This window comes from Pieris brassicae, chromosome 3, assembly GCF_905147105.1.
Source record: "Pieris brassicae chromosome 3, ilPieBrab1.1, whole genome shotgun sequence".
Classification (NCBI taxonomy): domain Eukaryota; kingdom Metazoa; phylum Arthropoda; class Insecta; order Lepidoptera; family Pieridae; genus Pieris; species Pieris brassicae.
In genome coordinates, this window is record NC_059667.1 from 10,073,374 (window position 1) to 10,145,462 (window position 72,089).

Consider the following 72,089-nt stretch of genomic DNA (forward strand, 5'->3'; position numbering starts at 1 on the left):
GGAATATATTAAGCTCTGGATACGGATAGTGTTAATTCTTCATAACTGAATATCGTGCCCAAACCGATATGTCGACTTGCTACCTCCACCCCAATCCAGCTTGTCTCAGTGCATTAGGGATGTTGAGACCTATAATTATTTTGATTTGGTCCAACCGATTTCTCCGACTTCGGCCATCATCACTTTTCCTTACCATACCAATTTATAAAATTATAATTACTACGCACCATATCATAATAGGTACAAGTAGTCATTATTAGGTAAAGCAATTTGACCTCATTTATTCAACACCAGTGAAGTTGTGTCGTGGAAAGTGAAGATTTACGATGAAGTCATTACGTTTTATGGCCCATAATTGATAGAGATAAGATCTGAGGGCAATGAAATTGCAAAGTAGGGTTTGAAGCAGGTTGATTTCAAAGACGCGCATTAGTGTAAAGAAAAATGACCCGTATTAACATAAACGAGTGGCGTTGAGGTTATTAATTACAAATTTTTATAGTGAACGACACGCAAACATTGCGTTATTAGAAACAAAGAGTAAAATGGCGAAAATGAAATCACGCCATATAATTAGTGCTGTTGTGTTAAAGTACAATCTTGTAATATTCAGTTTTTGAGATAAATTCTTCTTTTGCAGGATATAGAAATAGGTAAACTTTAATGGAGTTGCGAAATTTTTTTTTTATGTAATAGGAGGCAAACGGGCAGGAGATTAAGTCTGATGTTAATTGATACCGCCGCCCATGGACATTCACATTGCCAGAAGGCTCGCAAGTGCGTTGCCGGCCTTTCAAGAATTGGTACGCTCTTTTCTTGAAGGACCGTAAGTCGAATTGGTACGGAAATACTTCAGTGGGCAGCTGGTTACACATAGTGGTGGTGCGTGGCAAAAATTGCCTTAGAAAATGCGATTGTATTTTGTATTTTGCCTTGACGTCCGATACTGAAACTCAGCTGCGGGTATTAGACCGAACAACTCTTCTGAACACTACCCATGGTAAATGCGGTAGAAGATGCAGAGGGACCCAACATCTCTACGCAACGCCAAGGGATCAAGCCGCACGGAAAGTGATTGGTCGTCGACGATTCGAACCGCTCTTCGTTGAATACGGTCTAGTGGAAGGAGCTGGTACTGGGGAGCTCCCGCCCAGAGGTGAGAACAGTATTCCATGTGGGGCCGAATTTGCGCTTTATAGAGTTGCAAGCAGTGGCCCGGAGTGAAGTACCGTCTCGCCTTGCTGAGCACACCAAGCTTTTTAGAGGCTAATTTAGCCTTCCCTTTCAAATGACCGCGAAATTGGACGTTATTCGATATGTCAACGCCCAATATTCCGATGTTAGCTGAGGCTCTAAGGAGAGTGCCTTCAAAGAGGGGAGTAGCGACAAAGGGAGTTTTTTTAGCGGAAAACGCGCATACTTGTGTCTTCTTGGGGTTAAATTGGACTATATTTAGTCTACCCCAGTCCGAGACTCCACGTAAAAGAGTTTTGACTTCAGACACAAGTTTGTTCCGGCACTCATCAACAACAGCCCGAGAAATACCGGCCCGGCCCGTGTAAAAAGTATCCCCAGTGCTGTCGTCCGCATAGCAATGAAGGTTGCTAAGTTGCAACATATCATTAATATGCAGAATAAACAGGGTCGGGGATAGGACACAGCCTTGTGGGACACCAGCATTGACGGGTTTAAGGTCGGAGCATGCTCCGTCGATGACGACCTTAATGCTCCGATCAGCGAGAATGCTGGAAATCCAGTTGCATAATTTCTCGGGGAGCCCATAGGCTGGAAGCTTCGAGAGCAGTGCTCTATGCCACACCCGATCGAAGGCTTTCGCTATGTCCAAACTTACCGCCAGCGCCTCCCCCTTGGACTCAATTGCCTCTGCCCACCTATGTGTAAGGTATACAAGGAGGTCACCAGCTGAGCGACCACGACGAAAGCCGTACTGAGAATCGCTAATCAGCTGGCTGCCCTCTAGATACCTCAAGAGCTGGCCGTTAATAATGGTTTCCATTATTTTGGAGAACAAGGAGGTTATTGCGATTGGGCGATAGTTGGACGGATCAGAGCGATCGCCTTTTTTAGGGATCGGATGTATCAAAGCTGTCTTCCAGCACTTCGGAACAGTGTTGAGGGAGTACAGGTACCGGAAAAGGCGCGATAGGACCGGAGCCAACTCAGGAGCACAAGTACGCAGCACAATTGGGGGGATGCCATCAGGCCCGCTCGACTTATGGATGTCCAGGGAAAATAAATGTTTACGGATAGCACGTTGCCGGAATGTAACTTCAGACATCGTAGTATCACACCGCAATAATGTCGGTGGTTCCTTCCCCTGATCATCCAAAGTTGAGTTCGACGCAAAGAGACAGCCTAGAAGATCGGCCTTCTCTTTTGCAGTATGGGCCAGTGAGTCATCCTCCCTATGCAGTGGTGGAATAGAGGGCTGACAGAAATTCCCTTGGACGGCTTTGGCAAGAGACCAGAAGGCTCGAGTTCCCAAAGGAAGATGGGCCAATTTCTCACCAAACCTGGCAATATGCACTGACTTTGCCTTAGCGATTTCCCGTTTGAAGGACCTAGAGGCTGAATTGTATGCTTTTTTACGTTCGCCGATAGCCGCATCACAGGATGTCGCCGCTTCTGCCCAGGCTTTAAAGCATTCACGCTTACGGCGCAAAGCCTCTTTGCACGAACGCCTAAACCAAGGCTGGGACTTGCCACCGACCGGCACCGCAGAGAATGGAATAAAAAGTTCCATGCCCTGCAGGACCACATCAGCGACAGAGTCAGCGACGGCATCCGGAGTACTTAACGAAAAGCAAATGGGCCCCCAAGGGTAGGACGCATAAAAAGACCGCATCCCGTCCCAATCTGCTGACTTATAGTGCCACACACGGCGACAGCCCGCAAAACTAAGGCCGTAAAGGGCGCGTGAGCGGCACAATGCTCCATACCACGCAATGATCTGATGAACCCAATGGCGGGTCAACAGAGACTTGGTAGGTCTCCGGATGTGAAGTCAGCAGAAGGTCCAACAAAGAAGGTTTATGACCATCCACATCTGGTATTCGCGTAATCGCAGGGACCATTTGCGTCAAGTCGTAGGCTAAACAAAGTCGTGAAAGGATCTTCCCGCGTGATCGGTGGTTTCAGAGCCGAGCCAATCGGCATGGTGGGCGTTAAAATCGCCAAGTATCACGATTTCAGCGGTAGGAATCCTTTCGAGCAGGGAATCTGTAGCCATTTGGATGTGCTCAATGAGTTGGTCAGTTTCGGTATTTCCGTTATGGGACCTATACAGGCATGCGTAGAATCGCGGATGGTCATCGCAGTCTACGCGCAGCCAGAGGTTAGATAGGTCCCTTCCTTCAAGCGTCTCGAGGCGACGAGAACAGATATCCTCTCGGACCTACGCGCAAACTCCAGCCCGCGGCACAAATGAATGTTCCAATTTGTACCCGGGTAGGAGAGGTAAAAAGTATCAGCCGGGAAGGAAATCTGAGTTTGTTGTTGGAGTTGAGCCCCCTAATATTTGTGAAGTCTACGGCGAATGTGGATGGGGGTGCCTTTGTTGGATTGCTCCGTTTGCCCCGAGACCGATAATTTTTTTTTAAAGAGCGCAGAATTGCCCCCCCCAGAATACGAAGGGCAGCCTGTGCGTCCACCACCGGGTGCTGAGTGTCCCGGTGGTGGACGCCCAGAGGGGGATTCTCCACCGCAAGCGCGTGTGGTACCCTGGGGTAGATTCTGTTTCTTCTGCACCTTCATATTTCTTGTAGGGGGGGGGGGGGGGGATGGGCAAGAAGGCGAACTTTACGCCGGTTTTCTGAAAGACAGTGGTACTGCCCCGGTCGTGCCTGCCCGTTTGGCTGAAGCCAGGAGGCAACAGCATGGCACTCCCACAAGGAAGGGATTGACTGATTGCGCTGGTGAAATAACCTCTGTCACAGGTTATTTCACCAGTGGGCGATGGGGTCGTCACGTCCCCCGTAATTAGTTACGTTATTCTAATTTATATTAACAAACGACCAATGAGAGCAGAGCACTTTGCTCGAGTGGGGTCGAAGCGCCATCTATATATAGGCCAGTCCGTTGGTTGTTACGGGGCCTTTTTGAAGTGGAGACGGATCGAGTTGGATCCCTGAGTTTTGGTCGCTAGATTGGTGCATTGAACTCACTGCTCGGTCTTAAAACTTATAATTTATTATTAATAACTACCATAAAATATCAGTGTAAATAAAATATTGTGAAAACTACAATTGTCGTGTTTTGTGCTCGCGCTTTACCCTCATGACGCCCACCAAATCTGCAACCACTGTTGATGACGTCACTGGGGAAGGTGTTTCTCCGACATATATAATCTAAAAATTAAGTATTTAATCACGCGTTGCACTTAAATTTTAAGCTACAAACTTCACAATTATTAATTACATAATTAAAATGTTATATTTATTATAAATAAACCCTTAATATTAATTAAATAAGGAGGTGCATCTTTGTAATAATATATACTTGGCTTTCGTGCCACCTGTGTGAGGAATTTAATGTTATTGACGAGGATGTAACTACATAATATACAACAGAAACTGTCTACAATAATTTGGGTAATTTCTGTGAACCCAGGGTTTCTGTTTTAATATTTATTTAGTGGATAACTTAAGTAGCGTAGCAACTTAATCATATTTACTAAATCTATGGACCATAGTTCAGCATGGTTTAATAATTAATTACAGATGAACAGCGACGTATGCAAAGCGATTTCGACCAAGGGAACGATGATTTCATCGCCAACTTATACGTATGTTTCATACATTTTATATTATTTGAAGTAGTTGTTTTTAAAACTCAATCACTCTAAACTCTAGTTAAAACCGTGCGATAAGACTGATATAGTTAGTTTGAATAAAGTTCTTATTAAATAATTATACCTTGTTAATAAAATTTATATGGTTTAATGTAATTTCAGGACGTAATTGACGAGAAGCCGAATACAAGTAGGTTATCTCTCCGTATAGTTTTCAATTTCTTTTATCACAATTAGCACTTTATGGTAATGCTTTATGAGTAGACATATGAGAAACTCTGATCCCATCGGAAATTAAGAAATATATTTTTTGTCAGATCAAATACAAAGGGCTGTGTATTTATAATACTACTAACTATTTAAAAAAATCAGTGGCACTATAACCTTTATTAGGTCTCAGATTTCTGAATCTGTTTCATAATCATTTGTGTTATAGGCAGGTAGGTCAAAATCATAATCAAAATCAAAAGTTTTTATTTCAAATAGGCCTTTGCAGGCTCTTATGAAACGTCTAGTTGCACGGTTCCAAAAAGTGGGTCTCATGGAGAAGAACCGGCAAGAAACTCCATGGACACTCTTTTCAACAATGGTTTAGCTTACAAAGACTCGGTTACAATAGTAATAATCGGCTGAGAAGTTTATATAATGCAAGGTATACAGAGATTCTATACAATGCAAAAGAAAATTGAGTTTTTACTATTAGTGTAAAATGAGATACACACACTTGCACAGCGCAAGTTGCCAGGGAAGCCGCACATGCAGAGATGAATTAGCGCCATACATCTTTATCGTCAACATAGTCTTGGATTTTATAATACGCTTTTTTAATTAGGATTCCTTTGATGACGTTTTTGAACTTTTTAGTCGTAAGATCAGTTACACACTTCGGTAGCCTGTTGTAGAATCTGACACAATTCCCAAGAAACGATTTATTCGATTTTGTTAATCTGTATTTTGGGACTACTATTTTATGCTTATTCCTGGTATTTATAGAATGAATAACACTTTTGACAGTGAATTGATGCAAATTTTTACGAACAAACATGATATTCTCTAGAATGTAAAGGGAAGGCAACGTGAGTATATTAATTTCTTTAAATAATTCTCTCAGAGACTCGCGGGGGCCAAGATTGTAAGTTGCACGAATTGCCCTTTTCTGGAGAATGAATATGGCATCTACGTCAGCCGCTGCGCCCCACAGTAGAATATCATAGGACATTATGCTATGAAAGTAAGCAAAATATACAAGCCTAGCTGTAGCAACGTCAGTAAGCTGTCTTATTTTTCTGACTGCATAAGCTGCAGAACTTAGTCTACCTGATAATGCTGCGATGTGAGCTCCCCATTATAATTTACTGTCAATGGTTATACCCAGGAAAACGGTTTCAGTGATGACTTCAAGTTTGTCACCATCGAGAGTTACGTTAAGCCCTACTGGGGTGACATTAGGCAGTGAGAATTTGATACATTTAGTTTTAGCAGAATTGAGGAGTAAATTATTCGCGGCAAACCATTTCGATAGAGTTACTTAGCTATTATTGACGTTTACTGGACTGGAATCTTTCCTATTGATTTTAAAAACGAGGGAAGTGTCATCAGCAAATAAGATAATTTCCGATATCTCAGACATCATATGCGGGAGATCATTAATATAAACAAGGAACAAAAAGGGACCCAATATGGAACCCTGCGGCACGCCCATTTTCACTATTGATCCAGATGATCTCGAACCACTAATTTCTACTTTTTGCTGTCTGTTTGAAAGATAGGAAAGGACAAGCGCGAGAGCTTTACCACAAATACCATAGTGGCTCAACTTACAAATGAGAGTATCGTGGTCAACGCAGTCAAACGCCTTGGATAGGTCGCAGAAAATGCCTACGGCATCCCGCGAGTCCTCCCAGGCGTCTAAGATTTGGGTAATCAATCTTGCACTTGCGTCAGTAGTAGACCTACCCTTTGTAAAGCCGAACTGACGGTCATGTAATATGTTGTTCATATTAAAGTGTCTTAGCATCTGATCTAGGATGATTCTTTCGAAGATTTTACTGAAAGCTGGAAGAATTGAGATGGGTCTATAGTGTGAAGGGTTCTTCTTACAACCTGATTTAAAGATTGGAATAACTTTGCTGTGTTTCATCAAGTCAGGGAAGACACCGTTGTCGATACAGAGGTTAAATATTTCACTAAGTATGTGGGTGACTCTACTCTATAATGGATTCAATGACTTTAACAGAAAAGCCCCATAAATCCTCTGTGTTCTTAAGATTTAGAGTCTTAAATGATCTTTTAATAGTAAAAGCATTTATATATTGAAATTTAAAATGAGGTATTTCTCTACTGAAATTCTCTTTTAGTAATGATACTGCTTGTGCAGAGGATGAATGAAGTGTTTTGGTAACCTCTACAGGGATGTTTGAGAAAAAGGTGTCGAATTCGTTGGCTACCTCTACCTTATCCGAGATGATAACATTATCAATAAGTAGCCGCGGGTCAGCATCTCTCATTTTAGTCTGACCAGTTTCGCAGTTAATAATATTCCAAACAGTTTTTACTTTATTATCGGATTTAGCAATTTTATTACTAATTGATTTCGATTTGGCAAGAGTACATACCCTTTAGAATATCTTCGAGTAGTTTCTTACATAAGTGTGAAATGATAGATCAGATGTCAGTGACTTTTCATGGTACAAGTTATATAAGACATCCCTGCTTATCATTATCCCTTTAGTAGACCATTCATTAAATTTAAACTTGTGAGTTATTTTTATACTCTTTTTTGGACATGCCTTATTAAATTCATGGCAGAGTATACTAAATAGATTATCAAATTTTCTATTTAGATTTTTGGTATTTAAGCTAGAAGAGCATAGTTTATTTAAAACATTATTTTTAAATTTTTGTAAATTTTTTTCTTCATTTAATGGTCTAAGTGTAATTTTTTTTTATTTGGCGGATTTATTTTATTTAATTTAAAACTAACAAGCTGTCCCTTGTGGTCTGACCTTACACCAGGTATTATGGAAGACTGTTCAATGCTACAGTTAGTGAAAATATTATCTATACATGTACTAGAGAAAGTTGTTATTCTGGTGGGTTCACTAAATAAATATTTTAAGTTATATGAATTAAATAATGCTAAGAGCTTTATTTTCCCAGGTGATTTAGTGAGTATATCAATGTTGAAATCACCACAAACGTAAACTAACTTATTGGATTTAAGAACTTTAATTAGAATATCTTCCATATTTATTAAAAATGAGGAAAAGTTTGAAGCTGGTGGTCTGTAAACACATTATATGGCTTATATGGTATTATATAGCTTTCTATCTCTGCACATGCTACCTCACATAAGTGATCAACAGAGCCGGAAGTAATGTCTATTCTATCTTTAAATTTTAAGTTGTTTTTAGATAATATTATTGTACCTCCACCCTCTGCTGAAACTCTGTTGAACACACTGGCAACCATAAAATTATTAATATTAAATGACATTTTGTCAGGCTATAACCAAGTCTCACAGAAACATATTATATCTACTGAATATCTATCAACTAGTAATTCTATATCAAGTATTTTGTCAGAAAAGCGGTTTATGTTCTGATGATAGAGGATTAAGTTATTGCAACGCTTTTCTGTTGTCACAGAGCCTAGTTTAAATATTCAATCACAGTATTGTTAGGATAACTAGACAATACTGATTCGTCACTTAACCTAGATTTTGTCATATTATTATCTATGACAATGTTAATAATATATGCTAACAAAGTAGCTATCACATCCTTATATTTATTAGGAAAGTACATACATTCCCTTGTCAAATGAAAATTACTAACAAACTTGTTAGTATCAAAAAACAATAATTTGTCGCTATGACAACATATCAGAGATTTTGTTCTTCCGAAAAACAGTCAGAATAGGGAAGAGCACAAATTATTATACTTTTTAAAATCTAATTTTGATAAGGTTTTGATACCAATTGCAATGTCACTTTTCATTAAATCAAGGCTATTACCTATTAAAAGAACTAATGTGGTGTCAGCATCAAATTGATTATTAAGAATATTTTTTATTATATAATTGAAATGTAAGTCAGGGTAGCAGTGACTGGTTACACTGTGTAATTGTGAGAGTGAGTGTTGAATGTAGGAGCCTATACCTTTACCAAATCTGTCTGTAAATAGGACTAACTTGTGTTTATTGATGTTATTACGGCCCTGGACAATATGAGGGGACTCTGATAAATTTGCAGCAAGCTGGGGTTCAAGAAGCGAATCAGGGTGTGTACAGTTGCAAGAGAGGTTATTGGCCAGTGCCTCATACCTCTCTGCACTGCACTTCACGAGGTCCACTAGCTCACCAGCCTGCAGCAAGCGGTCACTCAGTTCTTTTTGAGATTCCTCATATTTACTGAAATTATAGGATAACAAATTTTCTTTCACAGTTATTTGGTCATGCAACTGTTGTATATCCAGGTCATAGGTGGCTCTGCACTGTTCAAGTTCGAGAGAACAAGTATTTAATTCCTTAACTAGATTCATACGGTCTCTCCTAAGATTAATGCTTTTTCTAACCCTATTCTGTTTCTTTAATGTAAGATAATACTTCCTAATTATTTTTTTATATTTCATATATTTTTTGAATTTATTATTACTTAGCACTAATGGACATTGCATTTTGGTATCATCACCAGTCAGGTCAATAATTTCTGCTGAGTTACACATTGCTGTGGTGCTTTCCACCAACTCAGCAAAGAGGTTTAGTGTGTCAGATGTTTGATCCCTGGCTTTAGCGGACTCATACAAAGATATGGTCTTGTAGGACTCGTTTAATTCAACCTCAAGATCAGTTATACGCCTAAATGTAAGTTCATGAGTTTCACTGCACTCATGAAATGATGACACCAATTCCTTTAGTTGGTTGTGTTGGTCGAGGAGGTCCATGTGTTGAATATGTAGCTCAGCCAGTTCAATTTTTAGTGCTTTGTTTTTGTCTACAACATTTTTGACTTCCACCTCGCTGTCTTCCCTCTCCTGTAGTAACTGGTTACAAAGCTTCTTTGAAGCCTCCAGTTCCTTTAGGGTGGCCCTCAGCTTGTCCTCTAGGTCTTTGACAGCTGTGGTTCTGCGGGTCATCATTATGTAACTTGATGTTCAGTTATTATAATAAAGATAATTAAGTAGCTCTGTGTAGTAGTTAGTGAAGTATTTCAATGTCTGGGGCGAACGTTAACCTCGTCGATTCTGTTTCCACAATATTGTCAAACAGAAGGAGACAGTAACTAAGCCGATGTGTGTTTATGGACGTTTCTCTCAGTAATGAGCAGTATAGTATGTTTGTTTAGTGTATTTACAAAGAAAAAACAATATAAGTAATTGAAATAAAACAAAATACTCCCCTGGTGATCAGCAACATATATAATAGGGGGAAAACAAGCCGTCGAGACGCCTAAAAAGGGCAGTCATCGCAGCCCATGGACACCCATTTTTAGTGGGTCCGATGCCAACCGTTCACCTGACACACGCCGTCGTCTCGTCTCTAAGGCAATCCGGTTTCCTCACGATGTTTTCCTTCACCGTTCGAGCGAATGTGCATGCACACAAAAAAGCCTGAAGCCTTACTCTTTGTTTTAAAAAGATACAGTTAAAGAGAAATATTACGAATGATATAGAATTTCAATTAAAAAAGGTTTAATATTTCTTGTTTGACCAAACTATATATAAAATACATTTCAAATGGGAACAACTTTTGTTGTGTCCCTGCGAATTTCTCGTTACCTCAGCGAGACAAGTTAAAAAATGTTTTAGTAGTTTTGGAAATAACAATCATGCACGGTCGGAAATACAAATGTTTTATATTATTATTTTGAAACCACTCTCTTTATTCATCATAGATAGATATATACTATATACTACGCTATTAGCCAGAATCAATGTTGGTCTGAAGAAGACCTCCACTACTTTTTCGGCTGACCCGTTTTCGTTTTAGGGTGCAATACAGAAACTTACTACTAAGCCTGACTCTCAGAAGTCCAAAATATATTGGTTTTTAACAAAGGAGCCGAAATTCGCGGCAATTCTTCTTTCATAAACTGTTCACTACCTTAGTGATTTTCAATAACACTTCTTCAACATGAAATGTGAATTAATTATATATTAAACATTTCGCGGGGCTATTTTACGTCAGAGAGAGACCGTCGTAACAAATTGACAAGATTAAAACCTGATGGCTACAGATAACGGCTCTCTTTGCGTAATTTGCAGATTCGATCCACGATATTCCAATATTTGGACGAGATCAATTCAAATTCAATTCAATTCAAAAGTTATTTATTCATTTAGGTACAATTTGTACACTAATGCAAGTCAAATTTATGCCAACCGTTCATTAGTCTACTAGTCTACTAGGAGGCCTTGTTTTGAGAAGAACGGGCAAGAAACTCAGAAAGTTCGTTCCTCCCTTTATAGAATTCAATTTTATTACAAACGTCACAACTCAAAAGTTCAATACGTTTAAACATAATAATAATAAATATATAATGAAAAAATAGTAAGTTATGGCGTATTCCTTTACAATTTGACTTTTTCGGTCTAAACCTAGCCGGTTTCCTCATGATCTTTTTTTTTCACCATTCGACCGAATGTTAAATGCGCACATTGATTGAAAGTCCATTGAGTCCCCGGGATCGATACCATGACCTCAAGAATGAGAGTCACGCTGAATCCACTAGGCCAATTCTGCACATTATCTTATAGCGAGTACCACTCTATCTCTCCATCGCATTCTCTTTATTATTATTTATATAATAGGGCGACAAGCATCGCAGCCCATGGACACTCTTTTTTATTATTGACTAGGTATTGTTTAAGTCTAACACGAATTACCTAATATATATATTACATGTGGTCCAGCCTTATAAAAACAGAAATTTGTATTTTTTTTCAATCTTACCAGATAAAAGGCACCTCGATTTCCGTCCCACAACTGAGCGTTTTCTAAGAGAGTTGTTGCCGCTATGTGGAACCAGCTGCCCATTGAAGTATTTCCGAACCAATTCGACTTAAGGTCCTTCAAGGAAACAGCATACCAATTCTTGAAAGGCCGGCAACGTACTTGCGAGCCTTCTAGCAAAGTGAGTGTCTATGGGCGGCGGCGGTGTCACTGAACATCAGGTGAGCCTCCTGCCCTTTTGCCTCCTATTACATAAAAAAGGAATCATCATGGTGTTGGGTTAGATCACGGGTTTATTGTTTATTATTTATTGGGAGGTTAGGTTATATGAAACATATAACTAGAGTTGGTAACAAAATGTTTTGATGCCAATACTGGGTTTTAATATGTAGGATGATTGGAGATCCTAAGTTCATATACAATGAAAAAGAAAATGGATGGTAGAAATGTCGTTCAACTTACTTATACAGCAGTCACAGGATATGTCCACCTTTTGTCCTATACAATGTAACCAATGTAGGTAACCCAGTACATTTATGAACGTCAACAGAAAATATGTTAAATTGATTTTAAATTACATTTATGCCAGTTCGCAGGTCAAGGGCGTAGAGAGGGCAAAAAGAACTGGCATGAAACTCTCCGCCACTCTTTTCGCTTTATCTAATCGCTAAGTTTTGAGTCATACAAATTGTTTGTAAGACATAGCAGCCATAAATATTTGAAATGGTGCAAATCAATCCTAAGGATTAGGATCACTTAAATAATCGTCAAACTTATAAAAAGCTTTATTGATTAATTTACGATTTAACGAGAGTTTTGAATTTATTCAGTGATAATTCTCTAATTTTGCTTGGGAGTTTGTCACCATTTGGTTTAAAATCATTTATATTTTTTTGTACATTCAACAACGCTTCAAGAATACATAGTATCACAATATTTCATTTCTTAAACTTACTTCTTATCGACTTTTAATGGGTTTTCGCTGATGGCCTTAAGGGCCTTTACAACTCAACTCGGGCTGATTTGGCAAGCGTAGCTCGGCCGCAATGGACGTTTTGCTCGCGACCAGCGCAACCCAAAAAGCCCGCTTCTGCTGCACAAATATGGATTGAACCTCTGCAGCAGCACCCCACAGTAGAAAACCGTAACCGTAACGCTGTGTGGTATAAGTATCTTATAATATTGAAACACTTTTAATTTTGTATAATTCCTCTTGTTTGATTATACTGTAATACATTCACGCGAGTACAATACACACTTCATTACGGGATAAAAGCGAAAATTTATATTAACTAGACGCTAATTGACGACAAGGTCACCTTATACTTGATAGGTTGGTTATATATATTATTTATAGTATAGTTAGTACCTTACAAACATTGTATTTCTTTTATCAATTATGAGTTTTTACTACGAATGCATCTTGATCACTATTGTGCGCTAAAATCCCTAATAAATATTTTAATATAATGTTGTTCCTCACTATCATTGGAGTTACAGCTATATTCAACAGTAGCAGCACTGATCTATCTGGTATACTGAAGTACCCGGAACCGATATACGTCTTTTGTGCAATCCAAAAGGCGAAAATAACTGTGAACGAAGAGTATTCAGAAGCAGCTGCAGGAAACAGTAAATATTTTTATCAGAGACACGGGTTTAATTTGGACTTAAATTACAGCTAAAATTCGATCGATTGTGTTAGAATAAAACTTATATTTTATAAGTAAGTAGTTTCCAGAGTAATGTTGGCCTAGTGGTTCCAGCGTGCGACTCTCATCCATGACGTTCGATCCCCGGCTGTCCAATCTATCTATCTAACTATCTATGTACGCGTTTAACATTCGCTCGAATGGTGAAGGAAAACATCGTGAGAAAACAAACAAACAAAGTCGAAAGCGTGTGTCTCTCAGGAGGCAATTACCTACTTGCCTATTAGATTGACGATTTATCATCAAACAGATACAGAAATCTAAAGCCCAGACCTAAAAAGGTGTATAGCACTGATTTTATTTCCATAAGCGATGGAAAATCAGTTTATGTTGGGACTGTATCCAAATAAAAGTTGCAGAAAGCGCGTCGTATTATAAACATATTTGATTATTCCAAACATTATCTTCTTATAATAGTTTGGATACAATTTTCAGAAATTTCTAATGAATCGGAAGCCGTAGAGCTTGACCCTGAACATTTCCATGCTAACTATGAATTTCTCTACTACATTATGTATAACGTTACACCGTTCGCTGGACTGTATCCAGGTGTACAATAGATAAATCCCACAGAGAAATCTTTTACCGTAATTTATACGTACGATTTAGGACATCAAAATGAACATTCAGCATCTATATAATGAGTTCAATTATCACAAGTAATAACAGCTGCGATGCAACCCTAGATTGGTCTAGGCCTCAGATTTTAGTATTTTAATTTAATTTATATGTACCTGACAAATGTTTAAGTATTTGGTTCAAAAACATGATCCATGTTCTTCACGAGCAAGGTAAATTACGTACTTCGAAACAGAAATCCGTTACAATGGGTAATTGAATGCACGACCTCAGGGTTGAGTGTCATTGTCACTAGACCAACAGTGTTCTCACATTTACATCAAGCGTAACTTTACAATTATGCATCTTGATTTTGAAATATCATAAGTAATCTTTAATTTAATTTTGTATCTAAAAATATTTTAGACTACACTGGTAACATACGTATTTTTCAGCTGCTGTGCTCGGGATAAGAACTGTACCGATGTCTTTGAATACCCTTGAAACTTTCAACGCAAATCGCGGTTGCCTCTATTTTGTGTTATGTTAAGATATGGGTGCATTATATTTGCTGGATTGTATGCAGGAGAAAAGTAAATAAATATATAGTGCGACCCTAACGACATCTTTTTATTTGATCCTATCTAGTAATTTAATTATTAAACGTAAATCCTACTTATTTATATATAGGTAATAATATTAATTGCACCGTTTTAATTAACTATATTTTTTTATTATAGAACAGTGGGCAAACGGGCTCACCTGATATTTAAAGTCACTCTCGATGCCGAAGGCTCGCGAGTGCGTTGCCGGCCTTTTAAGAATTGGCACGCTCTTTTCTTGAAGGAACCTAAGTCGAATTGGTTCGATTATTATTCAGTAGGCAGCTGGTTCCACATAGTGGCGATGCCCGGCTGCCTTAAAAACGCGGAACGACGGACGTTAAGGTGATACGGGTGGAATTTCGTATTCTGTCTCTACGTCCGATGACGAAACTCAACTGCATTAATTCGAACAACTCCTCTGTTCAGAGTATTCACTCTCCATGGTAAATGCGGTAGAAGACGCACAGAGACCCCGCATCCCTATGCAACGCCAAGGGATCTCTTTTCATCACGACGTAAACACTAATTGTCAGAAAGTGACGTAAGTACTTTAATGTTGATGGCATAATTAGGCTTTTATGAATAAAGGGTATACTTTTAGTTTCATTTTAATTTGTATTGGTATTATCGTAATTTTCTGTAATTATCACTTTGTTATATTAAGTTTTTATTATTATTAAGCCTTTATTGCTGATACCCAGTAGGTGTAATAAACATTTGTTTTAGTTACATAACCTAACTTAATCTATTAGATCACATATACCGTTTTTGGTGATCAGTGTGTCCTGCGGCACATAGGCCTTTTCCGGCTGCTTCCATGATTTTCTAATGTTAGCTCTTCTGGTCCAAGTTGAGCCTTCTATTCTCTTTATATAGTCTGCCCATCTCATGCTCTGCCTTCCTCTATACCTTTATCTATCTCGTGGTTGCCATTCTATAATATTTTTTGTCTTGAAATGGACAAACAATACCCGCTATATCTCGTCATATGCCTGGCCCAGTGCCTGTGTGAACGATATTTACTACGTAACTTAACTCTGATTTTGCATGCTATGGTTAAATTAAATTTATAAAACTTACTGCTCATCCCATACGACTTCAGTGTAAAATATACACGCTTATAAGCCTTAAACAAGCGACCTTTAGCGTGTTTTTATCCTCATTTATCTCCGTGCCACGTGCGGACTCTATCAAAGTCTCGAAGGGCGTTAAATTTATTTACACCATGAAGCAACTTATTAAGTAAAGAGAACATAAACTGTGCTTTGCTTTACGAGCAAGTTTATATAACTTCGAAACTTATGATTAACGTTATTCAGGTGGCCGGTTATTTCGTTTTGAACTTATTTACAAAATTGCAATGCTTCCAAAATTAGTTTTAATATAAAATTATTTTGTGCATATTTAATATATAATATTACTGGTACGTATATTAAGCGTTTGTGCTCGGGATATGAACTGTGCTGATGGCCGATATCTCCTGCGAATACCTTTGAAATTTGAAACTCAAATTGGCATTTTCTTTATTATGTATTATTTGAAATTTATTTACCGGATTGTATGTAGCAGAAAAGTAAGTAAAGATATAGTGCAAACTTAGCCAAATCTTCTTTATTTGAACCTATCTAGTAATTTCATTACGAACGTATGTCTTATTTATAAATAATAATAATATCAATATCACCGTTTTGATTTGCTATTCACTCTTTTCATCACAAATTGTAACAGTATGTGACGTAGTCGTATTTTAATGTAAATAGCGTGGTTTTGTAATGTGTGAATAAACGGTATAGTTTTAGTTTAAATAAGTATAATTTTCTGTAATTATCACGTTATAAACAAGTAAATACACAATATTAATCACCCAAAATATGTATAATATATAAACTGTGTTGGTCTAGTGCCTATACAAACAACATTTACTTGCTAGTTTATCTAACTTCAAAAGTTATGATTAACGTTATTTAGGTGTCCGGTAGCTATTTCGTTTCGAATGTTAAAAAACTGCCCAGCTTGCTTACAAAATTAATATTAATTTTAAATAATTATGGGTTTGTATAAAAAACCAGAATGCGTAACGCTATTCTAGGCAACCCGGAATTCTATTAATGTTTTTTTTTATTGGTGGCGCATAATTATTGCAACTTTTATTGATTCCTTATTCTCAATACCAATATTCGTAAATTAGTTGAGGGATACTATCTGTTTAGGATAGGGTCAGATATCAGTCCCTTCAGGGAATTTTATAATTTCCGGGGATACCCTGTCAGCCTCCGTCATCTGTGATTAATTCCTACAAGATTCTTCCCTTACAAATGCAGACAAGTGACAACAGTAGGAAATTGGCACTTGTCCGGTGATATTTGGTCTTTTGATACAATTATATTGCATTATAACTAAGTAAATCGTATTTTACAACTTTGTAAGCAGGAATTTTTAATTACTCATAGCATAATAGCTTTATAGTATAAAACCGCTGTCCAACGTTTGTACGATTCTTTGTGTATGAACCTGCGAGTCAGACAAAGAACGTTACTATTACTACTATTTATTTATAAGTTCTAAAACAACGTATATGCATACAATTGTACAACACAAATTATACACTGATAAACATCAAGTATTCTTTATTCAAGACAAAAACATGTAAATCATTATTATATAAAAAAAAACAATAACTGATTTCCAAAAATCGATAAACACTTTTCGTTTGGTACGTGTTTATAAGTATGGTACGTCATAGATCAGTATTTTCACGGGTCTTGGGATCATGATCATTTAATTTGAATTTTTAAAGTTGCAGGATAAAAAATTCTATAGGTTAGCCAGTAATAAATAATCGAAAATCGTTTCTAAATAACCTATTGGATTCGTTACCTTTATCGTAGAAGCACGCTCATTTCTTTTTAATTTGAAGGTCCTATCTCCTTGGAGAGGCCTTCACTAAAATATATATTTGAAACTACACGTTTTAAGTCGCTTTACCAATTGTAATAAGTAGAAGAAGCAATAAGTATTTTTAATTAACGAAAGAATGAATGCGTGTCGTTTGGTTATTCATATAGGTAAACAAGTACACTTATGAACGTCACCAGAAAATATATTAAATTGATTCTAAATTTATATTTATTACCAGTTCGCAAGTCAAGGGCGTAGAGTGGGTAAGAAGAACTAGCAAGAAAACTGGCGAGTCAACAGCATCTCTAGTCCAACGCACTCATACTCGTAATGTGACATAACCGTTTGTCGAATCACAATTAAACTGTTTCGTCTGGTGTCTTTTGTTTTCTCACTATCCGGGACTATATTTATTAAAGCTTACCTCGTCATACATTGTACTTAATCTACTGCATATTTTATAAAATCTTTCATCTTCAATGTATGACAATTGAAGTAAATAAGTGTTTCAAAAAAGAAATTAAAAATTAAAACATATAATACAACAAAAAAACATCAGCAAAACAGCGAATTACGTTCGAGAGGCACCTAACAATTCTTTCTATAAAACCGATCAGCCCACTACCGAATATATCCAGCGCCGGATAAGCACTATTCATTCCGTTAACTATAAAAATATATCAAACGCATTACTATTATCTGTGAATCACAGGACTATTATCATTTATTTAATATCACTACATCATTATCTCCTTCAGGTAACCTACTTCATATTCACAATAATATTTCTGTATAATTTATTTATAACAGATTACATTGTACATACGCTTAAACCAAATGACAAATGAATAAAACATTGTTTATCCCGCTTCCCAACCAGGGTGAGTCTGACCTTCATTAATCTGTGTCAGCAAATACAATGCCTCGAATCTAAACCTACAATCCTGCTATCTTTTAGGGCTAAATGTATGATGAGTTTGCATTTAATTAATAAAATAAATAATACCTATGCGATACTACTTAAATGCTATGGTTGTTTTTGAGGTCGTTTTGTAAAGTAATTGTTTCGAATTTGAAGCTATAATAACATTTGGGAACAGTGTAACAGTAGGGACCACCATTGTCAGTCAGGTTTTGGTTTGTCCATCGTTGGACATATGCTTCCTCGGTCCATCGGGTTCCACTCGTGTCTGTTGTGAGCCAGGCACGGCCAGGTGTCTTTTCGACACAAGTTTTAATTCGCTATATTATGTTATTATATTGTTCTTGGATAAAATGGATGGATTATGTTAAATTAAAATTTTAACGTACCTAAGCCTAATAATTTCCCAACTTCGTTAGTAAATCTCGTAGCGGATTATTTATTTACAGAGTAAACAGCTAAATCTTTAATAATTACGTTAATCAAACAATTTCTTGTGTCGTATAAACTTATCCAATTTTGTCGAGAAGGTCGGCTCTTGAGATTTATTAGCTGCTAACTAGTTGACGTGTTTACTGCTCCCAGGGTCTTGCAGTGACAAGTTAATATACTATCTTTGTTTCATGCTATTTCATACGGTAATGGAGGCTTTAACGACTTATATGGAACATCAAGAGTTTCTTTGTTATAATGGTGTTTGGTAATTTAACCTATAGACATTTTTTCTACCAATTAAGCTTCATTGATACTTTTACAAACACGGTGGAAGGTCCTTCACCCAAAACTTATTTTATTTTATTTATTTTGATTGTATTTTATTTTTGGTCTGAAACATCACACGATACAATGACTACAATCAGATACTTATAAAGATATGTTATAGAAAGCAAAAACACGTGTGAAAATAACTTAAGAAGTCGCAGCGCTAATCAGATCCATGCCACTATAACGATCAGTATTATTTTAAGAGAAACAATACCACCAAAGTTATTATATATATATATTTACGGGACCGAATCCCATGTGTACTGCGCTATATGTAGGTATGATAAATTCCAAGCAGGAACCAAAACATTGTATTTAATTCGTAGTTGTAACAAAGGCGTACATTTACATACTATACATCAGGGGATGGCGCGAAGCCAACTTCATCTCCAGGTGCAAGCTAACGTATGACGCGTGCTTGTTCGGTTCCCGCTTCTATATGACCAGTATTTTATTGAGCCCTTGACACCTACACGGCATTGGGAGTTGAATTATTGCAAAGACAGCTTGAATATGTTCATAGCTTTTGTTTAACTAGTACGGAGGATATTTTCCTACAGTAATAAATTAATAATAAGTACTTACTTTCGAAACATGTTAATTACTTTAATTTCTTCATTGGATATTATGTTCTGTTTGACTGAAGTTGCAGCTACAAATAACAGTAAAGAAGGTTATTATTGTGTTAATAAAAAAATCAGTTTTTAAGAGATGGTTGCTCTTGCGATTGTAAAGTTGAGATTTTATACCGCGTGTTCATAATTTTGCGACATCAGCGCTGGGGATATTTAAAGCACTAAATCAAAATAAAGCACCCAGACCAATCTTTTAAAATTTGTTTAAATTTTGACGTGACAACGTCTAATGATTTTTTTATAGAATGGAATCTCGCTGTTGGCCTTAAGGGCCTTTACAGCTCAGCACGGGCTGTTTTGGTGAGCGTAGCTCGGCCTGAAATGGTGTTTTATCCCGCCGCTAGCGCAAGGGCGTCTCCCGTGAGACTCGTACCTCGGCTTGGGCCGTCGCGGGGTGGTCAATCGGGGCAGGACGGAAGCTCACTTGCGTGAGCGAAGTACGCAGTAAAGGTCCTCGCCTTCCCCGGTGAAGGTGGTTTTTTACCTTAATCTGATTTTCGTGTAATAAATCGATGAATACCGGCTGCACGCACTAAAAATCATGACTCATTGTCCCGTTACGCAAATTGTACGCTGGCGCCGCATCTATCTCTCTTCTAATCGAAGACTTAAGCAATCATACTATAATCAATGTTTAATTTAAATTATTGTTACTATGTAGGTTAAGAATATTATAGATATTAAAATAAATTTATACAACCTCAAAATTTTAATTAAAAATGTTAGGATGTCAGAGAGGAGCAGTTTCAATTTCTTAACGGCGTGTTATGAATACCATTTTGTAGTCAAAATGAAATCAGTTAATTTTCGCATTACGTCTCCAGAATTGTTGACATTATACTCCTATCATTTTCACAGAATCATGTTTAACGAACCGTTAGTCATTGTGAGTACTTGTTTTGTTATTAATTCATTGAGTGCGTCTTGCTTCAAGTTTATTATTGCCTCAAGCTATTTCGCTGTTGTTTGCTTAACCGAATGAAATGCTTTGAACCTGACGAATATTCACTTTAACATCGTTATCAACATTAAACACTTCAAATATTTAGTTTCAGTACTGCTTTAGAATATAGAAATTTGCCTTAAAAAGATCTTAAATTTTCAGTGTTATATTGACATAGTAGCGTGGGCAATAAAGTATTAAAAATAAATATGTTGAATTAATATATTTTCTACACATTTAATTTGCTGAAAAATAATTTCCAAGATTCCACATCATGTCTCTGAATTACTTACAAAATACGTTTTTCTACACCTTGTCTTTTTAAATATCTAGTGGTCAAGCACTTATATAGTTAAAAATATATGCCTGTATGCATAAACTCCTACAAAAATAAATTATTGCTCACAAACCCAGAAACGCATATTAAATATTCAGGACTAACAAGAAACTTGCATAAATAAATTCAAAGTTAGAGATATGTGCTCGCTCTGATCGCTGGAGAAATCTTCGCATCTCTAAGTCACGTAGTTCTTGTATAATATCTAGAAATTCAGTGAGACCGTCTAAATTGCTCGAAGTCAGATAATAAACGGACCGGATACAAGCTTGTGGGAATTTATTAAAGCTGCCTGTTAAGCTCTGTGCACTTCATACCGAAGCTCGGGAATTAGAAACGTGGTAATAATGTGTTGACTTCTTGAGTTAAAGTAACAACTTGATAGTTTCTTGTGAACAAGAAAACTAGTATAAGAAAAATACATAAATAAACAGGATGGAGTAGTAATGTACTTGATTAATCTAATTAACGATGTCAATAAGGAAGTCTATAAAGGTATAAGGTAGACACGATAACGAAAAATATCGTTTATTAAATCTAGATAGGAATTTTCTTGATGCACTTGTGAATGCAGGATAATTGTTTAATAACGCCCTTTTTAATAATCTTTCTTGTACTGTTAAAGGTACTTGACACTTTACGCTCGACAAACACCGTATTTCTTTACAAGAGAATGAAGAAAATTTACAAACAATATTCGCGTTTCTTTTTTTCTGTGGTTATTTATTTAATTATTTTAATTGTACTGTATTGCTGCATTATAAGTGTAAATAAATAAATATTTAGCCACGAACTTAATGGTTATCTATAGAACTCCAATTTTACAATGCTACAAATCTTACATTCTGTATTCACCTCCTTGTCGTTCATTCCAAAACTGAGCGTGTTTTTCTTGCCGCGCAGCACCACTATGTCGAACCAGCTGTCCACTAAAGTATTTCCGAACCAATTCGACTTAGGGCCCTTCAAGAAAAGAGCGTACCAATTCTTAAAAGATCGGCAATGCACTTGCAAGCCCTCTGGCAGTGTGAGTGTCCATTGGCGGTGGAAATTAACATCAAGTGAGCCTCGCGTGCCTCTTGTTATAAAAATATAATATTTGGTTCTCTTGACCTTACTTATTAAAAGTATAAAATAGGTCTTCCCGACCTTATTGTAAGAAGGAACTAATCCTCTAAATTCTTAATTTAGCAATTAGATTATCCTATCCGCATTATTTCTGCTTGACAGTACCGATGAAACAAATAGCTTAATCTATAATTGCCAAACCAAGCGAGTTAATTCACATACTACTCTTGAGTATGGTTTCAATAAAGTCTGTAGATCTTTATTATAGCTCAAAGTACGTATTTCGAACAAGACAGCAATGGAACCAGGTGGATTCAGCGTGCACTCTCATGCTTGAGGTCGTGGGTTCGATCCCCGGCTGTGCACCAATGGACATTCTTCTATGTCCGAATTTAACATTCGCTCGAACGGTGAAGGAAAACATCGAGAGGAAACCGGCTTGTCTAAGACCCAAAGGAGACGTCGGCGTGTGTCAGGCACAGAAGGCTCTTCTACCTGCCTATTGAATTGAAAAACGATCATGTAACAGATACAGAAATGTGAGGCCCAGAACTAAAAAGGTTGTAGCGATATATTTATTTCCATCACAAAAATATACAGTATATTCATAACCTACAGTTAACCTAAGTAATAATAGTAATTAAAAATTTATAATTTGAAATTTTTTGGTCGCTGCCACAGTGTTTCTTTCGGCAGCATTTCCTCGCTGTATTGCGTTACTTATTCGTTGACGAAAACACCAGCTCTGGCTCGCCGGTACTATCTACCAGTCTTTCATCGCGTCTTTCTTTTATTGTGTTAAATCTATAAATTATGTTTAAATAAGAATTGTATATCGTGTTAGATTTGTAAGGTTGAAAAAATGAGTGGACTTTTTGTAAGATTCGTAAGTGTATATTAGATTTTAAGTGATACCTTAAAAAGGCTACATTACAAAAAAAAAGTTTGGGAATTTTAAATAATAAGATTGTTGACAAGGGTTGAAAATAGTTTGGCGTTTGAACGCTCGCGTAAAAAAGTCGCAGTGCGGTCTTCTCCGTAGAGACTGGATCAATATGCAAAGGTAAGGATTAGTGATAAATTAGTTGATAGTTAAGACTCAACTTGGACCGCGGCTCAATAACTACGAATGGAATCGAAGTTCAAATTCAAACCAGGATTATCAAATATTCGTATCAATTCTGTGGCGAGCAAACTAACAAATATTCAAACTTGCTCAAATGTTTTATTTGGTTCTGTAAGTTTTCAAATGAAAAATAACATTTGTGAACGAATATGATAGATTCTATATTTGACCGCCAGGAGGCGTTGTCGGACAAGGGTGAAAAAACTTCATTTTACGTTATACGTTGTAATTCGAAGGGAATAACAATCCTTATAATTTGTTTGATACTCCTCTCGGATGATTCTTCTTCTTTGGATGATTACCTTTTTTGCATCTTGAAATGCAATGTTGGCAGTCCGTCACTAACGCTAGGTTGTCAAAAACACCAGTGCATGACTCCGCTGTTGCCGCATCGCCTTGAGAGGTTGTAGCAGATACTACTATACTAAGCAGCACGAGAGGTGGCCTTAAATGCTCTATACATACCACTGATTTGTCTTAATCGATTATAATCATTACATATGTAGTTATCTTAAATACACTCAAAGTCAAGAACAAAGTTCTGTGCTTGACGCTCGCCTGATTATTGGGTTTTCCCATTGTTGCCTTTACCGTAGGAGTTATAAGTGTTAATTGCGAAACAGCACTGATTTGAATGAACGTCAGTGTCAAAATTCGCATGCCTAAGTTTGCCCACACTTCTCCTCGTCAAATCAAATTGGGAAGCTTTTCGAGAATAATAAAATAAAATCAGTGTCGCTACAAATTTTTTAAGCCTGGGCCTCAGATTTCTGTATCTGTTTATGATTATTTGTCATTGTAATAGGCAAATAGGTGATCATCATGTACCTGAACCACGCCTCCGACTTTTTGGATCAAAGGTGTGCCGGTTACCTACCGATGATTTCATATCGTACGAACGAGTGTCAATGTGCACCTAACAGAAAAGCCATTGTAACACAACCGGGGTCGATCCTATGACGCCACTAGGCTAACACTGCCTACACTTTCGAGAGCATTACACATTTAAATATACCATATTACCAGTTAACAAATTTACTAGATATAATTCGCTAAGTTTCCAATATTATTGAGAAGATGTTTTATCCTGAAATTATTATTTAGGTTCTAGTCTGATAAAATGCTTTTCAAATTAATCTTTCACTTTGATTTCTATTTCGGTCGCAATGTCGATAGTATGGTACAGCTTAATATATCCGTAATATCTTAGGGTCGAATAAATACTCGTAGACTTCACAATAAAGTATGATTTGTAGCATTTTGTTATAAAGTTCTTGACTCTATAATAGTTATTTAAATATCAAAGAAATTACTTTCATAATATGTTCTATATTGTATAAAGTCTTCTTTCTCTTCTTTAAAAAGTTATATATTGTATTATATATAGTCTTTGCCTCGTCCAACTTGAATCAAAAATACATAAAGTTACCGTTAATAAAAAATCTATGAAAAATTTCACGGTTCATTGTGCCACGTTATGTCTTACGGAAAATAAAACTAAGCATAATTACACGTACTTGCTACACAATTATTTCCAACCCTAATGTAAATGTTAAAGTGAATTAAGTGTGGTCGTAAACAGATTTTGTTCTAAGACGTAGTTTCTTAATTACAAATTCCACCGTGGCGGATAACATTCCCTCAGGACCACAGCCTTGAAGCTCCTTACACAAGTTTTTGGGTAGCATTACTTAATTAAATCATCAATAGCGGACTCTAAACGGGTTAAAATAATCTAAAATTCTTATCGTCTTTTAGTATCGACATTAAAACTAAAATTATTAATAGTAATATCAAGTTATGTTAAGTAATAACGCTAAGCTATTGTCCCTATACATGTTATATGAATAACCTTTTTAAAATGGATATCAAGTTCGACTGCAAATAATACGGACTTGGGTTCAAATCTCCAGTGTACTTAACTTTAGTATAGTAGTGTTCTCAGATTCCGCACATAGACGCATATTTGGTCCGTTGTGCATTGGCAAGCAATAGCCACGTAGTCCAGGACTACGTGGGTGACTGATTCCTCTGTGCCGAAATAGCCTTTGCACAAGGAACTGTCTGTCGCGTTAAGGACCAAGAGGTGTTTATTTAGCAGACAGTACCAAACCCATAATTTTCCTTATAGTTATTTTGAGATAATTTCTGTTGAGGCTTAGAAGATACTTTACCATTAGCGACGTTACTGCTGGCAGTGCAATTTTGGACTGACAGCAGTCCGCGTTTTGCGACCAACAGTGATAAAAATCCTATAAGACGCTGCCATATATTCCATAAAATTATTTTAATGATATAGTATCGAATATCTGATTGGAGTTAAGTATTTTATACGAATATGTACACACACACACAAACACACACTCACATAAAGTAGAAGTGAAGTGAAGTAGAAGACGTGTACTTTCAATGACTGTGTCTGTTATACACTTTCTAAGTAGAAGCCTCAAGACGATCTGTCACTAAATTGTCACATACTGTTTATATGTGCTTTATATTTATATAGTAGGCATATCTACTGAGTGCATATAGTGTACCAAAACATATAAGGGCCGTTATGTAATATTACATTTGTGTTTTCATTTCATTTTTCAGAAAAAGAAGACATTGAAAATGGGTAACTAAATGGGATAACAGGTATTGTTTTACAACAACGACGATAAATAAAAGGTTTTCATTGCAAACATTTATTTACTGTTGTCCTGCATACAATCCAGCAAATATAGGTGCGTTTTTAAATAAAACATAATAAAGGAAAGGGCGATCGGCGTTAAAGCCTTCGAGGGGATTTTCAACGATCGCAGATTTCGTCATAAGCACAGCCGCTGAAAAAAAAACATGTATTTAATGACGCTAAATAAAAATCATGAATGACGATTGTGTATTATTTACTAGAATAAAATGATTATTGTTTAAAATCGAATAATTTATGACCACAAAAAATCGATAAACATCTATTTATATGTTAAACACACCCAGAGGGTTCGCGAGTGTATTGCCGGCCTTTTAAAAATTGGTACGCTCTTTTCTTGAAGGATCCTAAGTCGAATTGGTTCGGAAATACTTCAGCGAGCAGCTGGTACCACTAGCAAAAATTGTCTTCAAAAACGCTTAGTCGTGAAACGGCGGAAGTCGAGATGATACGGGTGTAAGAATAAGTCAAATAGCTTATTAAAGACATGTATTTGTGTTGACGTTTATCTCTATATTAATATTATAAACAGAAAACATTTGTATTTTTGTATGTTTGTAACGATTAATTGAAATTTAATTCATTATGACAATGGTGAGTTACTATCAGTGAATGATATATATCATTTTTATTTATAAAATGTTAAGTGATACCACGGACAATTTTCAAAAGCCTTGTAAGTTGCTGGTCTATTAAGAATTGGTACGTTTCTTGAAAGACCCTAACTCGAATTGGTTAAGAAATACTTCAGTGGGCCGCCGTCACGAAGTTGTTGTTACAAAATAATTTGAATTTACCATCTATTTCTATCAATAACATTGAGAGTTAAACAAAACGCTAATTTAATTTGATATTCAAGTTTATTAAATGTATACGTTCGCTGATTATGAAAACGAAAAATAAGGTTTTGAATTGTTCAAAAGTTATGCGGCATTTATTTATTGTACACCCGCATAATGTCCTGCGAATATCGCCGTGTCTCTGTACATAATGTAATAGAGAAAGGGATGGTTAGCATTGAATTGTTCAGGTTCAGCTTCTACGGCTGTTGCTCCGACGGTAATAGCTGAAATTAATTCCAAACTGTTAGTAGATGATAATATTTTACATACAGAATAAGTTAACTCGTTTTCTTTATAACAGAATGTACGGCATCTATCAATAATGTCCCTTAATGTACCCAATATTATTAATTTTAGGGATGGTAGGGTGGAATAAATTCGTTGGAGGATTGTCCGCAGTGGTCTCAGCTAAGTCATATTTGTGGTGGGTAGTGAACTTGCTTTGCCTTGTGTTGTACATGAAATGGTCGGCGGTGACGAGGTATGGAATGCAGTGGTATCCTGCTATGAATGCAGCATGTTATGCTACAGAAGGAGACAGCAGAACGAGAGACGGAGCACTTTAGGACAAATCCTACGTGTAGAAGACGGGGAGTAAATAGGAGAAGATATGCCCATCTCCTATCTCCTGTAGTGTAGTGTGTACTGCATCGGAGGTTTTTGAGTGTAAATTGCCACTGAGGTCCCGATAGAATGCGACAGCGATCCCGGAGCCCCCTGTCATGCGGCTTTGTAGGAACTACTCGAGGTGATTTTAGTGGGTATTGTTCACCCAGTCTCTGAATAGCAGAGATTTTGGCGTGGATCAAGTCCCACATACCCCTGCAACCTTTAAAAGCAGGGGATGCGCAAATGCATTTCCACCTCGGATATCAAAAACAAAGGTACAATAAATTAGAAACAAGACGGGACTTACAGTTGGCCTATCTATATAAAGTCTTGCGGGGTGGTGAGCAAGCCAAATATTCTTCAAGAACTCGGGTTTTTTGTACCTAGGGGATATGTGTTGCGAAAGCCTAGGTTGTTTGCGATACCAGCACCAGATCCCCGTTAACAAAGACGTTGCGCTTACTGCATCTTTGTCTATTGTATCCCATAAAAAATATTTGTATGTTTATTAATCGACCTATATTAATATTTACCTTCCTAACTGAAGAACTAAAGAATTGTATTATCTACTTTTTATTAAGGTCTGTATTACATACTTTTTCATTGTTCATTTCTTAAATCATATGAAAGGTTTAACTGTAGTTTTTTTGCTTAAACTGTCATTAGGTTTAATAACAATATATTATTACCGTTTGCGGCAGCTGCCTCTGAACCCGCTTCGTTTACAATTATTTTGGCTTTTTGAATCGCACTTGACACGAACAACGGTTCCGGGTATTTCAGTATACCAGATAGATCAGAGCTACTGCTGTTGAATAACGCTGTTACTCCATTCTGTGGAACGTGGTACAAAATTCAAAATAGTATTACATATAAAAAAATATCATGCGTTTCATTAAAAACTTTTTGTAGTAGCTGCTACGTATTGCCAAACTATCGTAAACGTATTATATAAAAAAAAGTGTTTATTCATTTGACAACAATTCATAATATGTAAGATTTGGGAACTCTTTTAAGTAAAAAATACTATATAGTAATCTATTTTAATACCACTTTAGCAAGTGCTATACGTTTTATGTATGTTCTGTTTTGCTGATCCAAATTAAATTGTAGTCTGTATACGAAACAAATTATCTTAAGTACTTTTTTAAGTAATTACTATGTAAGTTCTTAGTCAAACAGACACACACATTGTATATTCCCACAAACACCTCAACTAACATTTTATTAGTACATTGCCTTTGTTAGTACATAATGTGCGTATGTATGGTGTATGTAATACTTTTGCTATATTTTCAGTTCAGTAATTTTTTAAAAGCTGTGGATTATTAATAAAGGATAAAATAAATTAGCTTTTGTCGCTACAAATCCGAAATAATTAAGCTTTAGTCGAGACTAGACCCGACCATTGAGCCTTTATTATTAGCCTAATTACCTTCTTTAAGACATCAGCTAGGTCAGTTTCTGATTCAGAGTTTATTACAGGAATTGAAAGATTCACTCGAGCTGAGTCTAAATTATTTATGACATCATACTGTAAGTCTAGTTCTTGCAGCTGATTAGCCACTGAATGTACACTATGCCTCTTATTGGGCAATATTGAGAGGAAGGAGAAGTTTTCGTTTTTATAAAACATTTGGACGACCTGAAAGAGAGTAGAGAGATAAAAAGTTATTGTTAAATAATATTATGTAACAAAAAGGAAACTTAAATACTAAAGATAATTAAAAGGTGATTAATAAACAGTGAAAATCAACTTTAAACATTAATCTCCAAATACTGAACTAGTTTAATAAATGTGTTTATTCATTATAACAACGCATTATATTATAAGATTTGGAAACCCTTTTAAGTAAAAAATACCTCTGTCAGGATTCCCAGCCCTTCCATAAAAAACTGAATAATTAATTCCGTAACATTTCTTTTCATTATATTAGTTAATTGATGTTCGATTCTCTAAACATCTAAATCAGTTTTTTTCCCACTGGGGGACAATTTGGTTGTTAACGGGGGCAATCCAAATCAGCTGAATATAACACAACTTAGTGGAGACTTGAAACTGTAGCTAACCTAATATAAAATCTCTGTACGCAGAGAGAGACGCAGAGAAAGCTCACTAAATTAATATAGAAAAATCTTATTTTTTTTTGAATTTGAATTCCAGTTATTCATTAGGTTTTGAAAAACTACTGATTGTTTCGTTAACAATTTCCTAGTGATATCATCCTAAAACATAATTCAATTTTTTAATATATAAATGATGTATGGACAATGATAATGTTTGAGGCTGTATAATATCCGCGTAGGCTGTAAATTCGTCGAACATAGAAAGCTGACATTTGCGTAAAGAAAATACCATTCTTAAAATAAAATTATCAGGAAACAGATGCAGACATCTGTGAACAATACCACGGAATAAAGCGCCACGTGATTTTAGTTCACAATCAAGATATTATAAAAGACATTTAATTTGACATTATTCGTAGAGTTATTAGTTATATACAACAAACCTTTGCTTGTATGTGTTTTATATGACCGTAATTAAAATGTCCGATCTGATTCATCATTTTCACTGAAGTCTTCCTCCTGTTTGTGACGTGGAATGTTTGCGGTCTAGTATTTTTAGAATTGAACGGATTTCTCCAGTCTCCCTGGATAATAAAGAAACATTTGTTACAAAGTTGACCCAGTGGTATCTGGGCCAGTGGTGGAGGAGGTCCTGCTACAAAGCCAGTAAATGGAGTGAAGTGGCACAGGATTGGCAGCCCAAGACACATTTTGGGTCGTTGAGTCGGTGTGTTGTTTATAGCCTATATTAAATTAGGTTTAGACGTCTATTTTCCTTCAAATTGAACTTCCGGTCTGTTATCTAAACACAAATATTTATAGAGATTGAAATTTCATTTTGTTTGCTGTTACCGTGTCCATACCAAGCTATAAAAAATAAGATTAACAGAAAAGCTTACCTTGAAGTAAATTGCATCTGTTAGCACAAGTCTAGTGTTTTCGTCTAGAGCAGATGGTGAAACTAAATCTTCAATAAGATCATTTGTCTGTGATGCAATCTAAAATAAGTCATAGATATATAGACGAATGTCAAATACTTAATACTTTATAAGCATAGACATTAATCAGAGTAAACTGTGAGTGACATATTTTTTCTATTATATGAGACGTTTACGATAGCATTGTTACTGCATACTTATTATAAAGTTAAATGATTCAAGCACTTGGTAACGAGTTGCATTAATTAATACATGTAAAATTATGGAATGGTAAACATGTGCAAAAATTTAAATCCCCCTGAGATTCTTTAGTGCTCAGAACCAGCTATTGGCTAAGCAATTCAAAACCGATATCGATTGGAACTCCGCGGTGGACGGCAAGGAACCGTCAACGAGTCAGAGTTGAGTCTAAGTTTGAACTTGAGTTCTTCCCACTTGGGCTTGGACCCACAAAGAACGCCGTGTGTCAGGCGTAGATCGCTCATTATAATTCAACACAGTTTTTAGTTACTCTGACACCAAGAGAAAAGTATATTATCAAACGAAACCCTACAATGTTTAGGCTGAAAGTTCAATGTTAAATAAATAGATTAGTTTAAATCGGATTAACTGGATTGTATTATGGAGACTCTTCGTTGCTTCAAAATGAGATAAATATGTCACCAGGAATCAGACCCACACCTAAGAAGGATACATCTAGCACATACAAAATAAGCTACGGAGCTGTGACCACAAACTATGTACAAATTTAATTACCCATGAATTTATTTCCTTAGCAGCTTCCTTCGGTTCGCTGAAGTCCAAGTTTTTTGCCTGAGCGTGAAAGGTATGTTTGGTGTCCCGTTTAAAGGCTTTACTGAACGGATAATCGATACTTCCAAACACTCTTTCTGCTAAAGAGAAGTTAACGTTCCGTTGAGAATTGATTTCATCCAAGTATTGTGGTATCGTGGATCGAATCTGCAAATTTAATTATTTCGCTCGTAATAATGTTTTATGGCCTTTAAAGGAAGAGTGTATATACTCTTATTTTAACAGTTGGAGGTAGTATCTCACAGGGAAGACCCAAATTGGGAGTCTATTCCACAGTCAAAATGTGCAGATGTGTCTATAAAAAGTCTTGACGATTTAAAAGTCAGAGAGTTTATAACCAGTCCTTCTCGCCGCTTCTACTCACGCCCGTGATTTGAGAACTGGCAGTAAATGTAATTAAAACCATTATATTAACATAAGTGTACATAAAATTATTGATAAATAAATTATATTTTGATTTATATATTTTATAATTTTTACATGTTGAGCAGAAACTTTAAATTACAGTTGTATCTGTATTGCTCTTACTAGATTTTATTTCTAGAGAATTTTAATTCCAATATCAGTCAAGTCCATCAATAAAATATAAAATAATTTACGATATGGGTGTACCGTCAGCAATTTGTATATTTACTTGAATAATTACAAAAATACTAAAACATATATTACATACGTCATTTCTCTTATTCAAATTCAGGATATTCGCCAGTTGATCATATGTCTTCCCTTTAGCATAAAGAGCTAATTGCGATAAAAGAAATAGAAGACTGAACGGAGACGTTATCACACTCTTATTCGGCTTCTCGTCAATTACGTCCTGAAAAAGAGATTTAGGCTGTGAAGAGACCGATCAAAGCTTATATATATATGTATACTATTATTATTGCTAGTATATAGTATATATATATACTAGCGGGACAAGCTCAATAGAAATCTATCTCTATTTAGTTTAATAAAGAGGTATGTTTGTATTGGCAATAATAAAAACAAAATTTGAACACACGTATAAAAAGTGCGCGGTGAAGTCATCGTTCCCTTGGTCGAAATTGGTTCTCAAACGTTTCTGTTCATCACTTTCATCTAAAATATTTATAAATTATTGTATTTTAAAAACAAGATATTTTTATTAATAATTATTTCATTTATACCACACATATCATATAAAATTCCTGGCTACCCGGAAATTATCCAAATTAATGTTAAGCCAGTTCCTGCTGTCAACGGTTTTATGGTAATAATATTAAATACATAACGCAAGTGATTTGTTAGGACATACGAGTACATTACATACATTTAGTAACACTTTATTTACACCTACTAGGTCTTACCGCCTAAAACTACTTCAAATAAATTGCATACGTAGGATAACATCTGGAAAAAATAACAAATTTTATTTGTACAATGAAAGCCGTATCGGCGTAGTGGCTTTGAAACTCATCCCTCTGAGATCGTAGGTTCGAACTACGTGTAGTGGACATTCAGTCACGGCATTTCAAATGTTCATATGCTGAATGAAAACATCGTCAGGTAACCGGCATTTCACCTTAAAAGGCTCATCACCAAATATTTACGACACAAAATCTGTGTTAAATGAACATATAGAAAGTCTATTGGGACACAGGTGGGGATCGAACCTACAACTTCAGGAGTGAGAGTTGCACCTGACGCCAAAACAGCTCTATTGGTACATGGGCACATGTTTTTTTTTGTAGATATAAGATTTTATTACAATGTCCATAGAGGCTTATAATTTTTTTAAATAAAAATTACCTGATGATGATGATGATGATGATGATGAACTATCACAGTTGATGGTACAAATTAACCCTGCTAACAATAATGCTAAAGTATACTTAGACATTATGAAGGATAAGTGATACTAAAATAATAGATGTGTTTTATATTAACTATCGCCTATATAGCAATATTAAAATAATTTATAGCATAATCGTGTCCTTTATAGATTGGATTGTAAGTGGACAAATATCACGAATTTAACGGGTTGTTTAATATCATATATCAGTTGCAAAATTAAATTATATATTTCAAAATAAGGTCGTAATCGACGCATCATGCTCCTTAAACCCGTAAACGCCAGGGTCCTTCAAGGCTGTGGTCACACATATTCTGCATACCAATGATACGTTGCAATTCAGCAACATTCATTGCTATGCGGACGACAGCACTAAGGATACCCTTTACACTGGCCGTGCAGCTCTTTCTAGGGCAGTTGTAGATTATTCAAGTACAAACATGTATGTGTCTGAAGTCGAAACTCAACTACGTGGAGTCTCGGACTGGGGCCGAGTAAATCTAGTTTAGTTTAGGTAAATTTAACCCCAAGAAGACACAAGTTCGTGCGTTTTCCGCTAAAAACCCCTTGTCACTACTTCTCTTTTCGAAGACACTTTTCCTTAAGCCACAGCCAGAATCGGAATACTTGGCGTTGACATATTAAACGACGTTCAGTTTAATATGTCTATGTTATGTTCCATCATATGTTTATGATGAAAAGACAAATTAGCCTCAAAGAAGCTTGGTGTGCTCAGCATGACAAGACGGTACTTCACTCCGAGCCATCGCTTGCCATAGCTTAAATTCTGCCTCACATGGAACCTCTACTGTTCTCACCTCCAGACGGGAGCCCAGTCCAATTTTTTCCACCTGACCGCATCCAACCAAGAGTGGTTCGAATCGTCGACGACGAATTCCTCTCCGAGTGGCTTGTTCACTTGGCGTTGCGTTGAGATGTGAGATCTCAGGGTCGAGGCAAAATACGAAATTGCATTCGTATCACCTTGACGTCCTTCGTTCCACAACCGGCTACCCACTGAAGTAGCCATTTCAACTTAGGGTCCTTCAAGAAAAGAGCGTACCAATTCCTAAAAGTCCGGCAACGCACTCACTAACCCTCTGGCATTGAGAACGTCAATAGGCGATGGTATCACATAACAAGTTAGAGGTTAGGCTGGACCTTACTATCACATTTTTTTTAAAGTCCTTTGAGTTAGAATATATAATGTGTTGGAGAGACTGGGTTTGCGAGTGCCAATAATCACAATCGGCGTGGTAACTGGTAGCAAATGCTTGCAGTGCCTCGAGCGCGTACAAATTTACTCAGAAAAGCGCCATTTACGCGAGTCTTGCGCACCATGAATGTTAATTGTGAAGGGGATATATTTAGTAGTACACTGGCTGAATTCACAAGAATTGCATCATTCACATACACACACCCAAACATACACCCATACAACTTTATTTCTACTAACTCCTAACTAGTTGATTGCTTTGTTTTGTTTTACTTTCCTTAATTAAAACGTTAAATTTGTTTGCCTACATATATGTTTGTACTTTTTGTTACCACTCAATATGACTTTGCTGTGAATGGAAGCCTGGTTATCCATATCAGTGGTTCTTACCTAGTTTGGAAACCAGTCTCCCAATACCTTCTCAACTGTAATCTTATTTATTGTTGTAAATGTTATATGGGAGAAAAAAAATAATTAATTAAATGAAAAAAATTGTTAGGTTTAGGTTTTATGTGTTCTTGTTTTGTTTATATTATATTTTAATTAAATTTTTGTATTAATAAATTTTATATTTTATTACTAGAAAGTTACTGTAAAAATAAAAAGGAAATAAATAAATAATAATAATAAACATCAGTTGAGCCTCGGTAAAATAGATCCTGTTAAAGCGCTTTCAAGCATACAAACAGCTGCAGATTTAAAAAATATTATAGTAAACACGCTTTATATATGTTATTTTTTACACATAATTAAATAATTATTTTTTTAATAAACGTTTTGTGACATACATGCTGAAAAATATGCATGGTCACGTGTTATATCTACTAATACACGTTGCCAAGCTGCCTGGTCCAAAAATAACTAATATATTTAATGAAATAATTTCTCAGCAAGTTCACGGTTCAAAAGTTTGTTAAGGAGATTTAAACTATAAGCCTTCCATTATAAAGAGCCTTGAAATTTATTTAATATCCTCTCTATTAATTTTGCTATGAAGTAAACATAGTTTTAATAGCCTAATATTAAAATTATGCTAACTTATTACTTGCACGTGATGTAGATATTTTTACTATTCTTTAAAATATAGTATTTTATACTAGCTGACCCGACAGATTTTGTACTGTACACAAAGTCTTAAGGGGATATACGGTCGCCCAACTCCAAAAAAGTGAAGTATGGTGAATGGAAAAAATATATGGTGGAGTTGAGTAGTTTATGTATCCATTTTGAAAGATCAATACACGATTCAAATAACTTCGCTCGATAGAAAAAAATTCAAACATAGCCAATTTTTGACACTTTGAATTAATTTTATGACGAAAATGTTTATGGAACATGATTTTAAAATTTACACGATATATTGTATGGTAAGCTAAGTAATCCATTTCAGATTTTTTTATAAAATTACATTAATTTAATGTTTTACATAACTAATTGTTATTACGGGCTAGCGCGCCTCAGCGCTCCAGCTCTCCATTGCGTACCACAGTTTACCCCGAGACACTGACACAACAATTCGTGCTGGGATAGGGCCATAAAAAATAAAACTTAAAAAAACATCTAATTGTAAATAATCTGAACTATTCTCGAACATAAACACTCATTGCATTACGATATTGGCGGGAAAGATTCGATTTTCTTGGTCCTGGCATTGTTAATTATAACACCGACACGATAAACTAATAGAAATTCTAAATAACTGATGAATTTCCAAACTTCTAATATTCAACTTTTCTATCATAATTAAACTAAGATGACATATCAACAACTCAACTTTTAGCAACCATTTTTAAAAAATGAATGGCTAGACTGATGTTTTGACTAATTAAACTGACAATATATATTGTCAGTTTTTCTGCTAATTGCGTTTTGTTATACCACGTCGCACGGAAACAACGGTCCAATGATCCTTTGTCCGTCCCCTGAGTCTAAGCTACCTTACCACCAATTTTCAGAGTTATAAATAGTGTAACTATAACGAATTTCTATTATATGACACAGTTAAATTGTAAATATATATAACCCAACGGTATAATCTATTTCGCGAGATTGCGAACTGTCGAAAGATTGTGAACCTCAACGTACTGCTTACAATTTAACGTATTATTATTCTATTCTATTCGGGGACAGCCTTCGAACAGTTGACAATTTTAAGATTGTAATTTGACGGTTTCACTTCGAGAGATTACAATCTACCAAATAATAATACGTTAAATTGTAACGTGAGGTTCACAATCTTTCGACAGTTCACAATCTCGCGAGATAGATTACAACCTAACGGTGTTTACAATTTTACGGGGACATATATAAATCCACTATTTGCGGAGTCATTCTACTGCCTGTCTTTAAGTATTTACCAGACAACACTTTCCATAGTGTTATATGAAAAGGATTTTTTTTTTCACTTACACAGAGCCATTAATTTTTTGTTATTTTGATGTATGCTCTCTAATATGTTAAACAGAGAAATATGCAAATCAGAATGCAAACCCTAACCATTTCGTGTAAAATTAAGGATAAATGACATTTAAAAAATTCAATTTATTCCTTGTTTTTATTAAAATAAACGAAAACAATAGAAATATATTCAAAGATGTTCTAACACCCTTCGTCATGTCGTTTTCGAGCTGAAACAAAAAAAAATGTTTATTATTCACTTTATTTTTCTCTGAATTTCAAACTAGGATTATGTTAACAATTAAGCTATAGAATTTCTATCAACATTTTATGAAAAAAACTGCTCAGCTACGACTCTCATCAAGGAGGACTTTCTTTCTATGTGCGCATATCGCATTCGCTCGTACGGTGAAGGAAAACATCGCGAGGAAACCAGCTTGACTCAGACGCAAAAATTTGACGGCGTGTGTCAGGCACTGTAGGTTGATCAACTACTTGCTTATTAGATTGACATATAATCACGAACAGATATAGATTTTAAAAACGATATTTTTTTTAAATGATATCCGGGAGTTATGAAACCTAACGTTTTTTTCATATATAAATTAAATATATTAGTAAAAAAGCGCAAGCCAATTTGATAACAATCATCTACCATTAGAAGCTAATAAATTTTAAGAAGTCAGTTATCGTAATAATTAATGAGCTCTTTAGTTCTCAGAGCAGTGTTGTCCTAGTGGCTTCAGCGACGCTCATCCTGAGGTCGTAGGTTCAATCCCCGGCTGTGCACCAATGTGCATTAACATAAGCTCGAACGGTGAAGGAAAACATCGTGATGAAACCGACTTGCCTTAGACACAAAAGGTCGACGGCGTGCGTCAGGCACAGAAGGCTGATCGCCTATTCAATTTACAAATGATCATGAAACAGATACAGAAATCTGAGGCCCAGACCTAAAAAGGTTGTAGCGCAATTGATTTATTTTATATAACATTCTCGTTTCCAAGAATATATAATAGATACACATCACTTATATTAATTATAGCTAAAAGATGTGTCACTTAGATTTAAGAACCGATACAGTTTTTTGTTAGTCTAGTGCCTAAAACCTTATTTTATAGTATTGTCTTTGGTTAACATAGCTTTTACACATTTAAAGAAAACAATCTTTTAATTTAGCTTAATAGCTTTAATCCGGTTAAAAAATTGTTACCTTATTTTATGTTAGTTATAAGCTCTTGTTTGAAACGATTAAAGCCAGTTAAGACTTAGCTTCAAACAAAGCTTCTTTTAACATCCTCTAACAACTGCCTACCTTAACTCATGCCCAAAAAAATGTACTCACGACAATCTTGAGGCAAGACGCACTGATTTATACGGTTGTTGTAAACATAGTCATCTTTGCAAGCACAACCGTTTATCTTGTATAAAAGTATACAAGCAACTTGGTTCTTTCTCTTATAGTTGTCACAAGTTATGCAAAAAGTACCAGGTCCAGTGGTAGCATTAAAATCTCCTCCACATGCAGCTGGAAATACACAATTTTATGTTTAAAAACACAACATTTGTAACTTCTCAGGAATTAGATGATTTCTTTTTTCAGTTTTTACATTCCCACCGGTCGAAAAAAATCTTTCTGAGTCTCTGAGTCTTACAAACATACTTTTGAGCCTGTTTTGGTGGGAGGTACATGTTTATTTGTATAGGTATGTTCAGATTAATTTAATCTCAGGTCAGAGCACTTTGAGTTGCGTTCAGTTATAAATTAATAGTCGTGTGAGAACGAATACTTTGTATACATCTAATATTTGTTATATTTGTATTCGTTAAATCACTGATTAAGATACTAAAAATAACATAAATGAGTGCTTGAAATAAATATTTATCATAATTAAAACACTTAATAATATTACGTAAACTTACGACATTCAGTTGTAGGTATACATACACCATCACAGTTCCTTATAAATCCATCAATACATAAACAACCAGGAGGACCAGTATTATCATAACCTTCTTGCAGACACGGTAAAGGTTCGCCGAGTTCTGAACACGACTTTGCTCTACATATTTCATTTATATTATTCACGTATTGCTCATTTACTGGACACTCTGCTGAAATAATATAAAAATAAATGTGTTTATATATGCAGTTCCTTTCTTAATAAATACGTATAAAACAATTGGCGGACTTATTGCTGTAAAGCAGTGTTGGTTTAGAGGCTTTAGTAAGCGACTCTCACCCCTGAGGTCGTAGGTTCGATCCCCGGCTGTGCACCAATGGACTTTCTTTCTTTGTGCACATTGAACATTCACTCGTGAAGGAAAACAACGTGAGGAAACCGGCTTGCCTTCGACCTAAAAAGTCAACGGCTTGCGTTAGCGTTAGAAGGCTGATCACCTACTTGCCTATTAGATTAACAAATGATCATGAAACAGATACAGAAATCTGAGGCCTAAATCTAAAAAGCTTGTAGCGCCATTAACTTATTTTATGTTATTGCTATATATACGTATTACCTTAAAGGTGTAACTTCCTCGAATTCATAGGCTTTCCTTCGTAATAATATTGAAGATCTCGAAATAACCAAACTCACGGAAATATTGAAAAGAAATATTGTTTCCAAATTTGCAAAAATATTCGCCGCTCTTATTGATTGAAATGTGATGATGTATGTTAGTATCTAATTGTATAGCTTTACATTTTAGAATATTAATATAGATTAACATCTTTTAAAAATCCATATTTTACGTCAATACTATTAATAAATGTATATTTAAATGGTAAAGATTAAACTTACGTGGACATTCGTTGATAGGAATGCAGGTATTATTAGCATCTCGTGCATATCCATCTTCACAATAACATTTTCTGTTGCACTGAATATTGACAATTGGACAATTGTTTTTACTCTGACGACTAAGTTTGTCACATTCATTATCACACGCACCACCGCACGAGAAGTATTCGTAAGGACCCCTACATTGCACTAAAACATACGGAAATTAGTCAAAAGCTGAGTTAGTATTACACCTGGAACCAATAATTATCTACGGACCATCCTCCGACATATTTTTTGTTGGAACGTAAATTATAATTCGTCGGATTAAAAAATACTGGCATAACTTTGCTTTTGAATATTGATGTTATGACTTTTGTATACATTGACAGGTTCTAAAGTTTAATTCAACGGCAATTGTTAACTACGCGTTGCCATTGTTTGTTGTGTGAAACAACGCTTTTCCCGGAACAATTATACATTTACTACCTATTCAAAATTATATTAGACTAAATACAGAAAATGCAATTCTTATTCAAAATCCGCAAAAAGGCCAGTGATGCCATATTCAATAATTGTTTCCATATTCTATAACAGTTTACAATTATTATTTAAATAACGTTGTTGCGGTGAAATGTACACAATACTTACAACACTCATCAGTAGTAATACATTCACCGATTTTACTCCTGTGCAGGCCATCGGGACATCGGCAGGTCGGCTTACAATCTTCAGGCCGAGGTGGGCAAGGTCTGAATCTCGACCAAATGCTTGCACATGTATTGGGTACGCAAGGGTCTGGGCATTCCTCGTAAACTTCACCGTTCGGACATTTTGGAGCTGTAAAAATATTTTACTTACAGATAATTTTCTGTTATATCTATTTAATTTATTCTCTGTATGCAAAACATTGGTCCTCATAAAAGCGAAATTGAGCCGAAAGCCTGTACTTACGACATTCTGTGGTAGGTACACATACACCATCACCGTTCCTTACATATCCATCGATACAAATACAACCAGGAGGGCCGGTGTTGCAAGACCTATCTACCTGACACGGTAAAGGCTGGTCGAGTTCTGAACACGTCTTTGCTTCACATTTTTCATTTATATTATTGACGTACCGCTCATTTAATGGACACTCCGCTACAAAGAATAAATTATATGAATTTCTTACAAACAAATAACGTTTTATACATTACTCCATAATATTTAGAATTTTCATTTTATATTGATTTCAGCTTTCAGCAGGCTTATTATACAGCAACGTGTGCTGATAACTATTGCTTTACATTACAGTACTTATGAACAGATTTAACAAAATAGCAATTTATTTATATTTAGGCTTCTTAAAATCTTGAACAAAACCAATCATTTAATTGTGTAATGCATATAATAAATGAAACATAATATTGTCATGCAATAACCATATTATAATAAAAAAGGACTACTTTTATTCTAATCAATCGAGGTATATATTTATACTTACGTGGACATTCGTTAATAGGAATGCAGGTATTATTAGCATCTCGTGCATATCCATCTTCACAATAACATTTTCTGTTGCACTGAATATTGACAATTGGACAATTGTTTTTACTCTCACGACTAAGTTTGTCACATTCATTATCACACGCTCCACCGCACGAGAAGTATTCGTGAGGACCTCTACATTGTACTAAAATATAAAGTAAAATTAACAACATAGCTAAGTGAAAATCATAAACTTCCAATACTCATGCTAAGTGCACTTAATTTAAAAATGATTATGAACATGAATTACTTTGTTTTTCTATGATTTTTTATTAATACTTACAACACTCTTCAGAAGTAATACATTGACCGATTTTATTCCTGAACTGGCCATCGGGACATAGGCAGGTCGGCTTACAATCTTCAGGGCGAGGTGGGCAAGGTTTGTACGTCGAATAAATGACTTCACATATATTGGGTACACATGGGTCTGGGCATTTCTCGTATACTTCACCGTTCGGACATTTTGGAGCTGTAAAAATATTTTACTTACAGATAATTTTCTGTTATATCTATTTAATTTATTCTCTGTATGCAAAACATTGGTCCTCATAAAAGCGAAATTGAGCCGAAAGCCTGTACTTACGACATTCTGTGGTAGGTACACATACACCATCACCGTTCCTTACATATCCATCGATACAAATACAACCAGGAGGGCCGGTGTTGCAAGACCTATCTACCTGACACGGTAAAGGCTGGTCGAGTTCTGAACACGTCTTTGCTTCACATTTTTCATTTATATTATTGACGTACCGCTCATTTAATGGACACTCCGCTACAAAGAATAAATTATATGAATTTCTTACAAACAAATAACGTTTTATACATTACTCCATAATATTTAGAATTTTCATTTTATATTGATTTCAGCTTTCAGCAGGCTTATTATACAGCAACGTGTGCTGATAACTATTGCTTTACATTACAGTACTTATGAACAGATTTAACAAAATAGCAATTTATTTATATTTAGGCTTCTTAAAATCTTGAACAAAACCAATCATTTAATTGTGTAATGCATATAATAAATGAAACATAATATTGTCATGCAATAACCATATTATAATAAAAAAGGACTACTTTTATTCTAATCAATCGAGGTATATATTTATACTTACGTGGACATTCGTTAATAGGAATGCAGGTATTATTAGCATCTCGTGCATATCCATCTTCACAATAACATTTTCTGTTGCACTGAATATTGACAATTGGACAATTGTTTTTACTCTCACGACTAAGTTTGTCACATTCATTATCACACGCTCCACCGCACGAGAAGTATTCGTGAGGACCTCTACATTGTACTAAAATATAAAGTAAAATTAACAACATAGCTAAGTGAAAATCATAAACTTCCAATACTCATGCTAAGTGCACTTAATTTAAAAATGAGTATGAACATGAATTACTTTGTTTTTCTATGATTTTTTATTAATACTTACAACACTCTTCAGAAGTAATACATTGACCGAGTTTATTCCTGAACTGGCCATCGGGACATAGGCAGGTCGGCTTACAATCTTCAGGGCGAGGTGGGCAAGGTTTGTACGTCGAATAAATGACTTCACATATATTGGGTACACATGGGTCTGGGCATTTCTCGTATACTTCACCGTTCGGACATTTTGGAGCTGTAATTTTTTTTCATCTTAAGATAATTTTCATTATTTAAAGGACACTCCGCTGAATTATAGAAGAAATTGTATGAATTTCTTACAAAAAAAAGATTATGTTATTTGATTTATAACAGTAGATTACAGTTGAGAAATAACATAAATTTTAGAAATTAATTATTTATTTTTAACAAAACAAGTTACAATTACACATCACCCCAATGTGGGAATTTTGTCAGTTCGATCGACAGACAATTAAAAACGTCTGTTAATCTATGAAGGTTATTGATTTTCATATTGCTTTCGCTTCCACCTATCAACTCTATAAGACATGGTAAGCGCACATTCTCAGTGCACTCGAGCCCACAGAATCTATTATAAATAAGGTCGGAAGCTTGAGCTTGGTAAAATGGGTATTCACCGTACATTCTACAATACAGATGCCTCATGAATTTAATTTGTACCCAGCATCTTTCTTTCATGAGGCGCCCAGATTACGCCATTATGCTCCAGGTAACTTCTTACTTATTAATAATTATATAAGACTCGAATGGTGCACATACGCATTATGTCACTAGCCTGCCTTAGTATATTTGAGTAATGTGATTCCGAAATGTCTGTTTTGAGTTGAACAAAACTTCCAGGTCCTTACTTTGTTCATCTCGCTTTAGCGGAGTCGCTTACATTAGTAGCTTTCATTGAGAGGACCCTCCTTGAGGAGACCCTTGTTCGAGTAAAGATTACAGTGTAACATTTTTCCACGTTAAAAACCAAATTGTTTTCCCTACTTCAATTAAACACTCTCGTAATATTACTTTGTAAGTGTTTACAGTCCGATATGTTCCTACATCTTACGAAGATTTTTAAATCATCAGCAAATAAATAAATTCTGTATGTCTGTATTTGATGATTCTGAAAAAATCATTAACCATTACAATAAAATGCCTGATTAACAACGGAATTTATTTTGTATAGCTCCGAACGAACTCTATTAAATTCTACATACTGTTTTCGGACTCTAAGGGTACAAGGCCCAAAAATAATAATAGTTTTACTATACATGCTGCCTCTGCAAGCTGAGAGTACATCATTATCGATCCTGTCAAACGCCTATTTAAAGTCCAGGTAGGATACATCAACCTGTACTCCAGAGTCAACTGTTGGAACCACATACGACATAAGGTTAATAATTACAAGCATAAGTTTTTGATAACGACATCGTACGATGCATATTTTTGACATATTTTAAATATATAGTACAAACGTTCTACAAAAAAAAATCTACGATCCTTATACAGAAAAAAATCCAACCGGTCTGGTGGTTACGTATATGAATAGATAATATTTTAATTTAAGTTTTAGAGTTATTTCCGAGCATTAACAGTACTTACGGCAAGATTCCTTTGGCACACAGGCGCCTTCTGTCGTTCTATACAAGTTGTCAGCACACCGACAAGTTGGATTACAGTCTGGATCACCAGGTTGTGGCGAGGGTTTACATAAGATAAGGCTTTGGTCAACACCGCATTCTGGCTGACAATAACCAGGGCAAAAATCGAAAATTTCACCTTCTTTGCAATACGCTGTAAAATTAATATAGTTATAATAATTGCAATACAAGTCATTTTTGTGTTGTGTTGACTGCGGGCCCTTTGTATCCACGGCTGCAGCCCGAAAAGCCCTTACGTAGATCTGCCTTTGCGCTCATGTCTGTCACCATGTCATTACTATATCAGCTAAAAAATTGTAGCTCATGACAACTTTAAACCCAATTCGCCTCCACTATGATGTATATAAAATTAAGAAACGTTACGGTATATTTAAGTTGGGCATTTCTGACTCTTTTAGATAATGGGAAAATGTTGATGATATTTTATTTTTTTATCATCACACATGTTAAAAGGAGGACAATTGAAAATATGTTATAGAAAGTATTTACATTTGTGAAAATAACATGGACACTTAAAAAGGCGCAGCGCAAACCCGGTCCATGCAACTTCCTCACAACCTCCAAACAAACTCACGAGAGGGCTCTGAATTGAAGAAGTCACATGGGTCCGCCAAGCTTCCGCGAATATACAATGTAAATACATAATTGTTTAGGAATAAATAAAATAATAATAATAATAGCAAATAGTTAACATAGTAAGGTTTCTAAAACGACTCGGTTTCCATGGAGTAAAGAGAGGGATATATGAATGACGAGTATAAATACTAATTATAAGGTAATTATACTCACGTATTGGACAACTAGTTAACGGTACACACTGTCCATTATCATCACGTAAATATCCGTCTCTACACCGACAGCCTCTAATACAATGTATAACATCAATGCATTTTTGTGGTTCGGCAAGTTCTGAGCAATTACGCCTTCCACAACCACCATTCACACAATCGTCAACTACTTCGTTCGGTCCACAGAATTCTGGATGACCTAAAATATTGATTCGATTTTATTATAGCGGTCTCTTCAGCTTTACTCTGCTGGAATTTATATAATACTTTTTCTATAGCCTATCAGAAACTGGGATAACACAGAGAAAAAAAAAACAGAAGTAATTTATTTTTTATAAAAAATCTCGCATGAAACTGGTTAGTTTAGTTTAGTTATAGTTAGTTAATAATGAATAAATGTAATATATGTCTTTAATAAGTTCAATGGGCTAACAACTATTCTTTAGGGAATTATCTATCACGCACGTGTAGCGTTGTAAACATCGGAAATCAGTGAAAACGCAAGTGTTGCGAAGTTTTCATGTACAAGTTTAGGTCTGATTGAAACACTATCCTGAATATTATATTAGAATACCAGTGTTGTGTAGTAATTGCAAAGACACATTTGTGATATCACAAATATTGATCGGGTAAATCGCGTCTGATCCACAAATCATGATTTAAGCCATCGTGTTTGCCATGAACTGGCGACACAGAGCTGTTTGTGAATAGTGGATTAATAGTTACATATCTAAGGACGGTAACGGCAACGAATTCAGACGTAGGCTAGAAGCACCGTTCTTATGGCCGAACTGAAGACATATTTTCTGCGACCCAAATTGCCGCTTGACAGTCGCGTAGGCCACGTATGAATTCGTTGGCGTAACTGAACAATAAGCTACATGAAGAAAAGAGAGACGGAGGTTCCTTTATGGTTTGCTCTTCTATCCTACATCTGAATTCGTTAGTAATAGTGCTATAATATTTAAAACTCAGTTAGATAACGGCTTATTTAAGAAAGCACAAGGCAGTTCAGGACACTTGTAGCTTCCAATTTAATTTAAACTAAGTGTCATATAATACTAATAATAGTAAGTTAATCAACGGAATTCATGAGATGGTATTTTTTGCTGATGACAATTCACTTCTATTTAAAGTGAATAGGAAAAACGTATTATTGGACGATGTAAACAATTGTATTTCTCGTATAGTTAACTGGTTTAATGTAAATAACTTACTGCTTAATGAGAATAAAACAAAATGTATTGGATGTACAACTACTAGCATAAACCGATAGATAGTAGGAAGAGTGGCACAGAGTTTCTTGCCAGTTCTTCTTTCCCGCTCAGTCGCAAGTCAAGGGCTTAGACTTGCGAACTGGTAGTAAATGTAAATTTAGAAAAAATGTTGTTGTTTACCTATATGAATAATTTTTTTTTGAGTTTGAGTTATGTAATATTACTTCATAGACAGGGCCAAAATTTTGATTTACCTATAACATTAATCAGAGTCGGTTTAGCGATTTACTCAGGATTTATTATTTTATTTGGTGTGCAACTGTTTAATCAGTTGCCATCTAAAATTCGCAATATTGTGTTTGACAGATTCAAGGGGGCATTAAAAATGCATGTCAGAGGGAATGTAGTGGACTAAAATTGGGACGTGTATCTCGCTCGTATATACATAATACTAAGTTTCTCATGTAAATAAAATATAATTTTGTAATGAGAAATAAAGTTCTTTAAACATTATTTAACCGTTATTTGTGGTACAACCTCTTTGATAGTACACCTACCAAGGAGATTGTATATTTATAAGAGAAGATGCTTTAGCCAATTGCTGGCAGAAATTTGACAACAACTTATTATTAAATATTATTTTAAATTTAGTTTTAGTTAATAAAGCATATTATGTTTTTCATTATTTAATATAGTTTTATAATTTAATTACTTGGTATTGCAATTGATATCTTATAGTTTACCTCCATTATTGCAGTTCGGATGTGATGATGAAAATGAAGTTGATGATGATATCGCTGACGATCGGATATCGGCTCTAGCTATATCTAAAATACAAACGTTTAATAGTAAATTATTGTGTTATCTTAATAAAAATATATAGTAACACAAATATATAAATATAAAAAAAAAATACATGACAATTTCGGTAAACATAAATGTTACAAAATAATAGAAATTCAACATTTCCAACATTAGACTTGACTAGTCATTTTATTCTTAACAATGTGGATTCGGTATCTAATATCAATCAACCAAGTTATAATTTAACAACAAATTCACAGACAAAAGCTTATTAAAGGCCAGGTTTGTGATATTCAGAAGCGAGACTTAGCGCTTCGCTCTTTCTAGCCTTATTTGAGCGAAAAAAGAAATCAAATAATTAATAGTATACGTACCATTACATATTACCGAAGTAACACAAACCAAGCTTACTATATTACGTAGGTTCAACATAATGCTGTTGACTGTTATATTAATTAAAATTTTCGTTACTTATATGTTATAGTTCGATCGAAATACAACTCAATACTGTTGTACTGTTAGTCTGTATACCTATTGCTTTATTATTTTTTCGATTCTTCTCCATTTTACTATTTGAACTTCCTCATACAATTGAAGTAATTTAAAACAAGTTTTTCCAGTTTATCTTTCATTACTATTGTCGAATTATTGTATACAATAAGTTCTTAGTTTTATTTGAAACAAGAAAATTAATAGCTTATGTCTGTGAATGTGTGACTGTTTTAGAACGGCAAGCCAAGGTTAGGTTTAATAAAAAGAGTCCTCGAATCTCTGGTGCCGAACTTTGAAGGTCAATGACTTTGTAGGACAAATCCTACAAATTCACAGACTCCTGGCGTATTACTGGACCACATGTTACAAGAAGGACACTGAGGTACTTAAAATATGTTATAGAAAGGATATATGTATGTGAAAATGACATGAGAACTTGGTGCAGCGCTAATCAGATCCATGCAACTTCCTGACAATCGAGTAGACCGCAATATTGCAGCACGGATACTCTTTGTATTGAAGAAGTCGCATGGAATAAAGACTGTAAATACATTATTGCGTAGGCAATAACATTAATATAATCTCATGCAAACATATGACATAGTTTGTAGTAGACGACAAGGAGTTCAGGATTAACCCGAGCGCGGCAGAATAACATAAGGGTGAACCTTGTGAAGTACTCCCGCCATATCTGCGCCCCACGGTTTTTTTATTTAAAACTCTGCGTTTATGTTTATAAAACACGAAAAGTCAAACGAATCCATAGAGAAAATAAAAAAAATGTTTAAACAATTTAAAACATATGCTAATAACTCATCGTAAACAAATATTGTATTGAAAGAATTAAAGACAAATTGAACATTCCAAACTTTATTTTGCAGTTACATGTGTTAATATAGTTTTGTTTAAATTAAACGTTTTTAAATATAAAGATCAGGCCCTTAGCATGATATCAGCACATTCTGTAGAAGGTATACATGAACCCGTGCTATTTCGTACGTAGTTTTCAATACACACGCAACCTGGTTTAAAAAAGGGTTCTGTACTTTTTGGAAAACCTAAAATATATCTCCAGCAATTTTGAGGCCGTGATATTCCAGCTGTATTCAGTACGAACTCCTCATTACTCCTGCAAACTGAAAAAAATAATTTTGCTCGATCATAATGATAGTTCAAGGCAATTTTTTACACGGCCTTTGTCTGTTTTAGTTACTTTTATTGATTTAACAACTTCCATTTCGTTAATAAAAACCAGCGGCATTGAACTTGACCTTGCCTTTACGAATCTATTAGCATTTTCATGTTAATGTATACACAAATAGATATTTTTGACCTAAGTAACGTATAATTAATAGGCTCTTGTAATAATAAAAATATCCCCTTATAAAATTTTGTTGAAAGTGGATACTTTTAGCTTCAATCTACATTATATATCATATACATGCAACAACGGTGACCTCTTCAATAATGATTACATAACTGTACCTGCCCTCATGATGTTTTCCTTCCCCGTTCGAGCAAAAGTTAAATGCCTATAGACAATGCCTTCATTGGTGCACAGTTGGGCATCGACACTACGACCTCACAGAGTCGCACGCTGAAGGCACTAAGCCAATACTCATTTCATAATATAAATATTGAATGCAACAACGTACATATACATATATTTATGCGAATTATTGCATACTTGATCTTTTTCTTCGTATGTTGTGAAAACAGTTGCTTATAGGAATGCATTGTCCGTCATTGTTCCTGGCATAGTTTTTCCTGCAAATGCATTCTGGTCCTTGTGTCTCGACTTTATCATCAAGCTTGGCATATAAGTACTGCCAACACATTTGTGGATGATTCACCGTCACCCTGTTTCGAAGATATACTTCGTTCTCTGGGCATTTAGCTGAAGAAAACAATCGACATGTGTTACGAATAGATGAAATCAAAGGCAATCGCTGAGATGCGACTGATACTATAAAGTACTTGACAGTAACATTAACTTTATCATACTCTCTATATAAAACGTTTACTAAACCATAGTAGCATGATGTCTTGTTGCCAATTAAAAACACTTACGTGTAGGACACTTAGAAATAGGTACACAAACGCCATATCGATTCCGAAGATAGTTTTCTTTACAAACACATCCAGATCGGCAGTAACCTTTGGCTGGGTCAATGCAAATAACTGGTGATGCCAAATCCAAACAAGTTCGCCTGCTGCACCCACCGTTCGTACATTCTGACCATACTTCGTTGCGGGGGCAGTATGTATCTAAAACACACATTTAGATTGTGATTCGACTGACGGACGTAATATCATCACGTATAATTTCGCGTGTCTGTAACTAGACATGCTATTTACCAATCATAATCGTTTTTTATTTTATATTATCAACACCCTGGATTTTTTTAACATTACATTTGACTTAGTTTCACAATTCATTTGTTTCAGCGATTATTTTCCGTCAAAGGCCTTTAGAGTAATAAATGCCGAAGTTCTGGTGATGTTTTTATTCACCGTGCAAGCAATTAGACGCAAATGTTAAGGTAAGAAGGTTCGAACGACCTCAGTCTTGCACGCTTAACCACTAAGCGCTGTGGCTTTTAACGTAGAAAAACATGGTTGGTTATTAACTTACACTAAAATTTATAAAAAAAAAACCACCAGTTTTAATGGCTTAATGTATCTACTCGTGTAATCACATAAAATATAACTTTAAAATATTTTAATTTTATATGTTTAACGTTCAAGAATTAGATGATAAATTGTTAATAAATCGAGGAACCGTGTTGTAATAATTTTATACTTACGCCTCTTAGATGGGGTTTGACTAATACTGCTTAAACTTGAGTCAGTTTCTGAAAAAAATATGATACAACTTTAAAAAAAATGTGTCTTGTAATTTTGTCTATATTGAATTAGAGGGTAAAGCAACTGGAAAAGCAAATCTTTGAATTTATCTCGTTAAACAATTTTCTTAGTTGATTCTTTATTCTATATTACATTTGAAAAAAATTACTAATAAATCATGCATTTCCACTTCCCGTCACTGCAAAGCACTGGCACTAATACTCACTCACTTATTCTCTTGGACAATGCACGAATAATGAAGACTACTGAGAGAAACTGTTTAAAGCGCTCAAAAAATCGAGACGACCTTTTCATAGGACCATCTACTGAAGATCAGAGCACAATAAACGCGATGCCTTAGTGGCTATGAAGTGAAGGTAGGCATATAAATAAATATGAATCTACCCACATATCATTGTAAAATAAAAATAAATTATGGTTTAAGGCGCATTTTAAAACAAAGTAATTATTACTAACCACTCAAGAAACTACTACTGTCCTTACTGTACTTGTGACTTTCTTTGCCAGACTTTTCGACCGTATGCTTTGATGTTGGTGTATAGTATGTAGAAGATATATCGTAATTTTGATCATCTAGAAAATAATTATACGTTTAATTGTTTACCAATTAAAATTATTATTATATAAACCGATGCAGAATGTATGTAATATTTAAAGGTTACGGAACTTATACACTTTTTAAAGATGAAACAATTTTACTTAATTTTGTACTTGGATAGAAAGGAACTAACAAGGTCTTAATGAAAAGGAATTGTTGAATGGAATATTTTGGCAGTAAAGTTAAAAAACTTACGGTAACTTATTCATGTAATGTGTGAATCTAAACTATATATGTTTTGTCATTGCAATGTAGTTTTAATTATTTATTTTTTATTATTGTTTATGTAACCCTTTTCAATGTTAATGGACTAATTTTATATGTACGTCTTTATGTACTGGTCCCAAATTTTTTGGTCCAAATAAAAAAAACAAAAAAGGTGTGCGTGCACTAGTGTACACACGTAAGAAGTGAAACTTCTTTATGACCTTACTTTTCGAAAAATTATCTACTATATGCAACTTTACAGAAATTGTTTAAATAAAGTTAAATTAGAAAAAGTTTAACAAAAGACTTTCATATATATATATATATGCATATTTCATAGACATGATTACAAATAATACAATTATTTCATTTTACCTTATTACTATTAAGATTATTACAGAATTTCATTAATTGTAATAGAATTATTACTATCATTGTTATCGTTATTATACATGTTTGTTATTAATGGCTTCGAATCTCTTAGAATCAACCGTGGTAGGGACAACAAAAAGATGGGGCATAACGGAAAAATGTGACGGTAATTTTTTTCCAACGCCGATAAAGAAGTTTAACTTCAATATGTTTGTCACAAGAAATAAATGCCTAGTGACTAGTGCCCTATTTTTGGTCTAAGCGTTGATTTTTCATTTTATTAATTTAAAAAAATCCTATAGCTGTGTATAATGTATGTATATAAGTTTGTAACTCAAATATAATATTTATTATATTATATTATATTGTTAACATACGCATAGTATCGAGTTCCATAGTTGCTCCCTTAACGAAATTTGAAATAAATTTTCATTAACTTTTAATGATTACATTTTTTTTTGTTAGCCGAGCGTTGGCAAGCTTAATAAAATAAATAAATAAACATAAAACAAATTTACCGCATCGATCACTAGGCATACATTCTTTATTTTCATTCCGTAAATATCCTCGCTTACACCGGCAGCCACTTTTACATTTGGATCTCATTGGACAGTGGAATGTTTCCCCAGCACTTTCGCATGTTTGAGGATCGCATGTCTTTATGCATTTTTCGTAGTATTCATGATGTCCATTGCACCGCTCTGTGGAATAATTCATTCAAACACTATAGTCAACAGGTTCAATATTTTTTTCATTAAATTAAAATACTTGATCGTGAAGATACTTTATTTTCTCACATAATTACAACTTGTCTATAATGTTCTTTTTAATCCTGAAGTAAATAGGAGATTTACTTAAATTTTATGTTCCTATCTGGCGGTAGTTTTGACTTGCGTTCCTTTGACAATCTAATTCTTGTAACTCCTACTTATAAAACTGATTTCTTTCACTTCTCCTTTACTGTGCAAAGTATCCTGCTATGGAATTCCCTACCAATTGATATCAGACGAGCTCTATCTTTAAATTTATTTAAAATTCTTCTTTTTGATCATTTTTCTTCTGCCTCGTAATTAGCTACTACTCATTTATATTAATTGTTACTCAATTAACCTTTGGATTAGGTTTTACATTTTTGTTTATATATATTATTATTTATATTTTACTTTATTTAATTTTAGTTATAGTCGCATGTTATTTTGAGGTTTTTGGTAATTAATTATGCACTTCTTGTATACCTCTGGTGTTTCTTTTTTTATTGTTCCATATTAGGATTGCCTGGAAGAAATCGCTTGTTAGCGATAAGGCCGCCCGTTGCCTAATAACTTATGAAACCTGTTTTTTTTTATATGTATAATCTTGTATATTATGGTAACGAAGTGTAAATAAATAAAAAAATACATTCTTTTAGTGAGCAAATTAAAGGTTGTTTTTATCGTGTTATCAAATTTTCAGAAAATAAGCAACTAATAAAATTCAGATATAAACTATGCAACTTCGTGTAAAATTGACATACAATATTTTTATATCGCATCGATGATATGATTTTCAAACGAAATTAATATCGATCAATCCCCGGTACTGAGTATTTATGATTTTTTTCCTTTCAATTATAGAAAATGTTACGGTGCGTTTCATGGGGGGGGGGTCAAGAATATCCAAAAATTGCGTGACGTAATATTTCAACGCTCCCGAACACACCCGATATATTGTTTGACATAGATGAGTATTTTCGTTACCTGATCCTGACACAACAATTACACATTCAATAGCAACAGCAATTACAAGGAATTTTAACATTATCACCGAACAACATGCACGAATCACCTATTATTCTAAATTACTTAATGCTTCCTATATTCGTGACTAAGGTTCACGTAAAACTTGTAAATTTAATAGTTGTTCATGTCTCTTATCACTTCAATAACATTTTTTAAATGATTATAATATTAAAATTTCGGTTTACGACGGCTCGTAAGGTGATGAAACAAGACAGGAGGGATCAACCTAAGCAACTCTTCAGAACATTCTCCATTGTACACTTTGTAGCATACGCATAGAGGCGCAATGTCTCTGCGTAGAGAGGGTGATCAAGCGGATCAGTAATACATTTATGCTTTAGGCTATGTGTAACTTATCATTATGTGTCTTTGCCACTTAGTTTAACAATCACCACCTCTGTGAGATTATATCACATTATATTTAAAGACGCTCAAGCAATTAATGAAACACTGTTTTGCTACATTTATTTATTTGGATTGGTTTCGCGAGTGATATAAATAAAAAAATATTAAGTAGCTTATCTCGTATTTTGTATATTAAATTATTTTAGTATATTTAATTTTTTTTGTAGATTGATATTAATTTACAGAAATTGCCGTATAGTGCCAAAAGAGTGGATAGAAGAAAACTACAGTATTGTTTTCTTATTGAAGAAAACGATATTAACGGCTGTGCCTCGCAACTAAGGTATCGGAGAAAAAAAACCAATTGCCACATTTTATGAGACAGATATTTGAGAGGGACAATCAAAAAATATAAACCTGGTCATTGTTTATGACCAGACAGCTTTAATAATTTAGTAAAAGAACGACCTTTTCTTTCATTATAGGTATACTTACCAGTAATCAAGGATTTGTGTCTGACATGCCAGTTTAACAACTCATTACACAGATACTCGCAATATTTTAAGCCTAGTCATAGTAAATTAATTTAGACATTATTAAGAATTTTATTAGGAGGAAACTAATGCTACATTTGTAAGAAAACTACAATAGGTTACATATTCATCCATATCTGATGCGTAGTAATTCACCTTCCGTTGTGAACCTAAGCCCCTTACAAAAATTAATTGAACAGATATAACTATACCGTGTCTATATATAAGTCGACGGCTTGTTATTTCTAATGGTCGTTCATTTCTGTTAGTATTCTGATATGAAATACTGTAGAGAATAACAAAGACGTTTTAAGAGGCAATTCGATGGTAACGTAAAGGTGAAATTGAAACAAAAGAATTGAGAGTCGCTCGGTTGTGATTAGCCAATAATAATAAAGCCTTCTTTAATTTCCATGACCTTAATTTACATTTTAAATGTATAGTTAGTCGCTTGTGGATATGGGCCTCTCTTGGATAAAGGCAATAGTCTGCCAGCCTTTTCCTGCTATTTCTATTAAGTCATCACCCACCGTCTTTTTAGCCTGCCCACTCTTCTTTTCCTGCTGGTTCCTTCCATTCTTTAACGTCCATCTGTTGTCCAATCGACCAATTCCATCATTTGTTTTATATTATCATCCACCTGACTATTTTAAAATGAGTGAAGATCTCTATAGAGGCAACCGCAAATTCATACTTAATCTTCTTCTTCTTAGTCTTCATTACCGAAGGTCGGGTCTGTCTTAAAAAGCACTAACCGATACGAGAACTTGCTTTCTCCATACCATTCTATCATCAGCCTCTCCTATCTCGAAAGCCTCTATCTCTCGGTCCGCTGCACGAATGACCTCGAACTTTGGAAAATACCAATAATAATAAGATCTGAATAGCCTGCTCTTAGTAATAATAAACACGTGTCTTTTCGACCAACTCCAAGTCTTCGTGAACCGCTGTCTTCGCCGTATTCTGGCCCCAGAGGATCTCTATCGATCAATTTTTGGAGCTCCGAGAAACCAAGATCAAGCGAGATAAATGGCAATGTATAGGTATACATTCCGAAAAGTTTAAAATTATATCACCGAGCAGGCGCTTTATTGGAACCCGCCAGGTAAGCGGAAGAGGGCAGAGAGCAGATGAGGCAAAGAGAGCCGGAAAGACTTGGAGCGAGGAAATACGAGTCTCGAGACCGAACGCCATGAAGTGTCACTGGACGACCTTTGAACTAGGGGTTTTAGGACATTAAGTCAAGTCAATAATTACTTTTTATTAAATTAAACCAATGCAATGGTAGGACTGTTACTCAGCAGGACTTGGCTTATAAGGATTTATTATTTATGATTTATTATAAGGGTTAATTAGTTAACGTTACATTTTTATAGGTCATTAACTTTCGTTAATGACTTTGACGTTTCTTCCTAACAACCCTTTCTTTGATATCCGAGGTGGAAGTGCATTTTCGCATCCCCTGCTATTCAGAGACTGGGTGAGCAATACCCACTAAAACTACCTCGAGTAGTTCCGGGTCGTTTTCGCATTCTACATGGCCCTCAGCGGCATGTTATAATCAAAAACTTCCGGTGCAGTACACACTACATAGGAAATGGGCATATCTTCTCCTGTTTACTACGCGTCTTCTAACCCTAGGATTCGTTCTGCTGTCTCCTTCTGTAGTATTACTTGTTCTTTACCTCGTAGCTGCCAACCATTTGTTGAACAACACAAGGCAAAGCATTTATTGGTTACCCATGACAGAACTATAACGTAAGAATGTAGCTAAGACCCCTGCGGACAATCCAGTACCAAAAAACTCTGGTTGCAATGGTGTTACTATATATGTATTTCTAAAAGTTACCAATGTAAGTTTAAATAAAATCTTTGAAGACGTATATTGTAAGATACGATCATTTTATGTTCAGTATCTTTATGGTCGCGTGACTTTTATACGTGATTGGTGAAGAGTATAACAGGAGTAATTTTCATATTAAAAACAGTAGGTACTCGTGTACAATCATTAATTTGTAGGTGCATTATAAGGGTTGGCGTGATCAATACTGTGGTAAGATTAATGATAGCTGAGCATGCTTTCGACCCGTATTCAACGATGTTTTTTTATATATATCGCTATTCAAAAGTTCCATGGCATTCACAAGTTCTATTTTTTAGTAAAACAGTCCTTCTAATCCAAATTAAAAAAAATCAATTTTGGTTTTAATCCTAATAAGTAAGAAGGTTGTAATTTGATATCTAATAATTAATTTTAACTCTGTTAATCTGTATACATACTTTTCCTTAATAAATTATCGGTAACTACAGAATTGTCACAAACTTGGTTAAGCAGTAATGTGACCTCATTTTCACTATTTGTTTCTTTTAATTTAATTTAATTAAACGAGAATTGCATTTGTAATTTTTATCTGAAATTGATCTGTGTATTATAAAAGTTCATAATATATTTATTAAAGCGGGAACTTAAAAACTACGATTATAAAATTAGCAGGAAACTAAAATATACACTTTAAAATAACATTAGTAACATCTATAAAAATATAAACGAACATCTGAAAAGAAATTTGTTACCTGGACCGTTATTGAGTGAATTTTACAAACCTAATTTTAATCTATAAGAAATTAAGAATGCACGAACAATTCTGTCACATTAAGTTTTAATTGTGACTCCGATAAGAGCGAACCGGGTAAATTATACCCGTAAATTATATGGGCATTTGCATGAGAACTGCATGCGAAGACCAGGTTTAATGGTTTAACTATTTAAATGTCTTGGGTATCTCATTCAATTACGAAACGGTTTAGATATAGAAAAAACCTTTGGTCTTAATCTGAATTCTGTATCTGCTTCCTTGGTATTTTTTCGTTGTTGGCATGATCAGCTGCGCCTAACATACGCCGTCAGTAATTGGGTCTTTAATTTTGGTTTTCCTACAATGTTTTCCTTGACTGCTTAAGCATGGATTTACTATATACGTATAAAGTACTTATGTCAGCGAACATATAGATAAATTACTGCTGCTGAAAGAAGTGTTAAATGAGTAGAAACCGTAGACAAGCTTCTCATAAACCGGCTTACTGCATAGATATATCACCAAAATAGACTTAATATCACTTAATATTAAATAATAATATTACTTTAGAAGAATTTAAAAAAAACCTTTTTAGGTTTGGCCTCAAATTTATGTATCTGTTTCATGATAATTTGTTAATCTAATAGGCAAGTAGGTGATCAGCCTTCTGTGCCTGACACGTGTCGACTTTTTGGGTCTAAGGCAAGCCGGTTTCCTCTCGATGTTTTCTTTCACCATTCGAGCGAATATTAAATGCGCATATAGACAGAAAGTCCATTTGTGCACAGCCGGGGATCGAACCTACGACCTCCTACGGATGAGAGTCGCACGCTAAATCCACTCGGCCAACACTGCTCAACAGACACATGTAATCTTAAACCTCTATGCATATAGGTACATATGTAAAGAAAACACTTAAAATATACAATTCCTAAACAGACTACATTGTTTAACAAAATCTACGAAACATAAACCATAAGCCAATTAATTACATTAATAAATAAAATCTGTAATTAAACATTAATAATACAACTTCATATATTAAAGAAAAAATAAATTGTTACGACTGCTATTTAAAGTAAAAGTCTTCCCGTTTCGTAAAATGTTTCCTCCCCTTTTGGTACGGTGGAGAATGTCTACATCATCATCGGGTTAGATAAAACCCGATAAATTAGCGAATTCCGCACATAATTTCTGTTTGCACTAGACATATGGAACTATAAGCTAAACAGAATTAAAGGCTATTAATATAATTTATTTAATATTATGAAAGAAAGAAAGAAACACTTTATTATACACAATTTACAGGATATTTAGGTAAAGTAAAGTGCACTGGCCCCCACTAGCAGCACTATCAGCATAGGACAAGTTAACAAGATTTTTTTAAGATTTTTAGTGTATGTAATGTGAGTTTTGAAATGTTAGTAGTAGTTTGGTGTTTAAGGAAATGGTTAAAGAGGAAAGGACCTCGGAAGGAGAAAAAGTGTTTGGCGAAGAAAGTGCTTTGTTTGGGTTTTTTATACATAGGTTTGCATAATTAGGATTAGTCTTTATTATAAACTAACTATTCATAAACAAAAACCTTACAAAAATACTTATATTTCAGTATATTTGTAAGGAATAAACTGAATTACTGGAATTTCCAGAAGCCTACCATTGGAATGCCACGTTATTCTTGTAGACGGCTTGTATTTACAAAATTAATCTTCAACCCTGCGAATCTAGGCAGACCGCTTGTTTCATATATCTCTTTTGCCTACCGTTACCTTACTTACGTACTGACTGATACTCATTATCGCCTAAATAAGTCCTATTACAACTTCCATTCTTACTAAAATACTTATAGATTAAAATACATAAACCACTAGTAAAGTGAAAATGGTTCAAAAACTGTCTAACAACTCTTGAATAGATCAATGGTAAATTTTAAAGCGTAAAATAAAAATGTATGCTATTTAAAAATAATAAATAAGTATATATAAGGTCTTCGAATTACTGTTAATCGAATTATAATTATTAACAAGTACAAAAAAACATACTATAGTATATAGTACGTTATTAGACACCGCCGTTTCCTTGTAGGCCGTTCAATCAGTGCCAACCACTTAAGTGATTAATTTTTAAAACCGTACCCTCTAAGCGGTGGTACCATTGAACTTGATGTAATTTAGAATTACTTTGCAAAAAACCCACCCACCAAAATATTTTGTTCCTATATATTTTAAACAAATGTGAAAACAAGTGGAGAACAAATTCCGTGGTAATGAGAGCGTTAAGAAGTATGTGTGGTATAACATGTGAGTGACAGTGTGGGTTAAAAGAGGACGTAGTGACAAGGATACGAAAGGGAATGCTTAGGTGGTTTGACCATGTAGAACGGATGAATAAGACGCTGCTTACAATGAGGCGGCCAACTGGTGAAGTCGGATTGGGTAGGCCTTGTCGGACATACCTGGTTGGTCCAGGTGTATCCAGGACGTACTTGAGAAAGGACAAGTTAAAAGTACCTATAACCGATGAGCATGCATGTTGTATGTCATGAAAGTAGCTGTAGCAAGAGAGGTGTATCAGGTCCATAGCAAGTGGACGTCCGTGGTCTGCATATATAAATAAATATATCTTACCCCATCATTCATAAAAACTAAATCAATCTACGTGCAGTCTTTAAGTAAAGAATAGCTTCGTATTTATGCTAAGATGAAAAGAGACAGATTAATATTCGACAAGCGTCTGCGTCTGTAAGGGCCTTTGTGCTCTCCACTCCACATTTGTAATCATAGTCGAAAAAAAATAACGGAGTTTCTTCGCTTTTGCTTTCGAGAGCAAGGCGTTCTTGAAATTGAAATGAGATTTAACGAAGTTTATGCTCATTAAAAACAGATATCACATAAATGAACTTGGATCTCCATTAAGTTTGTTTTAATGTTTTGATCGAATTATTCAATGAAATGTTAACAAAACATATCACGATAAAGTTTCCAACCAAGTAATTCCTCAATTTCATTCCAATTACCCTAAAAACAATTCCCTGTAGCCGCCATTCGATTCTTTTATCCTACGATATACGATATCTGTATTGCTGAGTGTAATGGATATTTTATGCATTGTTTTGCTTCTTTTTGTCACTGCTTAAGCTGAAGACCCACTGTCTTCTTAAAAAGCATTATCTTCTTTTCTGAATTGTTTAACATCCTATGCCTGATTCGTGTAGTTTAATTTTGATTGGTCCATCTTAATGACGGATCGTGTCGCAAGTCCGTGATTGGACTATGCTGTTATCACAGTCAAGCGTTACTTTTCATTGTATTGTTCAAGGTTCGTGTCAATTAAAATTTAAATAATCAAATAAACCAAAAAAAGCAAGATGATGTCATAAATCACTGGATGCAGATAATGAAATAAAAGGAGTATTTTCTTCCAAAATTAACAATAAACAAAGCAAACGTTAAAACATTAACATAATTTAAGGTTAAGGTTCTATTACTGCTATCATTCAAATAGTAAGAAGCAGAATGTATATGGTATAAATGAGAGCAACAGATACCAACAACTGTGAGTGATGCAGTAACACGAAACTTTCGAAAAATAATATATCTCGAAATTATTTGAACCTAGTATTTATGCGGTATGATAGTTTTCGTTTTACAGAAAATGCAGCACATTTCAGTAAAATTATTTGAATTCCTATTATTTTTTTATTAGTGCAATCAAAGCTTTATACACTACATTACGTCCTCTCAATAGCCTCACGTCATGTGTTATTGATACTCCCAGTGACTGTCCGTATCGGCAGCCACAGATTGTTTGACTTGTATTGTTTCGTACCGAGCTATTTGGAAACGTTACTCACTATTATACTAGGTTGTGACATTTGAAGTACTTAGAACATACTGTTTTATATGACCTTTTATTAAATAAATATTTTTTATGTCGTGCGGGAGATTTTCACAACTTCTGCGAAAATTCACACACTTTTTTGATTAAACACCTCAATGTGCTTATTGATATAGGGTGTATGTATTCATTACAAACAACAATGTTATAAAATTGATCTTATATACATCTATCGTTTATATTATAATATATTTTTGGCTTGCCTGATGTTAAGTGATACCGCCCAAAGACACACATTTCCAGAGGGCTCGCAATTGCGTTTTAAGAATTTGTACGCTCTTTTCTTGAAGGACACTAAGTTGGATTGGTTCAGAAATAGTTCAGTGGGCAGCTGGTTCCATATAGTGGAGTGCACGGCAAAATTGGCAAAATGATGACATTCAGCTGTAGGTATTAACCTGAATAACTCCTCTGAATACTCTCCGTAGAATATATAAAAATTAAACGTCTGTTGGAAATATGTATTTTATAAATGTTGCTGAGGGTGATCCATAATATTTTAACACGGGCGATCGCCACATTTGATTACATTACTTGCTATGTAGCAGAGATTTTATATAACGTTAGTCAAGATGTATTTGAAATTGTTTAGTTTGGCCCTTATGATATATTTTTGATTAACTATTGTGTGCCTTTATAATTACGAGTAAATGTTATATTGACGTATGTACTTACTATTTCACTATGCCAACAGCCTCAGATTCACTCTTGGTGGTACGTATCTATTAAAAAAAACTGACATGTTGACTATTAGCGGCTTATCGCGAGGTTTATCAAACTATTGAACGTCTTTGCATATGAATATCCTATTAACAATTTGCTTGTACAAATTCTACTTATATTATTTTGTATACACTGTAACCGTCGTTTCCAATCCAAAACACATTACTTATCGATACCGTCTGATAAGAGAATTTTTCTAACTCTGATTTCGCATCCTTTTACGTTCAGAGATCAAGCCGATAAGTCGAGCCTGTTAGTTTCCCATCGGAACGCCCTCACATAAAGCTAAATCTTGTAAATCTGCGCCGAGTCGATACGCTTTCAAAGGGTAAACTATAGAGCCATAACTTGTTCTCCTGATATCATCCCGGCAACAAAATTACATTGACTTTAAAGAATGGCCATTGTCGTCCATCTTTATAAGTTCCGTTAACAAAGCTTTCATCGTACACTATACACTGAAGTACAGCTGTAAGGTCTTGGACCTGCAGGAGTTTCGTGACTTACTTAGACTAAATGTCCCCCTAGATGGGGCAGAGAGTGTCTACGGTGCTATGGTCTCCATCGTAACGGTCTCGAGTTCCAATCAAGCGCGTGCTTGGGGATAATTAGAATCTCTTCGGAGTGTATGATCCATATCATTTCCACTGCTGCATCGCTTGATCTGCTGGATAATAGGGGTTTCTGGGCAGCGCTTCCAAAGTTACGAGTTAGAGATCTTCTCGGGCCAGTAGGTACCCAGAATGCGGCGAAGACAGCGGTTGACGAAGACATGAGCTGATGCGAGATGTTGTTAATGACCTTGCTAGCATGAGTTTCTAAGTATGTCTAGATAGGCAAATAGGTTATCATTCGATGTTTTGGTCATGATCCGGTCTTTTTTATCTTAAATTTGAGGCCGAGTATTAATTGCTAACTTTATAGTTTCGTAACTGGAATCCCTACAGTGTATATTAAGTAGGGTAAATAATATTCATTGTGTCATAACAACGAAACGAAGGATTGAAAGGTCTAAATTGTTTCCGGATTGTCACTGGACCACAGATGTTATTTGACAACGGTACCGACAAGCCAAGATTTTCGTTTATAATCTAACCCAAATGTGTAATATTCATAGATTAAATGAATTGCGGTTAAGATAAAACCAACTTTAGATATAGCCCAAATTGAAAATGTTTTGAGTTTTCCTTTGCATAAATTGCAGTTTCTAGCTATAGACAAAATACTATCAATGCTACACTCAATTTTTTATAGGTACTGTAATTATTTAACTAAGTTTATACCGAGTATAGATAAACTGCCAAAATTTAAAAATATCATGTGTATTTACGAAACTGTATCTTCTAATAACTCGTACAGATGTATTTAAAAAAAGATCGCGTTGTTATAAAAGTATTTTTAATAACTCTAGTTTTACTTATATTTCATGGTTTGATTACAGATGATAAAGCAAAATTAAGAACACACGTATAATATACATTGAGGTATACATGTAAATAATATGGGTATAATTTTAATTCATCCACCTTGACTGGTTCTACTAGAATTCGTGTATGTGGTGACGTTAGTTATTTCGACTATGTATTTGCGTGTTCTTCCCACGAGAATGTAATTGTGTGCTCCTATTTCACCATCCTCCTCCTCCTGCTCATAGAGGATGTTTGACCTGAGACAAATCTTTGTTTTTAATTTATTTTATTATTATTTATTACTTAAGATGTCTTGTGGAACATGGTGTAATTGTTGCACCTCGTTTCAAACGTTGTGTAATACAAAAAAAACTTGGCGAATAAAAAGAGTGGCGGAGAGTTTGTTGCCAGTTCTTCTCTTCCGTTCTACGCCTTTGATTTGAGAACTGACAGTAAATGTAAAATTAGAAGCATTTAATGTATATTTATTGTTTTCACGTACATAAGTGTACATTGTGTTACCTATATGAATAAATGATTTTTGACTTTGACTTTGAGTCAAATTGCATACTTAGACAATTTCTAGCAATTATGTGACGTTATGCGATAGCAACTGTTTAGTGAATTTTTTTATCAATCGTGTTAGATAAGGTAACGTTACCCCTTATTATACAATAAATCAATGGCGCTGCCACCTTTTTTAGGTCTGGGCCTCAGATTTCATGATCATTTTTTTAATCGAATAGGCAAGTAGGTGATCACCTACCTAGGCCTTCTTGGCCTGATGCACGCCGTCAACTTTTTGGGTGTAAAGGCTGCGTTGACGGCAATTTAACAAAAAATTACAAAATTTTATAAGCGAAAGGCAAAATATCTCAACTTCTTATACAACTTTGTCTCACAAAAACCTAATTGAATGTTATCTAAATTGTTGCTTATGCCTGTCTCCTTGTAAAAAGTTGGCGAATACCCTCCTTTCATTATTATAAAACTTTCTTTTGATAGATCCCTCAAGAAGAAAGAAAAACACGACAATTTGATGACATTTATTTTTTCCTCGCTTCGGAGCCACTGTAAAAAATCCAATTTATCTCTATCTAGATTATGTATAGCTCTATAGTATTGCGAACGCTAAAGCTTAATAATTTCGAGTGAAAGTATGTGTAAGACCTAATACCTAGTACCTAATATGTTTAATTAGGCACATATGGCAGGCATTATATGACAAAATATCGTAATCGATATTTGATCATAAACCAAAACCACGACGAAAAAAATTAAGTCGCAAGTATAAGGACCTGCTTTCATTCTAATTAAATAATAACGAAAAACTTGAACTTTCCATTAGGATTATGTCTATTATGAGCGTGGCGATATGCGAATTTAAAATTAATTATTTATAAAAACTGCATAAAGAAGCTTGTATTTTTTTAATAACAAAAAAACATTGAGCCTTGGGGGAGTGCTGTGGTTTGATAAACTTCCACAAAATACAAAAATTACAAAAAGGCAATATTTCAATTAAGACTAAAAAGCCATCTCTAGAGTGATCCCAGTTCTGTGCGTAAATGAAAGACCACCCAAGCTCGACTTCGCTATTTCATCCTTGTAGCTCTTCAATGATTCACGACGTAATAAATCGCATCTTTAGTATATATGTTCTCATGTATGTGACTATTGTCTGTTATGAGAATGAATGTCTTACCTAAACCTAAGTCTAACCGAAGCCTAACCTCGTTTACCGCCGCCCATGGACAAGGCCCTTATTGCAAAAGGCTCGCGTTTGCCGGCGTCGAAGCATTGGTACGCTCCCCTGTCTTTTTTTATAGGACAGGAGGCCAAAGAGCGAGTGGTTCACTTTAAAAAAAATACAGTAAAACCTGGATAAGTGAGAGCTCAAGGGACCGAGATCTCATTCTCTCTTGAGTAAAAAATGATTGTACAGATTTCATGTTTCCCACTTATATATTTTTTAGGTGAAATTACGGCAAAATTACGGGACCCGGTAAATACTCTTATTAATAGAGTTTTCCCTCTTACCTAGTTATCACTTACTCGATTTGACTGTACCTGCAACGCCGGGGACTAGCCGCAAGGTTATGTTGCCGTCCTTTCAGAAAGAGATGAAAATAAATGTAATTCATTAGTTTAATTTAAATATAACTTTCGTTAAAACAAAAAAATCTGATTACGTCATCCCCTTTTAAAAAACTTTCATCTCTGTAGGACGCTGGAGTTTCAGCCCTTCGTTGTTGACATGCCCAGGTGCCGCACTGCACGATTTGGTTCGTTATTCCTTAAAACACCAGAAAAGCAGGGGAACTCCCTTCCATCTTCCCTAAACAGTATAATATGTGTTCCTTAAAGTGGCAATTAAACAGGCGTTTCCTCTAATATGCCACATCTCTCTTAAGTGGCGGGATTGTGGCCAAAGTAATCAACTATAAAATTCATTACTAGTAACCATTACAATCAATTAATTATACAGTATTTACAATTTTCTTAATTTACACATAAAAAATAAAAATTGATAAAAATAAAATTAAAACAAATGGCAGTGATTCACGCTGGCAGTATTTCCTCATTGCAATACTTATTCGTTGAGCGAGGAAAGCACCACCTCTGAGGTCACCAGTACTATACACCAGGTGCCCACTTAAATATTTAATTAGCGACTGTGCGCTTAAACTATTTATATTTGATTTAATTATTTACATATTGGATGGAATCATTGAATGGAAATACCTTTTAGGACTCTTTTGTGTAGTCGGTTATTAATAGCTGTAAATCAGTTGTCTATATCGCTTTTCCGTGAAGAAAATAAAACAGAAAATGGCATCGTATTTCCCCGAAAAGGCCGTTCGCTTAAATTACGCTCGTTAATCAAATTGGCACCTGCTTTACGCGAAATAAAGTTCTTGAGGCTTTTAGGGAGTCAATTAATCTGACTAAAAATAATTGGGTTTTTATCAGCTTATAATACAATATATATAATTATCTTAATTTTATAATATTTATGTTATATTAATAATATAATTAAGATAACTAATAATTACACACAAGTCCATTGACCTTTCGTTGAAATAAATCTGATTATTATTTCCTTACTCGTCTTGACTTCGCACGGCAAAATATTTTGGAGTCAAAGAATAAAAATACTTTTTTTATTTCATTATATAATTTAAAATAAGTTAAGGTAAGGAGAAAGTTAAGGATAGTTCCAAATTGATAATATGTATTTTTTAACAGTATGGAATTATATAATTATTACAATATTTATATAAAACAAAGCAAAGTTCAGTGCGATTCTATTTTATTATTACCGTCCCTTTCGCCTAAAAAATAACCAGTTCAAGTGTTAAATATTAATATATATCATACAAAATTGTTGTATGTATTCTGGAAAACTGCTTAAAGACGTTAAAAATAGCACTATTTCAAGATGTAGTACTGTTATCGTACTCTATACATTTTAAACAGATAAATTGTGTACAATAAAGGCGCTCACTGAAGGAGCATTGTTTACAAAACGGTTGCTGTCTGTTTTTTTTTTATTTTACTCTATCAACTATCGCTAGTTAAAACTAGGGAAACTCCAGTTCATTAATATATTAAAAACAGTATAAAAGAACAGAGTGCCTTCCCCTTAAAAGAGACTAAGAAGTGGTTTTGGACACTAATGTTAAATATTATTTTTAGTGAATTAGGTTTGTTTTAAATTACTTATTAGTATTGTTAGGTTAGATCGTAATGTTAAATTATGTGTTTGTTCTGAGACAATTTATAAAAAGAAATAAAAAATAGCTATACATGTTCCGTGATCATTTGGAATTGGCAAGCAATTAAATTAAAAAAAAGAACTGATCTTATCATGTCAATTTGGTATTCATACTTGTCACCGATCCGTCACCATTACGACTTATCGTTGTAGAAATAGAAGTATATGTATATCAGAATTATTAAAAAAAAAACATATATGCTGGCGTGCCACGGTGTTTTCTACTTGATGAGCATCATATTTTTATACATTAGTTGTAGTAATAAGAAGTGGTGATAACAGTTATATTCATTAAATTCCTCCTAAAACCCATATCCGTGTTTAGCACATTTGTACTCTGTAAGAGAATATTCAACTGACTTAACATAAGCTTCAAAAGTACAATAACCCAAAGTTCCGAACTATTAATATCTTTTATATTTTAAAATTGGTATCAGAGATGGAGTGTGATTTAGCAACAAAGTTCTTCCATAAATCCACGCTTCGTATGATGCTTCTTTGCATAATACAAGACCTTGTTCGCTAGTTTGATAGGTAACATGTGGTTTAGAAGGCTTTACAGGAGTTGCGGTTACTCCAATTAGAAATCCGCTCGCTTTACCTTCATTCGCTGGTATTATTTGTATTAATTTTTCAAGAATTTCCAACATTTAGTTAGATAAGTTTTTTTAATCAGTGAGGTGGAGCATTTGAGTCCTGACCAACGGAGTCTGCCTATCTTATTTTTGAGTTCCTAAATGTAAGGTTTATATAAGTCGTTGCGTGGTATTATTTAGTCTTCCTCAAAAAATGTTTTTTTAAATATATTAAACATTATAGTCGTCTGTTAGAGTAGTGTTGGCATAATGGCTTCAGCGTGCGACTCTCGAACGGTGAAGGAAAACATAGTGAGGAAACCGGGTTGCCTTAGACCCAAATTGTCAACGGCGTGCGTCAGGCACAGAAGGCTGATCACCTACTTGCCTATTAGATTAACAAATGATCATGAAACAGATACAGAAATCTGAGGCCCAGAGCTAAAAAAAGAGCGCCTCTGATTTATTTATTAATTTATTTTCACAATAACTATAGACTATTAACACTACTACTAAATATAATTAATCAAAATATATTTTTGCTATTAGATGTTGAGACTAAACAAAGTAAAAAACGTAATGCAGCAGACAATATTTCAAATATTGAATTATTGACTTGAAACTACAAACACACATAACCACCATATATGTACACGGCAATATATGTAGATATTGGCATACTTAGGATATGCCGACGACACTGCACTTCTGGCAACATCCATGGAAGATATGGAAGAACAGTTCCAATGACTCAAACAAGAAAGTAGGACCATAGGCCTCGCAGTGAACAGAGCAAAAACTAAACTGATGTTCTTAGATTCATTCCTGGCATCAGTATAGTAGACTACTTTATATATGTCGAATACAAAAAGGCGAATTGGCATGGCTAAAGATGCCATGATGATGCCACGTTTAGGCAACATCTGGAAGAAAAGAAGATTTGGTATTAAAACCAAAATAAGACTAATACGGGTTCTAGTGTTCCCTATCTTCCTGTATGGAGTAGAAACGTGGAGTATCTTGGCTCGGAAAAGGCAAAGGATCCATGCCTTTGAGATGTGCTGGCGGCGAATGCTCAGAATACCTGCTGACTGAAGATGCTTCGTTGCTGACCACGATGATCAGACATAAGCTGCCGATTAAAGAGAGAGAGATGTACATCATGTCTTAAGACACATTTTTGTTAGTTGTTTGTATCCAGAAGGAAATAATTTAAATATGAAAGTCACATCTATGGCACAAGCACTTACGGAACGAGACATCATGAATTATAAAGTTAAAATACACACAGCTTAGCGAAATTAAGAATAAATCATTAAAAAAGTAAATAAATAAACTCGGGTACACTGTGTCGAAAGCTTTATTATCTTAAAAAAATAAGAAATTCTTTCTTCATAATTAGTTTTATGAAAAAAAAAATCTATTGAATATGTGTGTATAGTTGCAGCTTAATATTGACCTGTAATATTATTTGTTTAATCATTAAAAACCTACAGTAAAATCAACTAAAATGTTCTATTTTGTTCGTGTAATAACTTATTCCTGGAAACCAAAACTCATTTTAATCAGCCAGGGTTTTCTATGCAACATTTGAGCTTTTAAATATATTTTTCGTAGTTATCAATACAGTATAAGGTATACTGTATTATAATAAATATTAATTGATACTTTTTAATTGCAATATGTTAGATAAGAATTATATATTAAGATAAACCAAAACTCATTTCAATCAGCCAGGGTTTTCTATGAAACATTTGAGCTTTTAAATATATTTTCGTAGTTATCTATACAGTATAAGGTATACTGTATTATAAAAAATATAAATTGATACTTTTTAATCGCAATATGTTAGATAAGAATTATATATTAAGATCATTATATATTAAGACAAGAAGTTTTTTTTTAATTTAAGATGTGTGAAATGAAACGTTAAAAGTGGACAAACGTATCTATTTTAAATATTTTATAATGATAAATCTATTTGTATATTTATATGTTTTATGGACGTCACAAGCGTAAATTTCTGAGAAAAAAAATAGACAATCGTCTTAATTCCATGTAAGAGTTTATAATTGGTTGTCAGTCTCGTGAAGCATGTCTGTGTCATGTGCTAGACGCAGCAAGTCTTCCTCAATCGCAGTCCAGTGTACTCTATACCGTTACGAAGCCTTAAGGTTTACTTCTGCCCACACGAAGGTAACCCAGAATGTTATATCATAATTGATTGAAGGAGGCGGAAGCGGTCATGGCACAATACGTGGCCTTTTTTAACTAATACGAAGCATGTAACGATAACACCACATCTCAGTCTTATTTTTATATAGAAAACAGGAAACCTTCCAGGAGGCTTAGGTATATGATGTTAAGCGTTACCGTCCATGGATATTCAATACTGGAGCGCTCGCTAGTGCGGCCTTATAGGAATTGGTACGCTCGTATCATGAAGGACCCTAAATCGAATTGGTTCGGAAATACTTCAGTGAGCAGCTGGTTCCACATGATGGTGGTGCTCGGTAATTGCTCAAGCTTCACATCCGAGTATGTATAGTTATCTTCAATATGTAGTAATCATTTCTACGACGGCTACAATGAGTTCTAAACAAATGATTCATGAGTTCGAATGCGGGTGAGGTCACGGACTATATACATATGTAATAGATATATATCATCACCGTTTGCACAAAACACTATAATACTTAAAGGGGTGGGAATTCTCACGGCCAAAGATTTCGACAAAAAGCTTAATTCCCAACCCTGTAATTCATAAATAGGACATGTATGTACTCAAAATTAATACATTTCACTACCAACAGAAAATTACCTCAATCAACGACATATGACGAGGGTAGACTGACATTCCTTAGTACCCACTTCTAGCCACTTGTCACACAATACTCAAAAACGTTTTTAGCTTTGTCAAACAAAAATTTAGATTTGTAATGAATATGTTCACCACTCGTTAAAGTAGCTAAACTGCTTAACTGCTTCCCTATAAACAAATTTTTATTCAAATAAAAATTGATTTACCTAATTGAATTATATTTAATATTTATTTCCGATGTAGTAAATTTAAAAAGTTTGATCGCTGTGGCAGTGTACCTTTAGGGCAGCATTTTGCTCGCTGTGAGTGAGGAAAGCACCATCTACTATATAGAGTCACCGGTTATTTTTTTTATTGCCGCCTGTGTATTTGAACCCCACAGCCGAAGATATAATAATAAGATAAACCTCAATAAATTTATCGAAAAGACAAAATTTAGATATAAAAAAGCAGCATATAGCATTACTTGACAAGTAAGAATCTTATACCAAACAAATTAAGGAAAATCTTTATTATTTTATTATTAAATTTGCCTCCCAACGTGTGTATGAAATTATTATGTACGTTTATAAAAACATAAATACATTTCTAAAGCGCACTACTGACTGTCACAATTTAAACACTTGATGTACGATTAAATATTAAATCTATACAGATATATAATAAAAATGCATATCATGTAATCGAACTTCCGTTAGATAAGTTTAAACATTTCATCAAGGAAACCCTAATAAAATAGTTTTTTTGACAAATTTCAGGACTATATAGATGATAAGAATGTGTGGGCACTAATGCCGCTATAGGATGAGAGCTATTCGTGAAGTTTATAATTTAAAATGTAGGAAATGTCTAAGAAACAAATTCAAGGAAATTAATGTATGTACCTTACCTTTCCTTCGCAATACATTTATGAACACTGAAAATGTTTAGAAATGGCCAGTCAGAAACATTTCTAATGATTTTTTTTAATTTCTATTTTTTAACTCTTTGGTAACCTAATGTAGTATATTCCATTCATTTGTCATTTGTTTTTGTGAATTGGCGGCAAATCTAAAACTCTTGCTACACGTGAAAATGAAACTAACGCGAGAAAATTTTCAATCAAAGATTTATTATGACTTTCGTTGTGGGAACAACAACAAATGTATGATAGGCTGCGATTAGCATTTCTTAATGAAGACCCATCTCGTGCCACTATTTACAATTGGTTAAAGTGTTCACCCAAATAATCATTAATAGAATAATATTTTTTTCCAAGAGTATTATTTATTAAGTCAATTTTTAAATACACTAGGTAGGAAGAACTTTTAATGTGTTAGGCAAATTATTATAAACCTTAATTGACATACAAGAAGTGTTATTGCTATACAATTGCAGATAAATTGGCATTTCCAACTTCCCTCCATGTCTACTTCGGCAGTCGTCCATTCCCGTTGACTTATTCTTTTTTGGTGTATAATATTTCAATCATCGAGACAATTTTCCAATGTTATTTAATTAACTTAAAAATTAGGAATTAGGAATTAAATCCTTGTGTGGCAAACAATAATAATACCACTCCTCTTTTCCACCGCGTCGGTGATTTTACCACTATGTGTGACGGTAAGGATGTGGTGAGGGGAGCCTGCAGCCAGTCGCAACGCCTCGCTAGCACGAAGCAGCGGACAGTGCGTAATTAACTGTAAAACGTTGAAGCTGTGCACGCGATTACGATTTCCCCTTGCATCTTTTAATTCATTCATTGTATCTTTACGCTTTTTTCTTTTATTATTTGCTTTCATCTCATTTAGTTTTTAACTTCGTTTCTTATGAACTAATTTCAATATAAGTGTTTAAGACCTTTAGAAGTTAATTTTTCCTTCCTACAGCCTAGCCTAGAAACTTTTATTATATGACGCTCGCCTCACCCGCACCTATACTTGAACGAACTTTAAGTATAAAATCGGTGCTACAGCCCTTTAGCTGTGATAACGGAAGATTGCATGCGTTAAATCATTTTTATATTTAATATGAAAATAGGTGATGAGCTTGAGGACACACGTAGATTTTTTAGGCTTTAAGACGTACCAGATGCATTAAGACATTTCCTCGCGCTGCTTGCCTTCACCCGTACTGTGTGGAGCAAGAGGTGTATAAAGTATGACACACAGGCTTGATAGTCACAAGCCAATGCGCTAGGTTCACGTCCTTAAAGTTATCTAAAGGTGATCTA

At 34.8% G+C, this 72,089-nt stretch overlaps 1 protein-coding gene across 1 annotated transcript; it reads right to left on the reverse strand.

The window, feature by feature from the left end:
- Window positions 1-26,890: 26,890 nt before the first annotated feature.
- LOC123707775 (zonadhesin-like) lies at window positions 26,891-53,301 on the reverse strand. The gene is made up of 32 exons (XM_045658113.1): window positions 53,182-53,301; window positions 51,964-52,146; window positions 50,725-50,841; window positions 50,208-50,255; window positions 49,471-49,668; window positions 49,088-49,297; window positions 48,340-48,536; window positions 47,875-47,941; window positions 47,283-47,351; window positions 46,848-46,931; window positions 44,889-45,086; window positions 44,041-44,232; window positions 42,479-42,667; window positions 42,152-42,340; window positions 41,617-41,808; window positions 41,314-41,502; window positions 40,987-41,175; window positions 40,452-40,643; window positions 40,149-40,337; window positions 39,519-39,707; window positions 38,641-38,832; window positions 38,063-38,245; window positions 36,199-36,257; window positions 33,062-33,170; window positions 32,295-32,371; window positions 31,965-32,108; window positions 31,235-31,438; window positions 30,440-30,538; window positions 29,984-30,124; window positions 28,909-29,118; window positions 28,163-28,307; window positions 26,891-27,088 (listed from the first exon to the last, which is right to left on the reverse strand). Exons 1-32 carry the CDS (start codon window positions 53,240-53,242, stop codon window positions 26,961-26,963), a joined length of 4,833 nt encoding a protein of 1,610 aa, XP_045514069.1. The 5' UTR covers window positions 53,243-53,301; the 3' UTR covers window positions 26,891-26,960.
- Between the last annotated feature and the right edge of the window lie 18,788 nt (window positions 53,302-72,089).

What these genes read in the sequence shown, in the direction of transcription:
- LOC123707775 (XM_045658113.1), bottom strand. Translation starts at nt 53,242, where the DNA reads ATGTTAAAATTCCTTGTAATTGCTGTTGCTATTGAATGTGTAATTGTT. An exon ending in TGTACCTACCACAGAATGTC is followed by an intron (nt 40,338 to 40,451) that starts GTAAGTACAGGC and finishes ATATTTTTACAG; the next exon opens with CTCCAAAATGTCCGAACGGT. An exon ending in CGTCTTGCCTCAAGATTGTC is followed by an intron (nt 36,258 to 38,062) that starts GTGAGTACATTT and finishes ATTGGTGGTAAG; the next exon opens with GTAGCTTAGACTCAGGGGAC.